At 39.0% G+C, this 55,890-nt stretch overlaps 1 protein-coding gene across 1 annotated transcript; it reads right to left on the minus strand.

The window, feature by feature from the left end:
- Positions 1-2,311: 2,311 nt before the first annotated feature.
- Positions 2,312-38,915, minus strand: LOC149811324 (ribonuclease TUDOR 1-like). The gene is made up of 17 exons (XM_089992630.1): positions 38,681-38,915; positions 38,215-38,381; positions 37,788-37,862; positions 37,540-37,653; positions 37,344-37,448; positions 37,009-37,215; positions 36,706-36,921; positions 36,523-36,630; positions 5,862-6,032; positions 5,570-5,767; positions 5,105-5,479; positions 4,792-5,019; positions 4,523-4,711; positions 4,364-4,441; positions 4,073-4,267; positions 3,464-3,841; positions 2,312-2,811 (listed from the first exon to the last, which is right to left on the minus strand). The coding sequence occupies exons 2-17, from the start codon at positions 38,362-38,364 to the stop codon at positions 2,626-2,628; spliced, it is 2,973 nt and encodes a 990-aa protein (XP_089848756.1). The 5' UTR covers positions 38,365-38,381; positions 38,681-38,915; the 3' UTR covers positions 2,312-2,625.
- Between the last annotated feature and the right edge of the window lie 16,975 nt (positions 38,916-55,890).

Below are 55,890 nucleotides of genomic sequence, written 5' to 3' on the forward strand. Positions count from 1 at the left end.
TATCACGAGTCCAAAGTAAAGTTCAAACATGTAACAAAAGTAGGCTCGGTCAAGTCAGAGTTGGAACGTTGACTTTATGTCTTGATGGCTGCAGCTTATGATGTTAAAATGACACTGTTTGAAGGCTAGGAAATTTTAGTACTTCCAAGTTTCTAAGTCACATATTTAGGCAGCCCTAGTCAATAACATTTTAATTAATTCAACAAATAAAACTTTGACCTTTGAAGATTTTACTAGAAATTGCAGCGGCTCTTCAGTGTGATTCTTGATGGAAAAAAAAGTAGATTCCATGCTTGCGGAAAGGTAGTAGGTGGCAGAGAAGACCAACCTTTTTCCCAATTCAGCCATCAACTCTATGGGTTTAGAATTCTGTTCTCAATTCACAACTTTGCAATGGTTGCAGGTTTACAATTAGGGGTGTCAACGGGTTGGGTTTGGTTCGGACCAGGTGGAACCAGGCTTAGATCAGATTTTCGGGTATGGTATTGGGTCCGGATCCAAGTCTAATTAGGTCTACTATAAGAAAAACCATACCCGGACCCGATAAGAACTACATGAACCAAACCCAGACCATACCCGGTAAAACCATATTTTTTATCATTTTTACATTGAAAATTTGTGGGTCTTAATCGGAACTCGGGTCAGGTCCAGGTCTGGTATAAAATTTCACAAACTATACCCGGGTCCATGTATTAATCGGACCTTCGGATCCTAACCCGGGTCTTAATCAGGTTTTCTTATTTATCAACATACCCGGACCCTATAGGGTTTGGTTCGGGTTGGGTCCAGGTAAACCAGGCCCGTTGACACCCCTATTTACAATTGACAATGGTCATCTTCTTGGAGTTCCACACCAACCCCAACAATCATCTTGATGCTTCCTTCAACACAGTTAAACATTTCCTAAAGCAACGAACACTTGATGTGCTGCTTTTAGCACTGTTGGGAATCCAACTTCTGCTTTGGCTTGTAAAGATTTTTGGCGTTTCTGGTGTGTAGAATGTACAATTGGATTTTGGAGTTCCTTCACGTTCTTATTCTTCAGTATCGGGTGGATATTGGGTTTCAAAATCAAGCTTTTTTATTTTATTTTCTTCAATAATTTACTTCCTATTTTCAGCAGATAAATTGTTCTTAGCCGATTTCCATTGGTCAAATTCTTGATATCTGGCTGAGATGCCAAATGCATTTACAAGTAGTCTTACTGTTAAAGAGTGTTTATAATTTAGATGAAGCTATTTGCCCCGATCAACAGGAGAAGCTGAGAAATTGCACCTTGTTGCACAATAGAATATCACATCTTATCTTGTAGACAAATGGGTGCATCCACACAACAGCTAAGCGTACAATCACCTATCTAGCAGACTTTCATGTGTACATCGTTTAAGCTCATCAAATGTCTCACTAAACTTGCTCTGGTTAAGCTTCAAAATGCCCGTAGAGATCATCCGGTAACTAAATAGCTAGGCAAACCTTTTGTGGGTCATATCTTGCATGCTATAAAAACTCTTGCCTGGCTGACAAAACAACCCCACCAAGCAACTCTTTGATTCCCATGAGTGTCTCTCCTCTGCACAAGCCGACACCCAGTATAGGCCCGCGGGTGAGGGTCCTAGCCTCAGAGTTTTACGCCACCAGCACGATGACCATAGGTATGACAGACTTAACCAGCACGACCAGGTCTTCGTGTTGGGTGTGGTTTCTTTTGGGTTATAAATCAAAAATAAAAGAGCCGAACCAAGCCCATGGTAACATAACCCATTAGCAAAGATCTAATTAGCCCAGTCACAAGTAAGCAAGCACCAGGATTTACTGTTCCCATCGCAGACCACATTATAGGACACGTGTATGGTGCATGTTCCATAGCACCAATTCAACTGATATCGAATATGACCTGGTCTCCATCTGCAACCTCCACCAAACGGCTAGACTGAAAACGGCTAAAATATGATAACCGACAGAAAAGATGAGCACATAACTTGGCCCCAACTGCTCAGTGGCACTAGAGATGCTGCACTGTGAGGGCCTAGGTCCACGGAGGATGCAACGAGGCTTATCCTCTCATGATCTTAACCAAGACATAATTGGCAACAGTCGAGTCAATCAGATGTACGAATGTACATGACAGTAAAGATTATGTGACTATCACGATCTGAAGTCAGGAGTCCAAAAACACATTAGCCGTCATGCATCGACCGTCATAGAGATGAATGGATTTCGATGGGCCTCATAGGTAATCTTATATGCAATCTCAAATGTGCAGACATCTTTCAAGAAGCTAAACAGACAAAATTCACGAGTCACTGCAATCTTGTAATATAATTGAACCTCATCTTTAAAAAATATACGCAATAAAATTTGAAAATTCCGCAGAAACAATAAATTAAATAAAAGCATCTGCCTACCTCCACAAGGGAGTGACACAGTTAAACTCCCTTATTCAAAATCTTAAAAACAATGTTCCCTCAAAAAAAATATCAATGAGACCCTCAGGAAAAAAACGGATAAGAGAGGAGGATGGAAGAGTAACTCTCGTAGTGGATTCAGCTGCCTTAATCTTTCTCTACCATTAATCCTAAGCCAACTCACACCTATTGATAATTACTTGCCTATTGCAGCTATAGCTCAACGGCGCCCACCTCTCCTTGCCGGCATATCTGATTCCTCGTCATCAGACTGGACATCACCATACTGCCATACATTAAGCCTTTCACGCTTTGCCTTTGCTTGATGCTCTTCTAGATTATCAAGCGCAGACTGTCTCTCTTTTGTGTCCCACCTTTTCCTTCTCTCCAGTCTAGCAAGTCCTTCCTGTTATTTTACAAGAATAGATGGGAGAACAGATGTTAATCCAATTCCTGAAAAATATCAAAAACTCTTGCCTCTAAGAAATACGAATGAACAGAACTTTGATATTGTGAAAAAGGGGTAATTGATCCTTTAGCAAGAGATGATAACTAGGAAGTTCAAATATCAAGAGGGCATCACTTGACAAGAAAATAGATCAAATATGCTGTAGATATAAGCATGACAGCCTTTTACGCAAAGATCTTCCTCTTATTCCTTTTTGTTTTTTGGCCAACTATTGTATGACGAGAGCAAAAGCAAAACACTACAATATTGTAATCATGTAATGGCTGGACTGGAGAGGCTTTTAGCTCTCCAGACGCAGGTGTGACAAAGCACCAGGTCTGTTTATATTCGTAAAGACCTCGTAACAATGAGAAGCATTTTTTTCTTTTTGCAAGCAAGTCGAGGCCCAATCTGGGTCTGTTAACGGGTGGATATCTTCTGAAATGAACCAGCTGTCCCAGCAGTTTTCCTGGCATCTAATTTTAAAACAACCTGCTTTAAATGTTTCTAACTAATAACGTTCTGACAAGATTACGGACTCAGAGAGAAAAAGCATTTACTTTCATTTCAAAACAATGCAGTGATGCACAACAGACAACACACACATTACCTGCAGCATAGAAGCATTAATACTGGAACCTGCTTCCACATCAACCAATGTTACTATCAGAACAGTACCAGTTCCTTGCCCCTTCACTTTTCCTCCTGAGGTGTCTCTATCTTCCACCATTGCCATAAGTTCCTTGGAATTATTCAGGGTACATTCACTGAGATACTGAGCTGCTTCAGGACCAAAGTCCTCATTTAACTTTGGTACTTTTATGTAAGCAAGGCTACACAACTGAGCAAGCCCTGGTGCTGAAGAGACAGATGGATCAAGAGGGCATAAACTCCTGTAAGGAACTGTCTCTTGGTTCCCATAATCAATGTAGAAGACTTCAAACATATCTTCTGGTGATTCAACTGCCCCTCGGGGAACATTTACAATCTGAAAAGGAGACATCAATCAGCAGCGCTCACAGGAGCTTCAGTTTTGTATCTTTAGTAGCTAAAGCCAAAGCAATGAGAATGGTAAACAACGGCAAGTACACATGGTCTTGATGTCTATTGTACAAAGGTAAAAATGGCTGGTGCATTAAAAAATAACTGCATCTCCTACTTTAGTTTCATAGAAGGCATGTTTTACCATCAGAAAGTACACAAGGGATAGTGCTCGTACCATGGCCCTGTTCCAGGAATTATCCACTGTATATTGTGCAAGTACAGTTTCTCCCTTCTTTGGGCTGAAAACTCCTATGATTGGAGGGGCTTGGAGGTTCAAGGAAGCAAGCTGCTGCTGGATAGATGCTAGTTTCTTGTCAGAAACAGATTGGATATAGAACTTTCCACCACCAAGTACTTCAGTAACCACAACCTGCAAAAATGTAGAGATTGGGTGGAGTAACTGAATGAAGAAAAAGGTGGATAGAAAGAAAAGAAAATCAATTCTCAACAAGCAATCACAAAGAACCTTTAGCACTTCTTTTTTCTTTGTCTCGGTTGTCGTACCATTAGCATGTTCCTGTCCTTCAACATAGTTCTCCCATATCTGAAATGAAAGGTCAGCAAGAACTAAGAAACCTGATGAAAGTGAGAAAGAGAGAATCATAAACGTTAGCACACTACACACTTTTAACCGTTGTTTCTTTGCATTTTGTTCAGCCTGTGAGAGCAGGTGTGCGTCTGGGATCCAATCAGTGCCAAAAGCAGTTTGGAACCTGGCAAGTCCAGCTTCCAGAAGTGTCACAGCCATATTGGTCTTTGACTCCCATAAAGATCCCAAAAATGTTCCAGTCCTATCAACTGTTTCTACTTCGATCTGCATAATAGACGGAATAACTGAAGGATGTATATGAATGTAATTATGAATGACAAAAAAAACCTGGAGAAAAAACAGACCTCGACATCCCTCTGTAGTATTTTTCTTCGCATGAAAGCAATAGCCTCATCTGCAAATGGCTCATCCCTACCAGGGCATCTAACACCAGAAAACGAGAAAGCAATGCTGCATGTTTCCTTTGGAATTAACAATTTAAATCGATGACCGCTCAGGACATATTCAACTACAGCTGGGAGCCTTCTACTTCGTTGAAGAAACGGCAAGAAATCTTTCGCTTTTTTGGCAGACTAAAACAAAACATTTGCACAAAATGAGCAGCTGATTCAAAAAAGATACAAAAATTTGTACCTGACAGATGAAGATTTCCCTTACCGATGTTACAAGGTCAGTGATATGCATCACAGGAGGATCCTTAGCAGAATGAATCCCTTTTTTCCCACTTATAGCACGGGCCTCTGCAGCTAATAGAGAGTCATAATAGTTTGATCGCTCCTCAAAATCACGATGTCTGATGACTGTTGCAAAACCACGTGCTATCACCAATTCAGCAACATTTATTCCCTCTGGGTGGCCACCTCCAGCAGCTGGAGAAGCTGCTGTAACTTCATCACCTTCAGCTTTTGATGGAGAAACCAGGATGACAGTACCAAAATCCATGATTCTGGAATCTGCTGAGCCAGCTGCAGGCACTGGATTGGGCCCATCAGCCATGCTAACTTTTCTAGAGTATTCCATGTATACCTTGACCTAAAAGGGCATAGCACAAATTAATCTCAAAACCCCCCACAGCCTCCTAATTAAATCAGAGGTGCAGAATGCATATGTTGAAGGGCATACTTGCCGACCAATCAGGCGAGTCCGTAAAAATTCTTTGGCTTCCCGAGCATATGAAGCTGGTTTTTCATCCCTACGTGGATTTCCCATTTTAGGAGCCCTGATGCTTGAAAGATTGACTCTCCGCTCAGCTGAGGGGTTGCCATATGCAGCAGCAGCAGCAGCAACAATGACGCAATCCCCACTCACAACCTCCACCACCTATGGGAATTTATAAGAACACAAGATTAGATAATACAAATCAGAATCATAGATCAAGGTTCTGGTGTGAAAACTAACTTGAGAAACTACATACTTTTCCAGTGAAATTTTGGTCATGAATTGCCTTAGAATTTGTGGCTGGGGGAACATAGTTTGTCCAAATTCTCAACCTGTCCTTCTTTGCTTGAAGCTCAGCAGCCTTCAACAGCCGCTTGGCATCCTCCTCCATCATGTTTGCACTCCACTCCACAAATTTAGCCAAACCCTAAAGGGAAAAACAGTTTGTATTCAGAAACACGTATGTGAACTTCTAGCCAATATTGAACCACAAAAGTGTGCTGGACTAATGAAATGGGATAAGATTGGATAATGATAATAGCAGTTTTTGTTAAGGGCAAGTCTTCTAAGGATTCTCATCTAGCTATGTCCTTGAGTCCACAAGGGTGTGATCAAATTTTCTTTTCCATCAATTATTAAATTTAAAGTTTTCTTTGAGTTTCTCCTGTTTTTTGTCCTGGTGAATTCAAAACCAACTACAAGGAACACAGTGATCTTCCTTCGCCTGATTCCTGCACAGGTTCTTAAAATTTCAATCCAGAAAGGAACTTTTAGTCAATCAACAAGCATGATGACTGGAAACAACCAAAATGATATCACATACTTGCTAATCTGAAAAGCCATTTAAGGGATTTCGGAGTCATCCTAAGGTCCTGTATATAGGACTGGACAATGAAAAAGGAGTTTAATTGGCTGAACCAAGTACCATCTCTAACCATTGTATAGGAGAAATTGGCATCTAGATATCAAGCTTCAACAGGCAATGTTAACAAATAAAAATAGCAACAAGGGTGAATGATTAAGGGTGCACTTGATTACCTTGGATCTCAGATCCTATCATTTCAAAATGGATCTGAAATCCAGTGTTTGATGAGAAAAAGAAAAAGAGAAAGAGAAACATGCCGAAAGGTGTCATTGTTAGGAAAAACCACGAGCAAGAGACAATCAAAAGGGAAACAAAGAACAAGAACGATCAAACAAAACACAAGAAGAACACAGATTTACGTGGAAAAACCTCTCCTTAAATCCGAGAGAGAGTAAAAAACCACGGCCGCCCAGAGAGAAATATTATTACTCTTAACAGACAGTTACAAGCTCGGGAAAAAAAAGCGAGAATATAAACAAGGCAAGGGCAACAACCCTAACCCTAACCAAATCGGGTCGGATCCACTGAAAACCGGGTCCCAAACATAAGCCCCAGAAAAATTTCTTCTGGGGGGGGGGGGCGCTGCCCCCCTATAACCCCCCGCCAGGGGCGCCCCCCCCTGGACCCCCGCGCGCCGACCGCGCAGCGGGACCCGCGCCGGGGGGAGCTCCAGGACCCCCCTTCTTGCAGGGGCAAAAAACAGTGAATCAGGCTCCACAACTCATCAATCTCCCACTTGGAGACTGATACAAAAAAAAATTCTCCAACTGTCTTCCTTCCCAAACTCTTCTCTGAATCTCTGAAACGACATCCCTCCCTCATGCTCATTGAAGGAGTCCAACTGAGGCAATGCACAACCTCAGTTTCTCAGTGGTCACACCCTTTGTCAACATATCTGCTGGATTCTCGGCACCAAGAATCTTCTCTAATGACAATGTCCCATCATTTATCTTCTCTCGAATATAATGATACTTTAATTGAATGTGCTTTGTCCTTGAATGAAATACTGGATTCTTTGCAAGGCACAAGGCACTCTGACTGTCACTGAAGAGAACACTTTTGTCCTGTTCCTTGCCAATCTCTTTCAGAAAATTCTTCAACCACACCATCTCCTTTCCGGCCTCAGAAATAGCAATATATTCAGTTTCTGTGGTTGAGAGGGCAACACATTTCTGAAGTCTTGACATCCAACTGATCGCTGTGTTACCAAATGTAAACACATATCCAGAAGTGCTCTTCCGACCGTCCACGTCTCCACCAAGGTCTGCATCTACAAAACCTTGCAAGTTTGCACTTCTCCCACTGAAACAAAGTGTCATACCTGATGTCCCCTTTAGATATCTCAATATCCACTTCACAGCTTCCCAATGCTCTGGTCCTGGATCCGCCATATAACGGCTCACAACTCCCACTGCATAAGCAATATCCGGTCTGGTACACACCATGGCATACATGAGACTGCCAACGGCTGAGGCATATGGGACCTTAGCCATTTTCTCTCGTTCCTCGTCTGTTTTTGGTGACTGCTCCTTCGAGAGTTTGAAGTGACTTCCCAACGGGGTGCTCCTAGGCTTTGCATCTTGAACTCTAAACCTTTCCAACACTTTTCCAATATATTTTTCCTGTGATAGGTTTAGAGTTCCCTTCTCTCTATCCCGAGTGATCCGCATACCAAGAATCTAGTTTGTTGGGCCCAAGTCCTTCATCTCAAACTCTTTTGACAATTTCCGCTTAAGTATGTTTATTTCTTGCATGCTAGAACCTGCAACAAGCATGTCATCTACATACAAAAGCAAAATAATGTAAGACTCACCAAAGTTCTTGTAGTAACAACAATGGTCCAACTCGGATCTTCTAAATCCACAGTTACACATAAAAGTGTCAAACCTTTTGTACCATTGCCTTGGAGCTTGCTTTAAGCCATATAGGCTTTTTTGCAGTTTACACACCAAGTCTTCTTTACCCTGGCTTTTGAAGCCTTCATGCTGCACCATATAAATCTCCTCCTCCAAATCTCCATGGAGAAAAGCAGTTTTCACATCCAACTGCTCTAGGTATAAGTTTTCTGCAGCCACAATACCAAGAATTGTCCTTATGGTAGTCAACTTCACCACTGGAGAGAATATCTCAGTGTAGTCGATCCCCTCCTTTTGCAGAAAACCCTTAACTATCAATCTTGCCTTGTACCTCTTGCTGCCATCAGACTCATCTTTCACTCTGTACACCCATTTGTTCAGCAATGCTTTCTTTCCCTTCGGTAATTTGGTTAGCACCCAAGTCTCATTCTTTTGCAAAGACTTGATTTCATCTTGCATTGCTAACTCCCACTTAACCGAATCTTTCACCTGCATTGCCTCAGAAAAGTTCTGGCTCGCCAGAATCAGTCAACAGTAAGTAGTGTAAAGATGGAGAATACCGAGTCAAAGGTTTAGGTACTCTTAAAGATCTCCTCAACTCAAATGCAGGAGTGGTTGGATCTACGTTAGAGTCTACTTCGATTGTATCAGAATTCTCAACAGGGGTATTTGTTGAGATTTCCTCCAAGTCAATCTCTCTCATCATATCTTCTTGTTTTTCTGTCCCCTCTGATTCTACACTGGACCTGTCTTTGTAAAACACATTCTCATTAAATGTTACACCATTAGTTCTTATTATTTTCCGATTTTCTTCATTCCAGAAACGATAACCAAAGTAATTAGAGCCATATCCAATGAAGTAACATTTTTGGGCCTTAGCATCTAGCTTATCCCTATTCTCAGAATCAATGTGTACATAAGAAACACAACCAAAAATTCTTAAATGAGATAGATTTACCTTCTTTCCCGTCCATTCTTCTTCTAGCAGTTTCATATCCAATGGGACTGAAGGACCCCGGTTGATCAGATAGGCTGCAGTATTGATAGCATCAGCCCAAAATGCTTTGGGCAAACCTGTGTGCAGTCTCATGCTCCTCGCACGCTCATTGAGAGTTTTATTCATCCTCTCAGCAACTCCATTCTGTTGTGGTCGGTTAGGAACAGTCCGACTCATTTTAATTCCGTTCTCCGCACAAAATGCTTTGAACTCTGTACTGTCATACTCCCCTCCATTGTCAGACCGTAGCCCCTTCACTTTCAGCCCGGTCTCATTTTCTACCTCTATTTTCCACTTCTTAAAAGTGGCAAAAATATCAGATTTATTCTTCAAAAAATAAACCCATACCTTTCTAGTGGAATCATCAATGAAGGTCACATAGTATCGTGAGCCTCCAAGGGAACAAACAGGGGCTGGTCCCCAAACATCAGTGTGTACTAATTCCAATTTCTCTGCCCTCGGTTCTCTTCCGATCTTTGAGAAACTGACCCGTTTCTGTTTGCCTAACACGCAATCCTCACAGAAACCAGTGTGTACAGACTTCAAGTCTGGCAATAGTCCCTTTGATGCTAACACCTTCATCCATTTCTCGCTCATGTGCCCGAGTCTACAATGCCACAACTTAGCATTTGCTTCCGAACTCACCGAAGCAACAATATCTCGGTCGTTATCAGTCATGTACAGGGTCCCCAATTTTCTTCCCTGTGCAACAACCAAGATTCCCTTCACAATTTTCCAGAAACCATGTCCAAATACCGTTTTATACCCGACACTATCCAACTGACCTATTGAAATCAGATTTCTCTTTAAACCAGGTATATAACGAACATTATACAATGTCCATTTGGACCCAGAAGCAGTCCTAATATGCACATCTCCCCTCCCCATAATATCTAACTGCTCATCATCAACTAAATAAACCTTACCAAGCTTTTCGGCCACAAAATTATGCATAAGCTCTTTGCACGGAGTAGAGTGAAAAGAGGCACCTGAGTCTAAAATCCACGACTCAATCGGACTGTCCACGCTCAAGATCAAAACGTCCTCAAAACATGTAGTTTCTTCAACTGTTGCATTCACAGACTGAGCGTTGTCCTGGTTCTTCTTCTTCTTAGGGGCTTTGCAATCCCGCTTTAGATGACCCTTCTTATCGCAGTTCCAACAGACAAGGTCACCACGAGGTCTCGACTTACTCCTTCCCTTTGACCTTGACTTACCACGGTTTGAACTATGTCCCCGTTGGAAATTTCTTCCTCTGCCTTCGAAACTCAAGGCAGCGCCTGAGGATTCTCCCGACTCCTTTCTCCGAATATCCTCACTGAGAATCATATCTCGGATTTCTAAGAGTTTCAACTTCTTCTGGCCAGACGAACTGCTCACCGCAGTTACCGTCGCACCCCAACTCTCGGGTAAAGAGGATAGTAGAATAACGGCTTTTACCTCATCATCGAAATCGATGCTCACCGAACTCAACTGGCTTGTGATGGTGTTGAACTCATTGATATGATCTGTCACAGAGGCACCCTCAACCATCTTCAGATTGAACAGTCGTCGCATCAAATACACTTTGTTAGAGGCGGATGGCTTCTCGTACATGTTTGACAAAGCCGCCATCAAATCTGCCGTCGTCTTCTCATTTGCAATGTTAAACGCAACATTGCGAGACAGGGTGAGACGAATCACACCTAGGGCTTGTCGATCCAACAATAACCATTCTTCTTCCCCCATCGTCTCCAGTTTCTTTCCCGATAGAAGCTGATACAGTTTCTTTTGATACAGCAGATCCTCGATCTGCATCTTCCCGAAACCGAAATCCTTACCGTCGAACCGATCAATCTTTATCTTTCCCTCTTCCATTCTTGCTTCAACGAACCTAGCTCTGATACCAGTTGTTAGGAAAAACCACGAGCAAGAGACAATCAAAAGGGAAACAAAGAACAAGAACGATCAAACAGATTTACGTGGAAAAACCTCTCCTCAAATCCGAGAGAGAGTAAAAAACCACGGCCGCCCAGAGAGAAATATTATTACTCTTAACAGACAGTTACAAGCTCGGGAAAGAAAAGCGAGAATATAAACAAGGCAAGGGCGACAACCCTAACCCTAACCAAATCGGGTCGGATCCACTGAAAACCGGGTCCCAAACATAAGCCCCAGAAAAATTTCTTCTGGGGGGGCGCTGCCCCCCTATAACCCCCCGCTAGGGGCGCCCCCCCCCCCCCGGACCCCCGCCCGCTGACCGCGCAGCGGGACCCGCACCGGGGGGAGCCCCCGGACCCCCCTTCCTGCAGGGGCAAAAAACAGTGAATCAGGCTCCACAACTCATCAGTCATACCCATGTTGCAATACTGTGGTACTGGTACTTCATGGGTACAGGTTAGACCACTTTCGAATCTGACCTGATCCAGACCTGACTCATCACATATCATGTGAGATCATTTTAATTCATTTTTAAGATGCATAAAATGCTGTCATCATCCAACAGACATATATAAACATGTATATAGGTACATATGTATGTACATATGCAAGCATGCATAGCTGTACCCTGTACTCATACTCTTAGAAATTCCCATATCATATCCAACTTACCCACTCCTGCACCTATGTTGGTTGGGGCTTGACCCTCCCTCCATGGGCGAGAGATTCATGAATCTGGGGTACTCACAGATCCAACGATCTGAACCTGTGGTTGCAAAAACATTGATTTGGTGTGGGGGCTCTATGGTAAATCCGATCCCCAAACATGAGATCTAAGGTAATCAAACACACCTTCAGATAGACAATTCCAGCAACAATTCCAGACTTAAAATTGAATGACAGTGTGATCTTTTGGATTAAATACGTCAATTAGAAACATTCCCTTTTCTTTGTTTGTTGTTTCCTCCTTTTGTTAAGAGCTTAAGCTAGTGTTTGGAGCAATGTTGTATTAGTGTACTGTATTGTATCGTACAATACATATCATTACTATTTAGAATATTGATATGATACACACTCGTATCATGATACAAGTGTGTATCATAGCTGTATCATACGATACATGAGATACAAAGTCAACACCCTTAAAAAATGATCAAATCGTAATTTTTCAGTTTTGGGTTTTAAAGACCTCTTGAGAGCCGACTCTTTCATTTGTGTAGAAGCCATTAGTGTTAAAATGTATCATTCAACCTTTGTAATATTATATATATTTTATATATATAAAGGATAATACATATTCATATATGGTATATATGCATATATATTATCCTAATTATATATATATAATATATTTCTCTATTTATAGGCATAAGGGTAGTTTAGACATTTCACAGTTTTACGCATATTCCATTTGGAATATGTTTTGTAATTTTACCTTTTATTTTTCTTTTTATTTTTCTCTTTTTTGTGGTTTGCGCCACCTAGGGAGGCTCCCCAAAGAGTCGTTGGGGGCTCTCAACGACTCCTTTGGGAGCCCCCTATGTGGCTCCTCTCTTGTGTTATAAATAGGGGTCTCCCCCTTGTAATTCCTGCACTCCTTGTAGGAGCTTATGCTCCATTGTATAGGGTTTTTACCAGGGTTACCGGAAGCGCCTACCTAAAAGGGGAAGCGCGCTTCGGAAGCGCGAAACGTCGCGCTTCCGAAGCGTGGGGGGAAGCGTCCCCCTTTTTTGGGAAGCGTGCTTCCCTTTAATGGGGGACGTGTTTCCCTTTAATGGGGGACGCGCTTCCCTTTAATGGGAAGCGCGCTTCCCTTCACACTTCCCCCTCGCTTCCCCCACGCTTCCCCTCGCTTCCCCCATGCTTCCCCCTCGCTTCCCCTGTTTTTTTCAATTTTTTGTATTTTTTATTTTTATTTTTTTCGCTTCCCCTCGCTTCCGAGACGCTTCCGAGACGCATCCTAGGTCGCTTCCGAGATGCTTCCCGAATCGGTCCTAAGTGGTCCCACGCTTCCCCGCTTCCTAAAATTTTGAAAGTGCCTCGCTTCCCGCTCCCGCTTCCCGTATCGCTTCCCGCTCCCGCTTCCTCAACTGGCAACCATGGTTTTTACCCTCTTCTTCCTTTTTCCTCAGTAATATTCAACTTATGACTTTAAGTCATATTTACCCCTTTTATGGGTTTATGTATTAGCACATGATGTGCTTGTGTTGTTCCATTGAGTGGGTATATTCGCACTTCGTGTGCATGTGTATGGGTTCATTATTGAACCTAATGCATTCAAAGTCACTTTCTAACATGGTATCAAAGCTCAGTTGAGATCGAGTCGCTCTTTGGTGCATCGGGAAGCGTGGTATTCAAGAAATTTTTAAAGAAAAATGGTGAAGTATTCATTTCTCTCTCTTTTCTTTCTTAAAGTTATTCTGTATGCATTCTATTTCTTTAAGTATTATATGAACTATGAAGAATTTAATATGTTCTTTTTTTATGTGTACTCTTTGTCATTATGTCTTTTTATAAAAATTTGAGTTACATGATACTCTATTGAATCTTTTTCGTATACATACTTTTTCGTATGTTTTTCTTTGAAAAATTTTAAATGATAACTTGTTTGGCGAAAAATTAGATATATGATTGCTCAAAACTTGCTTTAATGAGTCGGTAAAAATTTATGACCATTGGAGCTTTGAATTTATATTTTAAACCTAACTTTGTTTATAAGAATACCTTTTATATGAATGGTAAGTCTTTAAAGAAAGGTATGTTAAGATTAAAATGTTTGTGAGGTGTAGTTTTTTTGAAAAATGCTTGACATATATGAAAAATTCCTTAATAAGTTTTGATTCACTTTCCTAATGTGTCCTTTTTATATGAGCAACATTTAATTAAGAAGGTTTTTTTCCGGTTGAATTAAGTTTTAAAATGGTCTTATGGAATATGGTGATTTTCTTTGCATCTTTATACTCTTAAAAGATTTTTCAATTTGATTTAAAGAGCTTGTCTCATTATAAAATTTATGGTCTTCACTAATGTTTGTTGCGTACTTATTGCATTAGGAGTTGGTAATAATCTATTAAGTCATGTTTTTTGATAAAACTTAAGAGTTTTGAATGTTTCCTTAATAAATGTTTAATTTTATAGATTTATGCCATAGTACAATCTTACTTTATCATAAAGTTTTTAATAAATCTATTATTCTTCTTTGTTGGGATTTCTCCCACTTTAGTGGAGTTTCCCCCTTCTTTGGGAATTTTGTGTGTTTTTTGAGCTCTCTTTAAAGAGCCTTTCGGTCCTTATAATCTTCTTGTGAGTATATACTCTTTTATGAAGATTTCATGGTTGTTGTGAGAAGATTGGTTGTGAGCATCATTTTTTAACTTACAATAGTGGATTTCATAAGATTTTCAAACTTCACCATCTTTATGAATGCCTATATTGGCCTAAGTTTGTTATTTGCTCATTCAAGATTATTGTCATTTAAAAATCTTGCATTGCATAAAAGTGTATCTATTATCATTTGGTGTGCATTTAATTGCACTTTATATCTATCATAGTTGAGGCTTGTTTTTGACTTTTTGATTATTCCAAATCGGTTCTTACGCATGATGTTGCTTAATATTTCATAAATTATGTTAGTTGCATAATAAGTCTTTTTGTATAAATGACTTCTTTTGAAGATTAAGCATAATTCGAATTTATGCAAAATTGTTGTTATAAAGCATATTATTGTGATTGATTATATTGGACCTTTGATTCAATTTTTAATCGGTCCTCTTTTCTTTGAAAAATGATTCCTAAAGTGTTTATTGCCTTTTTGTGGCATTTATATTTGTCCATCACATGTTATTTAATGCATCATTTGTTTGCCCTTATTATTGTTTTATTAGAGATGTTTGTTGAGGTGAGTTATGGACACCTTGGGACTCTAAAATGATTTGTTATATGATCTCTAATTATGAGTGTGTCACTCATTTTTTCTCTTTTGGCCATTGATCTAATGGATGCTCTCATTTATATGTAAATGTGATGGATATATGGTGTTTAAAACATTAAATGTTTTAAGGTATATTAAAATCAAGGTTTGGGGGATTATTGCCCAACCTTTTATTGTTTATGAATCATATGAGTGCATTTGCATATTTATGTTCTGTGCTTTTGTGCACAAGTGTTCTTGGTGTGTGTATATTCACACATTTATTCCAAAATGATATTGTTATGGGTATTCTTTTTGAAGAATATTGTTTCAAGGTTTTATTTATATGTTTGTCATTACAAGTTTTATTGCCTCAAAAGTCTTCTCCTTTTATGCCCCTTATCTAAGTGTCATCATATGTAGACAAGAATTTTATTACACCTTCGTGTGTTGGTAGCCCTTTGTTGGCTTTTGCTCTCTTGGTCTAGTAGCTGAACACACTTGTCTTGAGTGTTATTTTATGTAGACAAGGCACGTTGATTCACACCATGGTGTGTGATTTTAGTCCATGTTGGCGTTTGTGTCCTTGTTCTAGTCGCTGAGATGTATGCCCATGGTTGGCTTATTTTACTCATTTCAAGTGTCATCTTATGTAGACAAGAGATGTATTGTGTTTTAGCCCATGGTTGGCTTTTTACTCTTGTTCTAGTAGCTGAACATACTTGGTTTTGAGTGTATTTTTACGTAGACAAGAGATGTTTTTTGTCCATGTTGGTGTGTATTCTCTTGTTCTTGTCGTTGATGCACTCATTTCAAGTATTATTATATGTAGACAAGAGGTATTTTTACACACCTTAGTGTGTGTCATTTGGCCTTTAATGACATTTTATTTATATTCTTGATCTAGTAGCTTATACACTTGATTTATGGGTTTTGGAGGACTAATGAGGTAGTTGCTTGTAGTGGATGAACTACTATTGAAAATTACAAAATTTCATTCATAACTTGTGTTTTTAGATACAAGTGAATCATATCCATGATATGTTTTTTATTAAATTGATATTTTAGCATTTAATCTATATATGAAGTGCTTACAGTTTTTCGACATCTTTTGTATTTGATATGCAAAATGAGTCTTTTGTCTCAAATGATATTCATTTTTGAATCTTGGGTGGATGCTTTAATATATTTAGTCAAATCATGCTTCTTATATATGACATTTGTTTGACATAGATCTTCTTCCTAAAGATGTGAAAAACTCTATTGTTGATCTATGCGTGTTAAAATTATAAAGCCCCTTGAAGTTCATATGCATCATGCTTTTGAACATTTGCATCCGTGTTCATTTTGACTAAAGTATGTTTGGAGCATGTTCATTAATGATTTTATTTAAGTGTTAATTCATTTCATGATAGTATATGCATATGCTCATTATGGCCTTTTAGGCCCTCATTCAATAAAGCATATGTAGCTTATGCCTCTTCGTAGGCTTACTGTGGTGTCCCTTAGTGGACCATTTTGTTATTTCCCATTATTGGGTTGTGTTTGTCCAATATCGGACCTTATGAATGCATTATGCATTCTTGCAATTCGTTTCCGCTCACTCTTTAACATGATATTTGATTTTTGAAACTTTGGTTTTCTAAATTTTTCTTTTCATGCTAAAGTAATTATCCTATTATGCATAAATTTTCGCACCTTGTTAGGAATGTTCCATTTGAGTAAAGTGCAAAGATATTTTTTACTTATTCTTTGTTGTTGTTCCTCAGGATCTTGAAGATAAGAGGAAAATAAGTACCTTGGATAGATCATGGAAGGTGCTCATCGTTAAAGACGTTAGAGGAAGACATTTGCAATGGCATTCGTACGGAAGGCTCTTGAAGTCTTGAGATCTTCCCCCTGCTTTCTTCAATCTTTTCGTTCCCCCACGCAAAGTTTAAGGGGGGGTGTTAAAATGTATCATTCAACCTTTGTAATATTATATATATTTTATATATATAAAGGATAATACATATTCATATATGGTATATATGCATATGTATTATCCTAATTATATATATATATAATATATTTCTCTATTTATAGGCATAGGGGTAGTTTAGACATTTCACAGTTTTACGCATATTCCATTTGGAATATGTTTTGTAATTTTACCTTTTATTTTTATTTTTATTTTTCTCTTTTTTGTGGTTTGCGCCACCTAGGGAGGTTCCCCAAAGAGTCGTTGGGGGCTCCCAACGACTCCTTTGGGAGCCCCCTATGTGGCTCCTCTCTTGTGTTATAAATAGGGGTCTCCCCCTTGTAATTCTTGCACTGCTTGTAGGAGCTTATGCTCCATTGTATAGGGTTTTTACCCTCTTCTTCCTTTTTCCTCAATAATATTCAACTTATGACTTTAAGTCATATTTACCCTTTTTATGGGTTTATGTATTAGCACATGATGTGCTTGTGTTGTTCCATTGAGTGGGTATATTTGCACTTCGTGTGCATGTGTATGGGTTCATTATTGAACCTAATGCATTCAAAGTCACTTTCTAACAATTAGATAGGTATTCACGCACCCTAGGATTCATGAGAGCAATTTGAAGGCCAATCCGTGCACAAGGGAGAGGGATTTTTCGGTTTGCTAAACTAAAAGTGCATTTTCACCATTTTTTCTACTCAAGGAAATGAGTTAAGGTAAAAAAATCTTTATTATGAGTAAAATTACAAAGCTACCCTCCAAAAAAAATTGTCTCGGGGAACACTGCCCCCTACAACCCCCCAACCACGAAGTTGGATCCGCGAAAATTAGATATTTATATCAAGGTAGAAATCAAGCTTCATACTCATCCAACAAAGATGGCATCAGATGATTCGACATGACAATGAGATACTCAAATAATGAGTGAAAACCGATTGAAAATCGAATGCAACTATTGTCATAATATTTTTGTTTATGTAATATGAAAGTATGAGTCTTGCGGCATGTTCTTAATTGCAAAATATTTAATATTTTGCATTGTTCTTATGATATATGCATGCAATATTATCTATGATTCTATATTAATTGATGTTTCATGATGTCTTATGCAGCTCATAGAGACATAAATGTTTCATATGTGATTTTATGATTGTATTTTGTATAATTCATCATTGTTTCATGTGATAGGATTTTTTAGAACTTTTGCTATTTTTTAGAATTTTTGGAATTCTTTATTAAAAAATTACGATATTTTACGATACAGTCTTAATTTGGGCCGGACCGATACGGGTAATGATACAATACTTACAACCTTGGTTTAGAGTACTTGGTTGGCAATTTCTAGATAATCGAGGAGGCAAATGTATTGTCCTAGTTTATGGTGCATATAAGTGAGGAATATGCTCAATGGCTTTCCTTATTGACTGGTCAGTATAGAAGAATTAGAAATTTTTTCGGGAGTCTTCAGATGAAGAAAACTTCCAAACAAATCCAGTTAACATGTGATTCCCGAGCTCAGCGGTGGTCGATCATGTCTTCAGCAGTGGGGTTTTGAACATAAAGTTTCTGAGCAAGGATGGTCAGCCGCATAGATTGCTCATATGCAATAACACGTAAAGAACATATGGAGTGATTGCTCATACTAAAAAGCAGCTGGAGCTACATAGTAAATAACCAAATAATCTATGGTTGTGATGGAAAAGATAGATGCTTAGCACGAATAACTGAAGCCCTATAGCTCGCCCTAATAAAAGTTTGCTGTTGTGCACTTCCATTAACCATATCAATACTGTCCTCGTATGAAAATGGAGTGCATGTGTAAACAAAATATCAACTGTCATACAAAAACCAATTCCCTCACACAAAAGGACTATTTGCACTGTTAAAATTTAATACTGATGCTTTATCTTTTGAACCTGATCTTTGTTCAGGGGCACAGTTTTTGGTGAATCACCAAAAATCTGAGATGTTTAGTGAAAAAATGAGTTCATAACTAAAGCAGGCCACACACCACACGCCACAATAAAATATGACAGAATTATGCCAAACATGAACTAACATAAAGTCTAAGATCAATGCTAGAGAACAAAAGCAGACTATCAACTTAAAACCTTCATTGTAATTAACTATTCTGAAAGTAAAAAATGATGAGCTCCATTACTTGAAACAACAATGGATGGAAATCTATGCCAGCATGCTTTTAAATGAAAATGGGGTGAAGAAGAAAAGAGAATAACACTGGTGAAAGAAGAAAAAGAAAGCCTCCATTAGATCAGTCATCCTGACAAACATCCCACCCTCACAAATGCCACATATCATATCTTATTGATTCAAATGAGTATACAATACATGGTATGTCAAATTACATAAGCTTTTAAAACAATGTGAAGCATGATGAAGGGTTCTTTGGCAAACTTGGCATCATTGCAGTTTACAAATTCTAGGAAAGCTCCGGCGTCTGGACCAGAGTTACCGGAAACGCCTAGGTAAGTGGGGAAGCGTGCTTCGGAAGCGAGAAACGTCGCGCTTACGAAACGCACGGGAAAGCACTATTTTTTGAGGGGAAGAGCACTTCTCACTTCCCCCTCGCTTCCCCGCGCTTTCCCCCTCGCTTCCCCCATTTTTTCAAATTTTTTTACTTTTTTTTGTTTTTTCTCTTTTTTTGCTTCTCGTCGCTTCCTAGGTCGCTTCCGGTTGGCTTCCTGTGTCGCTTCCAAGACGATTCCTGATTCGCTCCTAAGTCGTCTCACGCTTCCCGCTTCCTAAAATTTTGAAAGTGCCTCGCTTCCCACTTCCTGCTTTCGCTTCCTGTATCGCTTCCCACTTCCTGCTTCCGCTTCCTGTATCGCTTCCCACTTCCTGCTTCCGCTTCTTGTATCGCTTCCCACTCCCGCTTCCTCAACTGGCAACCCTGGTCTGGACTAACTCCTGACTTAGATATCTCAGCATGTATTGCACTAATAACTAGAAAAAGCTTTATCGATGCTATTATTCATCATGCAAAATAACAAAAAGAGGTCGACTCAAGATAAAGAATAAATTCGTAGGTTACGAGCCAGAATAATGACATGGCAAAAACTTGGGTATGCATTAATTTTCATATCTTAATTGGCATGTGTGATGGCAGTGTTCTCTTCTGATTTCCAATATTAACAATTAAAAATTTAAAAAAAAAAGTTCAGTACCAAACAAAACAGTTCAGCATAAACCATAGAAGCAGTATCAAACAAAAGAACTTTATTTTCAAGAAGGTAGCAAGCAAACGAAAGTAGTTTCGCCAAAGAAAGAAGAAATATTTTGTTGTTTATGCACATAGAGGCATAGTAACATTTTGGTTTTGAGGAGATTCCTTTCAAGGCAAGTCTTGGGAGATATTACAAATTTAGCTTTTCTTAGGAAGATCTCAGTAAACTAGATAAACGGTAAGAAGAGGATTCAGTAAAAGAATAAAAACAATTCAAGATTGATGAAGACCAAACCACGAAAGCACAAATGCTTGTAATAGGTGTCTATTAAAGACACTTCAAATCATAACCAACAAAAGGGTATAAATGAGAGAACTCAAAAAGGAAAAATAATAAACTTTATTTCATTCCCATAAAATGCTTAAAAACATTGTTACGAGAAGAGGGGAGACACCCCTATTTATATACATTGAGAGAGCGAGAATGAGAGGTGCTGAAAGGGGACTAAGGGAGTCGTTGGAGCTAGTCCAACGGCTCTAATTGTAGCCGTTGGACTAGCTCCAACGGCTATTTTAAAACTAGTCAAATGTTTGACTAGTTTTGAGTCTAGTTCAATATGAACTAGACTATCCTAAAAATACATTAATAAAGAGAAAAAGAAAAATAAACAAATATAAATTATTATATATAATAAATTATATTATATATAATTATATACACTTTTAAAAACTCTCCCTTAAACTTATGGTACAATGAGCGAAAGTTTGTTTAAGAGAAAATAGAATTTAAGAGCAGCAAGAGGTTTGGTGAAGAAATCTGCTAATTGGTGTTTTGATGTAACATAATGCAGATCAATGGTTCCATATAGATACTCCTCTCTGACATAGTGACAATCCATTTTAATATATTTGATGCGTTCATGAAATGTTTGGTTGTTGGCAATGTAGATCACACTCTTGTTGTCAAGACACATGTGTGAGGCTTTTGTCACTTCAACTCCCATGTTAGCCAACAGTCTTCTGAGCCAGACTACCTCCATTGTTGTGGTGGTCATGGCTTGATATTCAGCTTCAGTTAATGAAAGAGAGACATTCTGCTACTTCTTGCACCACCATGAAATCAAGGATTCACCTAAAAAAACACAAAAATAAGTGGTTGAGTACCTCTTATTAGAATCACCTCTCTGATCAGCATCAGTATAAGCAATTAAATCTAATTAAAAGGAAACTGACAAGAAGTGACCTTGTGAAATGGAAGACTTAATGTATCTAACAATACGCAAAACTGCTCTCATGTGAACAGAAGGGAGAGCATGCTGAAATTGACTAGCTCTATGTACAACGTGTGCTACATCAGGTCTAGTAATGAAGAGATAGGAAAGTGCTCCAATAAGTTGTGTGTAAGGAGTGGGATCTTCAATAGGTTCTCAATCATCGATTCTCATTTTAGTGTTGACAACTTTCGGGGTATCCACTTTCTTATCATCTGTAATTATAGACCTGGAAACAATATCAAAAGCAAACTTATATTGAGATAATAAATAACCCTCAGGAGAATAAGCAACTTCAATTACTAAAAAATATCGCAATAAACCTAAATCAGTCATTTCAAAATGATTTTTAAGAAGCTTTTTAATGTTTTCAACTCTCTGTTTGTCTCCTCTCGTGATGATCATGTCATCCAGATAAAGAAGAAGAAGAATCTTTGCATCAGAAATCTTAACAAACAAAACAGTGTCAGTTAGGAAAGTTCTAAATTCAATATCAAGCATAACATGATTAAACCCTGTTTAAGACCATAAAGAGCTTTCACTAAACGAAAAACCTTACCCTCTGGAATACTTATACCAAGTGGTGCTTCCATATATACTTCTTTAACTAGGTTTTCATTGAGAAAAGCATTTTTGACATTCATTTGAAATATGAGTCATTTTCTAATAGAGGCTAAGGCTACCAGGGTCCTAACTGAAGTCGTCCTGACAACTAGAGCAAAAGTTTTTTCGTAGTCGATACCATACTCTTGAGAATACTCCTTGGCCACTAATCTGACTTTATATCTTTCAAGTCCATCACTCTTAGCTTTAATCTTATAAACCCACCTACACCTATAGGTTTTTTTCCTTATGGAATATCTTGAATAGTTCAAGTGTTAGCCATTTCTAAGGCCTTTACTTCTGTCCTCATGGCTTCTACCCATTCTATATGATATTTGGCTTGAGTATAAGACAAAGGTTCTATATACGAGTGTATTAATATAATAAATGCCTTATATGTGGGTGAAAAGGACTCATAGGACACAAATTTACCGAAAGGTTTAGAGATTTTGGATGACATGGTTTGTGCTTCTGAATATTTTTCTAATGCACATGGAAGATTTGATTCTCTACGTCTTGAGTATTGCAAACCGGTGTCCCTATGGGTTTGCTCTTCATTAATAACATTATGTTCAGTATCAATAATACCTTGACCATCGTCAAGGTCCCATTCATAGTCACATTCATCAGATTTCGAAGTTAAATCTATCAAAAAAGAATATTCGGTTACTTCCTTGGTCTTTTCAAAATCAAAAAAACTTTCTTTTTCCAAGAAAGATACATTTCTTGATACATACATACACTTTTTCATTTTTAATATCAAAGCACCTATAGTATTTTTTTTATCTGCATAACCTAAGAAGGCACAAAGAATAGCACGGGGAGAGAGTTTATCATTTTTGTTGGTGACGATAAAACATGTGCATCTAAAAACTCTTAATCTGGAGTAATAAGGAGATAATTTGACAAGTTTTCCAATTGGAATTATATTTTTCAAAGAAGAATATGATATTTGGTTAATGAGATAAGTAGCAATTAAGATTGCTTCAGCCCAAAATTCTTTTGGTATTTGGTTTGCTAGCAATAAAGTCCTAGTAGGTGTTTTCGTTCGGCCAAAATATTTTGTTGTGGTGTGTGAGGACAAGATCTTTGATGTATGATACTATGTAAATTGAGATAATCTTTAAATTCTTTTGACAAAAATTTTCTCCTTGAATCGGTGTGAAAAATAGAAATATAATTTCGAAATTTATTTTTAGCCATTTTGAGAAATGTTTGAAAATGCAAAAAGACCTTTCATTTATGTTTACGGTAGTAGATCCAGGTGTGCCTAGAGAAGTCGTCAGCAAAAATTACATAATATGTGTATCCGCCTTTTGATATGACAGGTGCATGACCCCAAACGTCTGAATGTATTAACTTAAGTTGTCTAGACGAAACAAAAGTTCTATCATGAAATGGTAATCTCTTCATTTTACCAAGAATATAATCTTTACAAGCAAAATTTTCAGAATTACAAAATTTTCCTAAACTTGGAAAGTGTTGGATTTTGGATATATGAAGATGGCCAAGTCTTTTGTGTTATAAATTCAAATCCAATTTCTGAATATTTTAACAAAAGGCATTCTTGGGTAATTTCAAAAAATCCATATAGTAGAGTCCTCATTCTCTTTGGCCTTCCCGAATCAACTTCCCTGCCTGGCAATCATGTACCCAACAATCAGGAGAAGATGATGCAGCGGAGATCAAAAACCTGACGCACTTGGGTGCCGACATTAGGTGCACGACCACCACAAGTGTCCAACGCGCAGAAGTGAATAAACAAAGGAACGAAATAAAGAAGAAAGTGCTCAGGCTATCCGATATACGTAATCAATTATTAAAATTGTGCACAGGAAGGGAAACAACAGGAAACGGATAATGGCTGCAGAAAACCATGACAGAGAAAAGTGTTAAAATGTAAACTGTAATATATATATATATATATATATATATATATATATATATTTAATATTATTATATTTTCTTTTATTATTTTATTTTTCTATTTTTTTTATTTTCTTTTTTAGCATCTAGTTCAATAGAAACTAGATATTTGATCCAGTCAAGTTCCTGTTGGAACTTGACTGTGCAAATAGTTGTTGGACTGTAGTCCAACAGCTATAATAAATGTTGTTGGACTATAGTCAAACAGCTATAATAATAAATGTTGTTGTCCAACAGCTATATTAAGAGACGTTGGAATCCAACGTCTCTTTTGGAGAGCTCAAAATGAGCTCTCCTCTCTCTTCCACTTTTTTGTATATATAGGGGTGAACCCCTTCAATGTAAAGGACCATGCTTCTTAAGCATTTTGTTCATGAATAAAGTATTATTTATTTTTCAAGTGTTCTTCCTTTTATACCCTTTCAAGGGTCATGCTTGTAGTGTCTCCAATAGACACTTGTTTGTGAGTTATTTGTGCATTTGTTGAAGACCACCATTTCATTACATGGTATCAGAGCTACGAAATCCTTAGATCTTGAAGTGCTTCCGCCTCGATTTTTGTGCCACATTTACAAAAGGTGTTTTATCACCTTGTTCTTGGCTCAAGAAGATTTGTTTAAAGAAAGGCGAACTTGTGCTACAAAAAAAATTGGTTTTGTATCCTCTCTTATTCCTTTGTCTACTCTTTTTCTTTTCTTTTTATTTTTCTCTCTCTCTCTCCTCCTATTTATTCCTCTCTTACCCTTGTAAAAGATGGATGACAATGATAAGATCACCATCATTCCTATGAAGCTAAATGATACTAACTATGTAATGTGGGCTTCGATTATGAAGCACCACATTTGGGGAAAAGGTTTATGGGGTATAGTGGATGGTTCCGATTTGGAACCTAAACTATCTCTTACCAAGAAAGAGGGTGATAAAGAGGTTCCTCTAACGGAAGAAGAGAAGAGTAAGGCGTTAGCCACTTATGAAAAGAAATGGAAAGAATGGAGGATAGGGCATGCAAAAACTATGTCATGGCTCATCAATAGCATAGACATTAAAAAATGCTCTAGTCTAGCTAAGTTTGAGCATGCCGATAAGGCTTGGGAATACCTCAAAAACATGTATTCCCTTAAAGATATTGCACATGTATGCAATTTACAAGATAAAGTTCAGACAATGACTCAAAAAGATAAAACTATTCGAGAATATTATAATGAGTTGTCCGAACTTTGGGAAGAGTTGGCTCTTCTTGAGCCCAAATGGCATTGTGCCGAAGACATCGAGCTTCGCCAAAAGCAACTTGATATGGAACATTTCTATCAATTTGTGAATGGTCTAAGGCCGGAGTTTGAATCCACCAAATCGGCCCTTTTACATCGTGGAAAAATTCCTTCTATTGTTGATACTATAGAAGAGCTCACTATGGAGAAGAATAGACTTAGAAAAACTACTCCAAAAGTTGATGATGACTCCGTTTTAACTGTATCTAAACCGGGGAATCATACTCGTACTTACAAGTCGCCTCATTTTGGAAGGCAAAACAGCGACTTTGATAAAAGAAAAGTTATTTGTCATCATTGTCATGAACCGGGGCACTATAGGCCTCAATGTCCAAAGTTAAAAAGAAGAGAAGAAAAAAGAGTTGCATCTGTTGAATCTGAGTCAAAAGATCAAGATGCACCTGTGTCTATGGCTCAACTGATGAAAATCCTTCAACCTCTTCTCAAAGGGGTATCCTCCTCAACCGAAGCCTCAACTGGAGCGGCAGTTGCATCTTTCTCCGGTCCAGGTAACTTTCCTTGGCTTTTAGATTCTGGTGCTTCTTTTCATATGACCCCAAATGTTAATAGTCTATCCGAATGTCTTAAAAATAACTCAAGTGTGTCAAAGGTTTTTACAGCCGATGGCACATCTCTTGAAGTAAAAGGAATAGGATGTTTTGAAAATCTTCAAAAATCCAAAAGATTTTTTATCCCAGAAGTTAGATATATCCCTAAACTTAATTTGAATCTCTTATCTGTCTCGCAAATATCTGATTATGGATGTAATATCTCCTTCTCTTCTTATGGTTGTTGGGTACAGGATCGCCAGTCAGGGAAGTTGATTGGGGAAGGCCATAGAGAAGGAGGACTTTATTACATGGACTTTTTAGAATTACCCAAGAATGCATTTTGTTATAATATTCAGAAATTAGAATTTGATTTATGGCACAAAAGGCTTGGCCATCCTCATATGTCTAAAATTCAATATTTTCCAAGTTTGGAAAAATTTTGTAATTCTGAAATTTTTTCTTGTAAAGACTGCATTCTTGGCAAAATGAAAAGGTTATCATTTCTTAGTAGAACTTTTGTTTCCTCACGACCACTTGAGTTAATACATTCGGATGTTTGGGGCCCCGCACCAGTTATTTCCAAAGGTGGTTATACATATTATGTCATTTTTGTTGATGACTTTTCTAGACATACTTGGATTTATTTTCTTAAACATAAATCTGATGTCTTTGCTAACTTCCAAATATTTCATAAAATGGTTAAAAATAAGTTTCAAAATGATATTTCTGTTTTTCGCACTAATTCAGGGGGAGAATTTATGTCCAACGAATTTAAAGACTATCTCAATTTACATGGTATTACACATCAAAGATCATGTCCACACACTCCACAACAGAATGGCCTAGCCGAACGCAAACATCGGCACATTATGGAAACTACTAGGACATTGCTAATTGCAAATCAAGTTCCAAAAAGTTTTTTGGCTGAAGCGGTCCTAACTGCCACCTACCTCATTAATAGGATGCCATCTTCCTCGAAGAATACAACTCCAATAGAAAAACTTGTTAATTTAACTCCAGATTATTCTAGATTAAGAGTCTTTGGATGCAAATGTTTTGTTTTCACCAACAAAAATGGCAAACTCTCTCCTCGTGCAATCTCATGTGCCTTTTTAAGATATGCTGATAATCAAAAAGGCTACAGGTGTTTCGATTTTCAAAATGACAAATTATGTGTCAAGAAATGTATCTTTTTTTGGAAAAAGAAAGCTTCTTTGAATTTGAAAAATCCAAGGATGTCACTGAATACTCGTTTTTAATTGATCCAACTTTAAAATCCAATGAATGTGATGTTGGATGTGACCTTGACAATGATCAAAGTCCTATTGTTGTTGAAAATGATGATAATGAAGAGCAAATCCATAGGGATGTTAGTCTACAATATTCAAGACGTAGAGAGCAAAATCTTCCATGTGCATTACAAAAATACTCTGAAGTCTCACCTAGAAGAACGTCTAGAATCTCTAAACCTCCAGAAAAATTTGTGTCTTATGAATCTTTTTCAGGCACGTATAGGGCCGCCATTGCATTAATACAATCATATGTTGAACCATCATCCTATTCTCAAGCAAAAAATCATATAGAATGGATAGAAGCCATGAAAATAGAATTGGATAAACTAGAAAAGGTCAATACTTGGACGATACAAGATATTCCTCCGGTAAGAAACCTATAGGTTGTAGGTGGGTATACAAAGTCAAAACCAAAAGTGATGGGACCCTGGAAAGATATAAGGCCCGTTTAGTAGCAAAAGGATATGCCCAAGAGTATGGCATCGATTATGAAGAAACATTTGCTCCTGTGGCCCGTATGACCACTGTTAGAACTTTAATAGCCTTGGCCTCCATTAGAACATGGCCTATCTTTCAATTAGATGTCAAAAATGCTTTCCTGAATGGGAATCTCGTTGAAGAAGTATACATGGAAGCCCCACTTGGTATTAGTATCCCTAAGGGTAAAGCTCTTCGTCTAGAAAAAGCTCTTTATGGTCTTAAACATGCTCCAAAAGCCTGGTATAACCGATTTAGTCATGTTATGCATGATATTGGTTTTCAACCTTGTTTAACTGACACTGTTTTGTTTGTTAAGAAATCTGATGCAGGCATCATTATTCTTCTTCTCTATGTGGACGATATGATCATCACTGGAGGCGACAAACAGGGAGTTGCGAATATCAAATCTCTTCTTAAAACTCACTTTGAAATGACTGACTTAGGTTTATTAAGATATTTTTTAGGCATTGAAGTTGCTTATTCCCCTCGGGGGTATTTGATATCTCAATCTAAATTTGCTCTTGATATCGTTTCCAGGTCTGGAATTACAAATGATAAGAAAGTAAACACTCCAGAAGTTGTCAATGTTAAAATGAAAATTGATAATGGAGAACTTCTTGATGATCCTACTCCTTATAGACAGTTTGTTGGAGCTCTTTCTTATCTTTCCATTACTAGGCCATATATAACTCATGCGGTTCATACAGTCACTCAGTTTCAGCATGCTCCCACCTCCGTGCACATGGGAGCGATTTTGCGTATTATTAGATACTTAAAATCCTCTCTTTCACGACTCTTCTTGTCTGCTTCATCTTCATTAAATTTAATTGCATATACTAATGCTGACTGAGGAGGTGATCCCAATAATAGACACTCAACTACTGGTTTTTGTGTGTTCCTAGGTGAAACCTTAATTTCATGGAGGTGCAAGAAGCAGCAGAAAGTCTCTCTTTCCTCCACCGAAGCTGAATACAGAGCCATGGCAACCACCACTATGGAGGTTGTTTGGCTCAGACGATTGCTAGCGGATATGGGAGCTAAAGCAACGCAAGCTTCAAAGATGTGTTGTGACAACAAAAGTGCGATCTACATTGCAAGCAACCGGACATTCCATGAGCGTACTAAACACATTGAGATGGACTATCACTATGTCAGAGAGGAATACTTACATGGAACCATTGATCTGCCATATGTTACATCAGAATATCAATTAGCAGACTTCTTCACCAAGCCTCTCGCTGCTCCCAGATTTCACTTCCTCTTAAACAAACTTTTGCTCATTGTACTGTAAGTTTGAGGGGGAGTGTTAAAATGTAAATTGTAATATATATATATATATATATATATATATATATATTATTTAATATTATTATATTTTCTTTTATTATTTCATTTTTCTATTTTTCTTTATTTTCTTTTTTAGCATCTAGTTCAATAGAAACTAGATATTTGATCCAAGGAACTTGACTGTGCAAATAGCTGTTGGACTGTAGTCCAACAGCTATAATAAATGTTGTTGGACTATAGTCCAACAGCTATAATAATAAATGTTGTTGGACTGTAGTCCAACAGCTATATTAAGAGACGTTGGAATCCAACGTCTCTTTTGGAGAGCTCAAAATGAGCTCTCCTCTCTCTTCCACTTTTTTTTATATATAGGGGTGAACCCCTTCAATGTAAAGGACCATGCTTCTTAAGCATTTTGTTCATGAATAAAGTATTATTTATTTTTCAAGTGTTCTTCCTTTTATACCCTTTCAAGGGTCATGCTTGTAGTGTCTCCAATAGACACTTGTTTGTGAGTTATTTGTGCATTTGTTGAAGACCATCATTTCATTACAAAAAGAAAAAAATGAATAATCAATCTTCGAACTATCTACGTAACCCCAAGGCTCGGGTATTTGTAGGCTGAGCGATGGATCTGGATCTCGGGTTCAGTACCTGGACCCGAGAAGAAATCAACGTCCACCAACATGTTGGGTCGCTGCTGTCTTGTGTGCTTCAGACCTTCGCCCGTCTGGAATAGGTACGCAAAGGTACGTCCCTAAGTCGCAGGGTCGTGCTCAATGTCGGATTCATCACCTGGGTCCGATCGTCCATCCTATTGGTGCAGGGAGCCCGTGCCACTCCTAGGTCGTTTGGTAGAGGTCTGGCATGTTCCTGCTCTGCATCATTCTCCCCTGGTTGGGAAGAAGTCACCTCTGACGACTTATTGTCACCACAGTATATATATAGATCAGACACATTGGAGATAGGCGAAATGCGCCAGTCTTCGGGCAAATCAAGGAGGTAAGCATTCGGACCCAGTCGCCGAAGGATCTTGAAAGGACCATGTTTCTTGGGGCTCAACTTACCAAAAGTACCAATTGGGAAACGCTCAGAATATAGGTAGATCCCAATAAGCCTGACCAGTCTGGACTAGCCTACCATACTCGATCCAAGTCCAAGCCTGTTGAGTCTACCATCCGTTGTTTTAGATGTCAAGAGTTAGGACATGTCGCCTCAAAGTGTCCCACCGTGACCAAGAACACCCACTACACCGAACCTGTGGCCGAAACAGAGTCAGCCAGTGAGAGTGGAAGTGAATCGCCTGTTGAAGGGGAGGATGAAGGGGAAGTCGTAGAGTTTGATGGTGACATCGAGAATTTACTATCCATCCATCATGTTTTAACCCACCCTGAGAATCGGCCCCTGCAAAATGGTTGCGGAATAATATCTTTAGAACAAGGTGCAATTGTGAGGGTCGTGTGTGATGTCATCATTGACACTGGAGCTTGTGAAAATATGGTTTATAAAAACGTCGTGTCCACACTCAATTTGAAAACAGAAAAACCGGCTCAACCATACAAGATGGTGTGGTTCAAAAGGGGAAATGAAGTACCCATCACCCAACGATGTCTAGCCAGATTCTCAATGGGAGAGCACTATAACGATGAAGTGTAGTGTAACGTGGCCCCTATGAGTGCCTGTCATATTCTTTTGGGACGTCCCTGGCAATTTGATCACAAAACTATTCACGATGGCCGTAGAAACACGTACTCATTTGTTTTCAAAGGGTATAAAATAATTCTACTTCCTATCAAGGAGACGGGTTTTCCCACCGTAGATAAGCCCGAGCGAGTTTCTCGGCTCGCGGGCCTATCCTATCGGACCTTCTTGAGTCACTGCAGGGGGAAGGTTATTGCTATGCCCTGGTGGCAAAACCGGTTATGAGTACGTCACCGCCGGTTCCCGCGGAAGTCATGCCCCTTGTAGAAGAGTTTCGTGATATCATACCAGACGACCTTCCCGATGGCTTACCTTCGATGAGGGTGGTGCAGCATGCCATCGAGTTTGTCCCCAGGTCGAGTCTACCAAACTTACCAGCGTATCGCATGAACCCATCAAAGCATGCTGAGTTGTTGAGACAGGTCCAAGAGCTATTACAAAAGGGGTTCATTCGTGAGAGTCTTAGTCCTTGCGAGTACCAACCCTGATCACCCCAAAGAAAGATGGGTCCATGCGAATGTGTGTCGATAGTCGGGCAATCAATCGCATCACTGTCAAATACCATTTTCCTATTCCCCGATTGCACCCATAATCAGATATTTGAGAGTCAGATAAAAGGTCTAGATTTAGTTTGGGAATATATCTAACTTTTGAGATAAAAAAAAATTGAAGTTATGAAAATTTTTTAAATTTCATATTCTTTTTATTTCAAGAGATGTACCATCAACTGTAAAAAACATTTGACACACTTGAGTTATTGTGATGACATTCGGACAAACTATTGATATTTGGGGTCACATGAAAGGAAGCACCAAAGTCAAGAAGCCAAGGAAAGTGTTCGGGATAGGAGAAAGATGAAACAGCAAATCCGGTTGAGGCTTCAGTTGAGGAAGATGCTTCTTTGAGAAGAGGCCGAAGAATTTTCATTAGTTGAGCCATAGACACGGGTGCATCTTGATTGGCTTGATCTTTTGATTCTTGTGATGAACCAAATGATGCAATTTTATTTTCTTCTTTTCTCTTTAATTTAGGATATTGAGGTCTATAGTGTCTCGGTTCATGACACTGGTGACAAATGACTTTCCTTTTGTCATAATCATTACCTTGTCTACCGAAATTAGGTGGCCTATAAGTGCGCATATGATTCCCCGATCTAGATACAGCTAGAACGGAATCCTCTTCATTCTTTGGAGTATTTTTTTTTAGCCTATTTTCCTCCCTTGTTAATTTTTCAATAATGTCAACAATAGAGAGAATTTTTCCTCTATGTAGAAGGGCTGATTTGATTGTTTCAAATTTCGACCTCAAATCATTTACAAATTGATAAAAATGTTTCATATCGAGTTGTTTTTAGCGAAGCTCGATATCTTTGGGACAATGTCACTTTGGCTCAAGAAGAACCAACTATTTTCAAAGTTCGAACAACTCATTATAATAATTTCTAATACTTTTGTCTCTTTGGGTCATAGTTTGCACCTTATCTTGCAAATTGCACACATGTGCAATGTCTTTAAGGGAATACATATTTATAAGATACTCCCAAGCCTTATTGGCATGCATGAATTTGGCAAGATTAGAGCATTTCTTGATGTCTACACAATATAAAAATAAATACAAAAATAACGACAAAAATAAAAATTAATAAATATAATTTATTATATATAATAAAATATATTATATTATATATAATTATATACACTTTTTAACAATAAGGACCAAGTGGTGGAAGAGTCTCGATCCAACTCCAAGGGTTCAAATCTTGCAAACAGATCTAAGTATGGTCGATCCAAACTCGAGATCCAAGCTCCATATGAAGCAAGCTACCTCAACCAAGTGGGACCCAAGCCAAGTGTCGCTACATCAGCCATGCAAGCCACCTCAGCCGCCAACAACCACATCAGTTGTGTGGGACCCGCCCTTGGGCACCCTCTCTTGGCACATTAAATACAAGTGGGACCCACATGGGTGTCCCCTCTAGAAGAGCTTGGAAAGATGTGTGGGCCCCACTCCTTGGGCGCCCCAGCTATTTTAATGGCCCCGGTGAACCGTGCAGCCCAGAGTTGTCAGTTGGAGAAATGAACCAAGAATCATCTCGGAGGCAAGAAGAGAAGCAAACCAAAAGAGACCTAGGAAGCGATGTGGAAGCGAAAAAAATGAAAAAAGAAGGAAAAACAAGAAGAAGAAACAAAAAAAAAGGGAAGCGAGCTTCCCATTAAATGGAAAGTGTGCTTCCCAATTAATTTTGGCACTTCCCAGCACGTTTCAAAAGTGCCACGTTCGCACTTCTGAAATGTGCTTCGAGGAAGCACGCTTCCCTAGGTCCTATGACACTTCTGATAACCTTGGTGCAGCCCTCTTGAAGGTCATCCCCGTGGAATCGTGGAACCCTTTGGGTTCCTTCCTTTATGGACCTTGGAAGCCCAAGTGTGACCTAGTGAATTGGACTCTATATTGAATGAGCCAAGGGAGATTCCATATAAGGAGCAAGTTTATCTATTTTAGGCTTTTTTTAAATTAATATGTCGTGTACATTGTATAGTCTCCTTAGCCTATATACGAAACTCATTCTGTAATGTTAGGGGATATGAAATTAGAACTCTTTCTCTCAAAAATGTCTCTCGCTTTTCTCCTCTCTCTCTAGTTAATGTATCTTTCTCTCCTTCCTTACCCCTGCGAGTCCCTACACCCTAACTCGTTCACCGTTCTTTAAGGGCTCTTCTATTGTTCAACTAAAGGTGTTGGACTTGCACAAAGTTTCCAAGGTGTGCATTGCGGAGTCTGAGGCATGTGACCCCAAAAAGGAGCCCATTTAATACAAAGTCACCTAATGGCTTTTGTAACCCTCGCCAACTGTGACAAGGCCTTACTGATGTATGTGAAAAAAGTGATCAATTTGACACTTGAAGGAGAACATATCTTTTTGGAAAGTGCTTTGTGGTCCGCACCGACCACAAGAGCATTAAGCATCCCATGAAGCAAGGTGTTACAACCACTCATCAACACCAACAAGTCAACAAGATGACGATGTACGAATTCAAATCCCAAAGCAAGGACCTAGTAATCCGCGTCACCAATGCCTTATATCGACAAATCGAGAAGGTTAATTTAAAAATTCTTTTTTTAATATGAAAAGCAAGGCATATAAGATGAAAAATAAAGAAACATCACATGAGTGGAAAAGGATCATTAAGAAAGATCCAGAAGCTCACCCCCACTGCCAAATGTTGGGTGAAAAAGGTCCTCTATACGAGAAGATTCTTACTTCCAGGCAATACCAAGATCGCTTATGATCTCCTTCGTCACTCGTTCCTTTCGAGTGATCTCGAAGTGGATTCCAAGACACTACAAAGAACCACGAGCGAGTTCGGCTGGCCAAAGAAGAAGGAACCATTAGGAAAGGTGCTTTGGGTCATGGACCCAAACCCAAACTATCATGAGTTGGACAAAGGGAAGGACTTATCCCAATTTGGTGTACGAAAGATCAATAAGGGCCTTGTGATAGTGAATGTGCCCAAAGCTCGAAAAAACTTGAAGGGAGTAATGGGTCATACAAGGAGTGACTAAAAGATGTGGGGAAATGAGGATGGTAGTAAGAGGATGATTCAACCATGGCCTCACTCCTTCCCTAGGCACATCAAAACTTGAGTTTGAATCCCAATGAAAGCACCCACAAAGAGAAGGTCATCTGGATGGCAGGAAAAACTTTGAGAACACAGCTCCTATGTTTGAAATTTATCCATGCACTATTTTTTATCCCGGTGGAAGCCATCAGCAGATCCACCACCGGCAAAGTGAGCTCCCTCCTCTAGAGGCTCATAGGTGCAGACGGCTCGTGTGATGGAAAGACGCATGGGAGACGAGCGGTGCAAAAGGCTAGAAGACAATCGGTCAAATAATGCGAAGGATCATGCCAACATTGAAGATGAATGACAACCTTCGTATCAAAACCTTCCCTAATGGGCTAGGCAAATCTCAAGGGAGAGGAGATGATGTGAACCAAATTTTGAAAACCTTATTCTGAATCCATTGTCTCAAGACCTTGATACGAACCAAGTGGCGGAAGAGTCCAGATCCAGCTCCAAGGGTTCAAATCTTGCAAGCGGATCCAAGTATGGTCAATCCGAACCCGAGATCCAAACTCCATCTAAAGCAAGCCACCTCAATCAAGTGGGACTCAAGCCAAGTGTCGCCACATCAACCAAGCAAGCCACTTCAGCCAACAACCACATCAGTCATGTGGGACCCGCCCTTGGGCGCCCGTTTTTAGTGCATTAAATACAAGTGGGACCCAGATGGGGAGTTCCCTCTAGGAGGACTTTGAAGGACATGTGAGGCCCACTCCTTGGGCCCCCCATCCATTTTAATGGCCCCTGGTAAACCGTGCAGCCCTCTTAAAGGCCCTCCCCATGAAACCGTGCAGCTCTTTGGGTTCCCTCCGTTATAGACCTTGGAAGACTAAGTGCGACCTAGTGAATTGGACTCTATATTGAATGAGCTAAGGGAGGTTCCATCTAAGGAGTACGTTTATATATTTTAGGCTTTTTCTAAATTAATATGCCTTATAGATAGTGTAGCCTCTTTAGCCTGTACAAGGGATTCATCCTGTAGTGTTAGAGGATATGAAACGAAATTAGAACTCTCTCTCAAAAACGTCTCACTCTCTTCTCTCCTCTCTCTAGTTAGCATCCCCCTCTCTTGTAGACGTCTCTCTCTCTCTCCTTCCTTACCCCTACGAGTCCCTACCCCTTAACTCATTCATCCTTCTCTAAGGGCTATTCTCTTGTTCAACTAAAGGTACTTCAGACCTTTCTTGGGTTTGGAATTGCCCAACTACCAAGTAGGACTGCTTTTACTTGGTGTTCATGTGGACTACATCAACATCGTGGAGGACTCGACCCAACCCAGCCTTGTACATAGAACCTTGGTCAACCTCGAACGGACCAGACCTTCCCCCAGCTTTAAAACATCCAAATGTGGAAGTCATTGAAACCCTTTCCCTAAGCCCCTCTCAAGTTTTAACCTCTCTTTAATCCCAACATGTCCAGAATCTGTTTGCTGACGAAGCAGAATGTTCGTTAGACTTGCAAAAGTTGCCTAGCCCAAACCGTTAGTCATTTGAGTCCGAAACTTTGACCCAAACATCCTTAAGATACTTATATCAGAACCTCTAAAAATCAGAATTTTATCATATCTTTGTACGGAGATATTGATTTTACAAACTGAGTTTGTTTTACCCAAACCCAATCCAACTTGCAGAAAATTCAATATTGACCTGCAACTTGTCTGATTTTTAATTCCTAAAATAAAAATCCTCTAACCCTAAAATTTGGCACGTTCATTTCTTAAGGTGTCTAGAATCATCCTCTAATTTTTAGGATTTTTCTATCACCCCATTTGGGCGCAACAGATTTAATATCGAACCCTGTCAGAACCAGCATACTCTGTCACCCGAATTGACTTTTTGACTTGACCCTGAACCTACCCTAGCCTACCTATACTCTTAAACCTAACCCAGGCCCACCGGAATGCATCAAAGATCTTCCTCTTAATCAAAATTTTGTGAAAGTTTGTTAAGGACCACGGGAGAATAACCTGATAGTCTAGGTTTGACATGTGAATTCCATATTTATTTTATGTGAATGAATCATTGAAAATGTTACTAAACATTTAATCTCTTGACGACACTGGTTACAAGAAGGTAAAGAATCCAATGACCACAAACACCAAGCACACAATAAATACGAAAACCTCCAAGAGAACATCAGATACTAAGACCAATTTGCTGGCATTCTAAGATTTCCATTACAACTACCTTCATGCATATCAAAAATAAAGAAACTCACATTTTCTACAAGCTCCAGGGCTAGATCCTTTGCTGAATCTCCATCTGGGTAATAAACTGAACCAATCAAATTACTGAATTTGTCTACCCCCTCCAGCACAATCCGTACCTGCAATATACAGAAAATAGTATCAGATGAATGAAATCTATAGGGAGTGACTTTTCTGGAAAGAAAGAAACCCACATCTCTGCTCAAGACACGTATCTCGGTGAAATGCTTTGCTTCCCTTCCAAACGGGTCTGGTTGGACTTCCCCAGCTGCTGTTGCAGATGCAGCAAGCTTCTGCGCAGATGTTAGCGGTGGTCGAGTTTCTGCAGAAACATCTCCATTTATCTCTGTGGAAGTAACTTCAGCTTCTGCTGGTGCTTCAACTGAGGCTCGTCTCCCCGTTGAAGGAGACTAATGTGCAATGGTGAAATTTCTCAATGACACACTCAAAAGCACAACCTAGAGCCTAATCAACCAGATGATCAAATGAAATCTTACCTGGATACCCGCGACAAAGACTTGGACAAACTGAAACTCCGGGAGCAAGTAGACCCTCAGGGTACTTCCATCACGGACCTGCTCAACAATTCCCTGCATAGGTCTACCTTTGTTGGCAGCTAAGAGACCCATTGCATCCAGGTTACTAGGATCTCCGATTGAAGAAGGAGGCAAATTCCTGATTGATGCCTCAGAAGCACCAGGTTCCTGCACGATTGAGCAACAGTAAGCAACCTACAGAAATCCAACATTTAACTTTTCCACAAGAGTGCCCGAAAAAAAAATTCTTTTGGCTTCTTATCAGATAATAACGCAGCTAAAGTATGCGTACTAGCCTTGCTCCAACGGCCTAAGCCTTGCTGCTTTGCCAGCTCCTCAAGACTCAAAAGCTCACTGAGAAAGGGACTCGCTTCTCCCTTCTGCTGACCCTGATCCCTAACCTGCAGCCACCGGGTGTGATCAAAAGAATGATAATCCACAAGTCCATGCTACTTCCAAACTACAATGCAGGTGAACGGGCTCATATCTAACCTTTGCCCAGCCTTCCGAAACCACAAGCAAGGCGACATTCTTATCACCAAGAAAAACAGAACCAAATTCCCGGCCGATGGATGGCACAGTGTAATCAACTTTGAAGGTAACCTCCTACTCAAAAAAGAAAGAAAACCAATATGCCACCATCATCAAAACTATGCATGACCCTGTTAACAGGATTATGCTCGACCGGATATAGATAGAAATAAAGGTACGCAGTAAAAAAAGAATCGCAAAAAGAGCACCTTTCCAATGCAGAGCTTCCTCAAATATTCTCTACTATCCCACGCAAACGGTTCATCAACGCCACCTCTCCGAGCCTATGCATGAAGCAACATTCGATACATAAATTTATAAAGACAAATCTTAGATGGTATCGATCAAAAGCATGGCAGATCTAGGATTCTCAAAATAGCATCAACAAAGTCTGCTCCAACTGAGCTTGTTCTCTTTCATTCCTTTACAAATTAAGCTACAGCATCAAGATGGGAACCAGAAATCAACTAAATTTATCCACAAAACGAGAACTTCAACGCAGAGTTAATGAACAAGATAAAGATTTGGGATTGCGGTACGACGATTTGTAATACAAATTGAAACACATCAAACCAAATCTTCCAAATAATCAACAGAAACGCGACGAAAACTATCGTCTACATCGTCCAGACCTACCAATCTCGGAGCGATGAGCGACGAGAGCGTGATGGTCTTCTCCGGGGGGATCTCCGCCCTTGTGCTCCCCATGATAACCAGGCAATCGCCTGAAGGGACGGCCTTAACTCTCCCTCTCAACCATCCCGTGCCCCCGGCAGTCGACGTCATGCCGGAACTCCGGCGATCTGCGCAACAAAACAACCGTTTTTCAGAAACGAAAACACGCATCCATCGATCGCCTAAGAAAAAAACCTCAAAACCACCAAACAAATCTCCAACTCTCGAAAGAAACGAGTGAAAAATAACAATAGAACACCCAAAAAACGCGACTTTTTATGCCTAGAAGCTCAATCCGATCGGTAAAACAAACGGGATCGAGGACTCTGCATTTCAAAAATGATCCAGTTCTTCAAAGATCAGTACAAAAGTAGATCCAAAAACGATTTTGATGAGTCACTCTCATAAGTTCCATGAGAGAGAGTACCTCAATCTCGTCCAAAAAGAACTCGAGATCGAAGAAAAACAGATCGTCGAAAGAAGAAAACGCCGATCTGTTCTTCAAATCTCTTAGAAACCAAGACGACCACGATGACGAGAGAGAGAAATGATGGGCTTCTGAAGAAAGCCTGGGGCCGGTTCGCAGATTTGCTTCAGGGAAGAAACCCCTCTCAGGATGACAAAAAAAATGGCAACTTTCATAAACCACCAAATTTTTTATCAAAAATCAATATACCTCCCATCAATGCTCTCGCTTTTCCACTTTTAAGCAAATATTTGTATCTCAGGTTTCATTAAAAACGGCAAACTTTTTTTTTTCTTACATTCGAGCATAGTGACAAAAGTTAAAACCGGCAAAATCTCGGCAGAAAAAAAAACTCGGGAGATTTTGAAAATTTTCATAAATCTTTTTTGGCAAAATTTCGAGAATAAAAATGAATTAAAAATATAAAAAAATTTATAAGAAAATATAAATAAAATACATTTAAAAATAAAAATCTCAAGAGTTTTCACGATAAATATTTTTAAAAAATATAAATATCATGATATTTGTCATAATTTAAAAATCTCACAAGAAATTACCATTTTAAACTTTCAAACAATTTCTCGTGCTATATCGGTAAGATTTTATAAATCTCTCGATATTTGTCACAGAGCATTCTAGTTTGCAAAATATCCGCATCTGTTAAGGGGCAACTTGTGAATGTCACCAAGTCGAGGGGACGTTACAAGTTTGAAACCCACGGGTGGCAGATTTTACCACCGGTAAGAGGTGGTGCGTTTCTTTTTTTTTAATTATCTCAAAAAAAATTGACAAAAAAAACAAAATTCAAACAAACAAAATTTTTATTTTTACGTTTTTTTTTTAAGCAACGCCCTTACTTGCAACATTGCTCTGATCTTTATTTTAATTTTGGGCTATGCAGTTCCCTAGATTTTACCAAGTTTTGAAGTAAAACGATTTAACTACCTATTTTTGTGACAGTAAATCGATTATTTTGTTACATAAATTTGATGGTAGCGAATAGCTATCACATGGGGGTTTAAATTGCCCAACCCTAAAATTGAATAAAAAAAAACTTGGTATTTTATTTGAAAATTACCAGGAAAAGAAACACGCGAGTGAAAATCTCCAACATGCCGCCTGTCTGCTCTGCAACTTTTAGAAAGGTCCATCATTTCCGTCCGTATTTACTGGAACGGCCGATTGGGGGGGGGAAGGGGGTCTTCTGCAATTATGGAAATCTGTCTGGCACATCCCTCAGTCACACTCTTTTCTTCTTGAAGAGGATAGAATTGCTTCCGGACCCGCATCCAACCACCAACATGAGCGCCATTTCTTTCACACCGCGTCTCTCTGGACCTCTTTATTGGATTCGGGTCAAGGGCTTCCGGATCCTGATACTTCCAGACCCGAATTGGGTACCTCGTTGACTGACTTTAATGGTGTTACTGTTATGTGAGTGGCAACAAGTATTTTTCCCACGAGGTCGGCCAATACACTGAAGCCAGATAATTTGTTCAGCTTTAAACGTTAAATACAAACTAAAAACGGAACACCATCGCACTGTCATTGTAAAAATGGTGTGATTTTGAAAATGTTTTACAATTTGTCAAAATTCTTCTTATACTCAAAATTCCAAATTTCAACTATTTTAGGATATTTTTACTTTTCGCATAAGCAAACCTGCAGATGTTGGCATGATAAATACGTACGTCTAACATCTTAATAAAAATGAGATTTATATGAACATGATGAAATTAGCATAAAATATTTGCAAGCATGAGATTCACATATGAAATGTGTGGATCTTCTAAAATTCACAAGTCAAATGCAAACCTTTTAGAATTTAAAGGTTCTAGTTTTGTAAGTTCACTCAATACATTTGTGAGAGTTTTTACATTCATGCAGACATTATGTGAACCTCCTTTAATTAAAAGCATGCTTAAAGTCAAAGCCAAGACTTAAGTCAATAAATGTATGTCTCACCTCTACAAATATGTATTGTGAATGTCCTTAACTTCGCATATTTTCTTATTCAAACTCGACAGGTTTGCGTCACATAATTATGGATGTCATGACCTTCGCGGAGATACCATGTGAACATCTTTTAACTAAAAGCTTGCATAATGTTTGAACATATGTTCGCAAATGTGTGTTTGACATTCGCAAATATGTGTTGCAAATATCCTTACCTTCGCATGTTTTCTGATTGCAAGTTTGCATTACACATTTGCGGATAACACAACCTTCGTGTAGATATCATGCAATTCTCCTTTAACTAAAATCACATAAAGTCTAGATGTACGTCTGCAAAAGATAAATATTCGCAAATGTCCTTACCTTCACATGTTTTCTGCTTCTGATTGCAGCATATATTTGTGGACATTCTCCTGATGTTTACACAGACAACTCGTAAACATCTTTCATATATGTGAAATTGACATGCTAAACATTCGCATATTCAACATACAATTCACAAATATTCTCATGAGGCTTTTGTGAATCTCTTGACCCTCACTGTAACATTTGTGAACCTTTATGCATGCATTAAATATGACTCTTCATATGTATAAAAGCTTTGTTTTACATTTAATGACCATATTTGCATAATATTAGGGTTTCTTAGCAAGGGTTATGTAGTCTCCAACATCTTTCTCCCATGAAGTTTTTTTGGTGAGGTGCTATTGATTTTGCTTGATCTTCTTTGCGCAACAACACATCATCAATGAGTTTATTAGTGTTTGGCACATCATCGACAACAAAATTTTTTGGTAAGCACAAGTTTCGCTCCTTGTAACGATTGAATAAGATATTTTTTTTAAATAGTGGCATGAATCAACTATTTTGTGAAACAATGTCATGGTTCTCAAGTTATTTTTGCATATTCAATAACTTATTTCGTTATTTATTTAACTCAATTTTATATGAGCCTCTGTCACTTATTTTTTTTCTTTGATTTGGTACGTCTCTATCCTCAAATTTGGTTGTTTGTATTTTGTTTATTTTATATTATAAAGATGACAATAAAACAATGATATAATTCTCAAATTATTTTTGCATTTCAATAGCCTATCTATTATTTTTAAATTTAATTTAATGGATGGTGAGAGGGCACAGAAAGATCCTTAGCAAAGAAAAAAGGTTGGAATGGTGAAAGAGAGGATGGCCAAATTGAGGTGGAGGATAATAATGATAAAAGGGTGGACATGGGTAAGGGGAACATCATCTCATGGAGGAAGATGTACATGCTCCCATGAAGAGGTGGAGCGGATCACAAGGTCTAGTGCATGTGGATCGATACTGTCTAAATCTGTTGATGTACATGCAATAGTGGATCAATTATTTGTTGATGTGTGTAGTTATAACTAATAGAATAAAATATTTCAATGTTATATTTAATGATTAAATTATGATATATGAGTGTGTGTGTAAAGCTTGTTTGTAAGAGAATCTTTTATATATTGAAATTCATTATCATATATTTAATGATTAATGTGCATGTAATAGTAGATCAATTAACTATTGATGTATTCAATTGTAATTAGTAAATTAAAATAAATCAATTTTAATATTATATTCAATGATTAAATTATAATATATGAGTTTATGTAAAGCATGTTTATAAGATGATTAATTATATATTGCAATTCATTATCATGTATTCAATAATTGATGTGTATGCAATTGTTGATCAGTTATTTGTTAATGTATGTAGTTGTAACTAATAAAGTAAAATTAATCAATTTTAATGTTATATTCAATGATTAAATTATGATATATGAGTGTGTGGAAAACATATTTGTAAGATAACTAATTATATATTGCAATTCATGATCATGTATTCAATGATTGATATGTATACAATAGTTGATCAATTATCCATTGATATGTATAGTTATAACTAGTAAATTAAAATAAATAAATTTTAATGTTATACTCAATGATTAAATTATGATGTGACTAATTTGGTATAAATTTTATTGTCATTAAAAGATTTGTAGTCACAAATAGCGGATGATCCACAATGTTTGACATATCGGTTCTATGGATTCCTAACATATGAATAGTTTGTAATGCTATCAAAGGAGCAAAAAGATAAAGTAGATCAAATGCACTTTCGACGACTCTTGAAGGTTGCATCATGGACTACTAGTCATAGTCATGTAGATTTCATTATATAGTTTTAAAATTCCTTTGTAAACATTTTTTAGTTTTCTGAATTAGACTTGATCATCACCTTGAAAGACGTGATATGCATTATAAGATTAAAGTGTCTCAGAAAGCTAGTAAATATACTAAAGTTTAAAAACTTGAAGTGAATGATGAATTTGAAGATGATAGGTTGAAGCTGTGATGATTGAGGACATATAAAAGCAACAAAACAAGTTTACTGAAAGAGAAGTTGCCTTGTGCGAGAAGGAAGAGTGGTCATAAAGTAGACAGAGTTGATGGGTCATTCCTGGAATATTTTTTTGGCACTTATGTTAACTCTGGTGGTGTCAGTGTGCTGAAGTTGTCGTCCGACTTCTCTGAATGGGTCAACTCGGGTGTGACCATGCGGTGCACCAGTTGAAGACCCACTGCACGCAGGGTCTCTATCATGCACACAGAGATGTGGTGACCGTGAGGGACATGTGGCAGAGTGTGGTGCCACAGAAGTGTGCCTCTCATAGGGCGCCCTATGGTTGTTGCGGATGGAGAGCATGGGTCTAAGGACTCACATGGTTGATATTATCACAGAGAGGTTGCGATAAACGGGGGTGCACAGGCCTATCGTAGTCAGCTGACTGTGGCCCACTCGCTCGGTTTGTGCGGGTCTTGCCGATGGTTGGTAGCAGCTGAGTTTCGGGAGCTGGGTGCATTAAGTCCTCTAACTGCAGGGAATCCTAAGCACCAGAATTCTCCATATGAAGGGTCAATGATGGCACGGTGAACTGAGTCGGAGTTGGCCACCCGCCAACTGCTTAATAGAAATGTTGTCGGCGCTACAGCACGCACAGGCCAGACCGCAAACACTTGGCATACGTGTGGTGGCAGGGAGGGCACTGTGATGCATGAGCGGGACAGATGCGGATGTGAATGCACCAAGCACGCGTACCAAGGCACACATCCCCCAATTTTGAAAGGGGCAGGCACACACAATGAGTCTGCAGCGCTTGTGCAATATGCGACCAAAGGTCGAGTGTGCAGCTGTGGTCACACCAGTAACAGCGGCACAACAATTGCATGTGCACTCACGACCCTGATATGTAGGAAGGTGCAAGGGTGTAACGCACCCCCCATCGTGTGTGTAGGGGGGGTACGGAAGGAAGGGGGAACGACGCCCCTTCCTCTCCCACAAATCAGATCGTGGGAGAGGAAGAGGACTGCCCCCATTTATTTCGAGAAGAGGGGGAACCGACACCCCATGGCTATAAAAGTCATGGGTGGCCTCCTCCTCTTTCCCTACTCACACCATAGGAGCAGAGAGGGAGCGAGAAGGGAGAAGCAGAAGATGACCCACTGTCGGTCACTGTCAGGTAAGCCCTCTCCCTCTCATTGTTTTTAATACAGAGGTCGTCGGCAACCTCACAGTTGCCGACGAGTTGCAGCAAAACAAGGAGAAGGAGAACCCTATACCTGCCTTGCAATAGAAGGAGAGCGACATAGGGGTTTCTTCTCTATTGTTTTCTCTCGCTGGTGACAAAAACGGAGAGGGGAGGACCGGCTATCACGAGTTGGCAGGAGGTCCGACCGCTGCCCTCATCGCCATAGACACCGGCCCATCTGCAGAAGCTGCAATAGTTCAGCAACAATGGTGTTGCCAGAACTGTTATAGAATTAATACAGAGCAGACTCGGTCTGCATTTTCTACAGACCGAGTCGACCATATTGCTCGGTTTGGGCATAACCTGGATCGAGCCAAATCAACGCAAACTGAGCCAAGGTCTAAGTACTCTGACAGACTGACTCGATCTTAACGGACCGAGTCAGGTCTATATACAGTGACAGACCGTCTCAGTCTATTCAGACCAAGTCGGGTCTAGATTAGTAGGCAAACAGAGTCAGGATTGTAATGAGGGATCGATTTGGTCCAGACCAAAGGCGGGCCCAATATGAGTCAAACTGACTCAATCTAGACCAAGACAGATCGGATGCGTGAGGTATATAAAGATACGTGTGCGCGTGCGGTGGAAAAATTGAAGTAGCGAAGACTCAATTTTTCTATTATAAAATGGATTTAGGTTTGGATCCCAGTCTGGACCCAAAACTCAAGTCAGATCCCATTAGATGACTTGATTTAGATCCAGACAAACCAATTCAAGCAAGTTTGGATCGAGAATACTGAATCCAGGATCCAAATCAGAGTTGAGTTGAGGACCTAAGTGGTCAAATTTTAGTATAGATGTGAATCTTAAAGTAACATAAAGTAAAGATGATGTAAAGGTCACTATTAGTGGTTGAAAGAGCAAAAAGACCATTTTACCCTTGGTATGCCTACGTAATAGACAAAGCATAATTTAGTACCCTGAAGTTGAATTCAGATTGGAGTCCTTGGATTCTACTGCTTGAGTAGAATCCATTAGTAGGGGATGTGAGGATAAAATCTGAAAGAATGGAGTCAGAGTTTGACAGTTAAGTCTAAGGGTATTTTAGTAAATTTGATAATGATATAAGGTATTTATTGATTTCAGATCAAAGGTTGCATAAAACTAAAAATTTAGAATTTAAGCGTTTCAGGTAAGTGAACATTTGCAAATTCCTTATTTGTTAATTAAAACACATGCTAGCTAGTTAGGCATTCTTCAATATGATTCTAATGCTTCAAGTATGATAGTTTTGTTATTATAAATAGACACTGTTTTGCATGCTTAGGAATCTATAAAATTCAAGTGTGATGCTTAAACCTGATCATGCATATTTTCTAAGTTATGAAATAAATGTAGCATGACATGATTGCATGTATGAGATTAATGTGCTACGTGGAAATGGAGGATAGAGTTCCAAAGTCTCAGGGTAGGTATTACCTTGGCGAATATCACACTTATGCTTTGGGAGGGGCATTGTAAGTGTCGTGAATTAATCTGCTGTGGGTTGTCATCCTTAACAATTCAGAGATGTGAACATGTGTTAAAAAATAATTAGTGGACATACATTGATGATTGTGTAACACACTGACTTTAAGATGCGAATATTAAAAGAAAGTTGTGTATAGGATGACTACACAGAATATAATGGGAAACTCTACTAGGAGGCATGGTCTGGGGCAGTGTTGAGATGTGTACCTCTTGAGCAACTTGAGAATACCTCAGATGTTCCTAGGTGACCCTTAGGGGTTAAAATATTGTCCACTAGACACATATAGGATGTAACATGAACCACAAAACCTTGGGGGCAGGTATAGCTCCTTGAGACACCTTGGGGGCAGGTATAGCCACCCTGGCTCTTCGGCTAACTATCGTTTGGGCTCCTTCGCTCTCGACTTGCAACCGGCGAGCTGCTGCAGCACCTGTGTCTATAGTCTGGGCCGGTTTGGACTACGTTGTTGTGAGTGGTTCATATGTCTGGCCAACATCCTAGACTATGAGTTGTCTATATGGGTTGCTATGCCCGAGGAGGCTATGTCCAGAATAACCAATTAGAGTAGAAGATATGTTTAAAAATGATAATAAAGATGTGGTAAAGGTGGTAAAACTCATAAATAATATGTATGTAAAGTAGCAAACTAAACTAAGACTATAAGCTTAGAGCTCACTACAGTTGCAACGGTCGTGTCTATTTGTAAATAAAATCTTATTGGGTTGTAGACTCACCCCCTTCTTTTGGTTGCAACTGTAGGTTCAGTGACTGTTGCCGTCACTCGCAGGACTTAGTACGACTCTGCCACATCAAAGTATGGTTTGCCTCTACTCTTTTATTTTGTTTATGCATTTGGATGGTTATTGAAAAAAATGGATGTATGGACTTTTAATTATTAAATGAAAAAAAAATGGCATGGTTTGGAGTTGTTTTTTAGATTATTGAGTAATTTTCCTCTGGGAACTAACGTCCATGAACTCGGGCTCGAGAGGCCTCGGATTGGGTCGTTACAAAGGGACTCCCGGCGACAGTGACTCAAGGTTATGCGAGGGCCAAATAGCAAACTGCCTGCCGATGGGTGGTGGACAGTCTCATACGACTACACCCCAAAGAGACCATATAAGAAAAGGATCAAGCGGCACAACCGTTGTTGCTTACGAGTGAACAAAGTAAGGCATAATGCATCCAGCACAATGGTCGACGCCGTCATGTCCATCCACAAGCTCCCGACAACCAAGAGATGAGTGCAGCCGAGGGAACAATTCTATCCCACTGTCAACCTCCCTTGAGGAATAAAGAGCAGGGAAAGGGAAAGCATAGGGAGTCGTCGAAACCTTAGAGGATTCTGACAGTCTCATGCTCACGCGACCTGCGCGAAGGGAAGCCCGAAGATGGGCTCAACCCCTCATTTGGGGCGGCTTGCTAAACCTCAAAGGATGCCCAAAAAATGCAGTGAAAGTAAATTACTGAATAGAATTTAATGCAGGAAATTACAACAAATGCAACAGCCGATTCAACTAAAAAGAAAGACAAGAAACGAAAATACGGTAAAGGGAAAATCAACCAACATTATTACAACTAGTAAGGCAGCCATGTTGCTACTACTGGGCATCCGAATAGGGCTTAATTAAGGAGTCAAGGGTATCATTTTTTGGGACCGAACTGTGCTTATCACCCGCTGCCTTTATCCTACCAAGGAAGTCTCCTTTCTCATGGCCAAGGTCGCACGGTGCTGGAGACGGCAGATAAAGGAACATACATCGGCAATCACACCATCGAAAGGGCCAAGGTGGTTGTGGAGGATCCACGTCGATGAGGGGAGGCGAAGAAACAGAGAAGAGAGGAAAAGGGGGAGAAACAAATATATCATTTTTGTTTATTGTTCCATTTTTAGCATATGTCAGTGTGTAGCCCTAACTTGACCTTAAATACAATTTCATATTGGCAATGAATATTTGTTCAAGGAAGGCTATGACCTCCCTTAACCTACTCCAAAACACACACTAAACCTAAGGAAGAAAAAGACAAGTTGGATGGACTTTTCAACATGCCACATGGGCATCCACCTAAGCACAAAAGACAAAGGAAAAAAAGACTAAGCTAAGTAAAAATAAAATGAGTCGATTGCTCCTTGCAAATGGCCTTGCCGAGTGTGCATACTTACCTATGCGGTTGCCAAAACCGTGGGATGTAACACTTATGCATTCATCTGGTAGGATGATGGTGCATTCATCTTTCGTGTAACTTATGTAAAACTTATTTTGTGTTTGTCACAAGCTTACTTTTTCTAATAAGCCAGTGTGACGTGATGGTTCTTTCTTATCATCGTAAGCCTTTTTATCGCTCTGTCACGGGCATAAAATGCTTTGCAAACATGTGATGCGCTAAGCTGGCCAGCCTAATGGCCAAAGGCCGTGTACCAACATCTTTCCCTATGCCGAATCATTCTCATTGACCCTACGCACCACGCCATGTGCAGCTGCCTAGCAAAAGTTGATCAAGCGCATTTCCAAATGCGTATTTCAGGTAGTCCATGCCGCTTAGTGCATAACTGTGCCATACCAACTATCACTTCTGAAAGAGGCACAAACTTTGTTTTAGACTTGCGTGTCATGAAACGTATTACAGCTCCATGGGTACAACATAGCAAACCTCACCAGTGAAGGAACAAGACTTTATGGCCCCCAGTCCAAAGACTAGTTGACTATTGAACACCATAGCGAAGAGCACCACCCAAACCCATTCATCAGTGCCTAGGCATTCACTCACTTAGCTCTGAGTAACTATACTCGATTGAAATCACCTAAAGTGATTCTTGGGGGAATTAACCCTAACCCACATGCACCCCCATGCATCCAACCGCTACGCGTACAACAATCTTGCAAGTTGAGAGGTCTTTAACCAAATCTTTAAATGCAACATCTTCTGATCCGCTGGTACTACTTAATCAAACAACGCTCCACGTCTCTGCCACTACACAACGATGTACTAACGACGATATTGATGCCTATCGCATGTCGTGCTACCACTGTACATCACTGATCAAGCGAACACATACCGCACGTTCCTACACTCGATGCATTTTCCATTCAGTAGAGCTCAACACTGCATATGCCCCATTCCAAAAGATCAGTTTGGGACATTTTCCCCACCCAAAACCATTGTTATCTTTGACAATATTGGTGCAAGTAAAAACACGGTCTTCATTGATATATCAGTTTCCCATTGTACTTATCTTTGTTTACTCTTTTCTTCAGCCTACTGAACTTGTTCTCGATTACATCCACCATTGCCACATCCTTTAACACGTCAAGTCACATTCCTTAACGCACCTCCGATTACTTAGACAATGGTCTTCTGTTTTATCAACATCGAGTATTCTCTCATCGTGAGACTCCAATGCAGTCTCAAATACAAACGGGTCATCCTTGCCCACACGAAAAACTTGTCATCTTCATGCATATGGCTGGAGTTCCTTCCAACCTCAGCAAGGGCAATTCCAAGCCCTTCATGGTCCTCGCAGAGAAAGACGATCACCAATAAGTGCCACAATGATTTCAACTCCCTTAAGCACAAACTTGTGGTTTTCCAATGGTCCAAACTAGTCCTTAAGTGGGGGATGCCTTATTGCGTATCACCCTAAAGTGGTCCTTCAAAGCGTCTTTCTGTGCACTCATCCTCACATGAGCACCTTTGGCCCAACGCTGAAACTCCTCTCTTGAAGCCAGCATGCTGTAACTCTCTCTCTCAGAGACAGCAAAATATTTCCACAAGAACCAACAAGCCACGAACAATAAATTTTTCTGCACACACAATTCATTGAGGATCTGTCAATTCAAGAGACCAAAACAATGAGCATTCTGCTTAATGTGGGCACTCCGCTAATTCATAATCTTGGGAAAGAATCTCTCATACCCAAATGTGCAAATCTATCCAGCTGAATCCAACGTGCATTCTCTGCATACACAAGGCAAACATCACGCTCCACTTGTGAGCTTAATGCACAACTGGTAGAAATCTTTGGCTTATCTGCGTTCCCTTAACCAACTGAATAACAACCTTACACTTTTGCTTGTCATCGACAAGATGTCACATACCATCCTGCCAATATCTTGCTTCTGTGCTTGGTCAACCACACTTTAGCTACGAAAATTTGTGTAACCAAGATAAACCATCATTGTCCTCTACAGTGTCACACACAATGACGAACAAGGTCTTCGTAAATCTTTCTGCTCTGATGTTAATTTATCACGAGCTTACTTTGTCCAATAAGCCAATGTGGCACGACGATCCTTCATTACCACCGCAAGCCTTTCTATCGTTCTGTCATAGGCATAGAATGCAAACCCGCAACACGCCAAGCTGGCGAGCCTAACGGCCAAAGACCACGTACCAACACCTTTCCGTGTGCTAAATTATTTTCATTGGCTCAGCACACCACTCTGTGCACAACTGCCTAGCAGAAGCTGATCCAGCGCATTTCCAAATGCGCATTTCAGGTAGTCCTTGCCGCTTAATGCATAATCGTCCCATACTAGCTATCACTTTCGAAAGAGGCACAAACTTTTCCTTAGCCTTACGTGTCATGAAGCATATTACAGCTCCATGCGCACAACATAGCAAAACCTCGCCACTAAAGGAATAAGACCTTACGACCCCCAATCCAAAGACCAGTTGATGATTGAACACCATAGCGAAGAGCACCACCAAAACTCATTTGTTGGCGCCTAGGCATTCACTCGCCTAACTCTGAGTCACCATACTCAGTTGGAATCACCTAAAGTGATTCTTAGGGGAATTAGCCCTAACCCACACACACACTCGTGCATCCAACTACTACATGTGAGACAATCTTGCAAGCCGAGAGGTCCTTAACCAAATCTTCAAAAGCAACATCCTCTGATCCGCTAGCACTGCTTAACCGAACAACACTCCACGTCTGTGCCGCCACACAATAATGCACTAACGATGATATTGATGCCTATCACATGTCGTGCTACCACCGCACGTTACCGATCAAGCGAACACATACAATGCATTCCTACACTTGATGCATTTTTCACTCAGTAGAGTTGCGCAGTGCACATGCTCCATTCTGAAAGATCGGTCTGGGACAATGTCAATGACTTTACATAAAGATAGCTTCACTTACACAACTATATGTAAGTCAGACTGAGGTGAAGAAGGGCAGAAAAAACTTAGTTGGCATGCTAGTTTTGTTGGAGGTATGAAAAATAACATTTTGATTTATATGAAAGCAGAAAATTGTAATCCTTGAGATAATGAGTGTAGCATAACTTGCCCACTTTACATGTTTGAATATGAGAGCACATATCCATTGAAATGCCTTTTAGACGTAAACCAATGCATGAGTTTTCACATATGGAAATATAGAGCGGGTCATATGAGAGAAATAACAAAGATGAAGAGGAAGAGGGAGAATAAAATGATGAAAGTAAAAAGGGTCATACCATAGGAAGGGCCCTTTGGTATGCAAAGTTGTGCATGCTAGCCAAATCTCATGTCAGTATATGTGAAATAAAATGTTCTTGATTTTATAAATAATGCAGTATACTTATTAATAAATAAAACTTTCCTATTTAGGTAACATTGTGCCCCTACAAAGAAAATAAAGATGATTACATAGATGTAGTTGTCCATGCGATAGATCTAGTAAAAAAGGACATATGGTTACACATAGGGGTGTTAACAGGTCAGGTTTACCCGAACTAAACCTTATAGGGTCCAAGTATGATGATAGATAAGATGACCTAATTAAGACCTGGGTTCAGACCCAATGGACTAATTAATACATGGACCCAGATATAGTTTATGAAATTTTATATCAGACCCGAGTTTCGATTAAGACCCATAAATTTTTAATATAAAAAATAATAAAAAATATTATTTTATCGAGTATGATCTGGGTTTGGTTCATGTAGTTTTTATCAGGTTCGGGTATGGTTTCTCTTTTGGTGGGTCCGATTAGACTCGAGTTTGGACCCGATACCATACCCCAAAATTGAGGCCAAGTCTGGTTTCACTTGAATCTGAACCAAATTTGACTCATTGTTGCACAACATGAATGAAATCGAACAACAAATAATGAGCCGAGTAGTGCAGAAGTTTGGTTATGGTTAGCTACCAACCAATCATCTTCCCTCTATAAGAAAAAGTGTTTCTTGTTGTTTGAATGATCGGTCAAATGATTACCCTACCTTTTTTTTTCAAGAACTACAAAATTGGCATGACAACGGAGATGAGATTGCATACTACTCTGATGTAGGTGTCCGCTCAGGGTATGTAGATGCTCACAATAAGCAATTGCCTAACAATTCCAGCATCAACAATACCAATGTAATGGTAATGCAAATTCTATACTTTAATTACTCCGTACACTTTGATATTCATAATTTTAGTATGAAACTTATACATGTACTTTATTTACAAATGCAAGAGAGCCGAATAAATTGGGGTTAGGAGTCTAAAGTATAAAAGGACTTAAAGTGGAGTTGGAGTTGCAACTAATCGGATGGATGCAAAGGCAAAATTAGCAGTTGCAAAGGCTAACATATCTCAATTATATGCAACTCTAACGGGCTTGAATGAATTACTTGTAATAAAGGAGAAGCTTCTACAACCCCAAGAAGAGATGTTCGCTAGAAAGGATAAGCTTCTACCGGCATAGGAATAGATGCTCTTTATAAAGGATAAGGAGTTTCATGACCTTAGAATACCCCAAGATTTCTTGGCTATATGAATCTTAAGTTTTAAAAAAACATGAAATGTTTTGTAAATAACATATATATTTTTAATATTATAATTAATATTTATGAATGTATTGACAATTGCTTATAATATACCTTTTATAATATTGTAATTCTTAATAAATTTTTTATAGAAACATGAGATTTTATGTAGATAAATAGGATTTTTACACTATGTTTGAATGTATGAATGCATATATTGTATTTGAATATATGAATATATATATTGTGCTTGATGGAATGAATGTATTCACAAGTTTTATATTGTGTTTGAATGTATGAATGTATTGACAGGGTTTGAAGGAGTGAATATTTATATTGTGTTTAAATGTAAAAATGTATTGATAGGATTTGAAGGTATTTTTACATAGAATATGAAATGTTATGTAAATAACATATTTTTAATATTGTGCTTGAATGTAACAGAGTTTGAATGAATGAATATATTGGCAAAGCTTGAATATATATATGTATATATATATATATATATATATATATATATATATATATATATATATATATATAAGATTTAAATGAATGAATGTACTGGCATGATTTTAATGTATTTTTACATAAACATGAGATGTTATATAAATAAGATATTTTTTATATTGTGTTTGAATAAATGAATGCATTGACAAAGTTTAAATATATGAATGTGTTGACAAAATTTGAATATATGAATGTATTGGTAGAATTTTAATATATTTTTATAAAAACATGAGATGTTCTGTAAATATTTTTTTTATACCGTATTTGAATGTATGAATGTTTTGGTAGGGTTTGAATGAATGCCAATAACTTAATCTCCAAAATGATGATGTTCACATATATCCTTATGTATACGAACATTTTGACCTTCGCATAATTACTCAACTTTTTAATTTGATGAAGTTCACATATCAAAGTGTGTAAACATCAAGACATTCGCGTAGTAACTTAATCTCCAAATTTGATGATGTTCAATAATGTTTGCATGTTAGTGCGTACGAACATCATGACATTCATGTAGTAATTTAACCTCTCAAATGATGATATTCACATATCAATGTATGCAAATAACAAGACATTCACACAATTACTTAACCCCTCAATTCAATGAAGTTCACATATCAGAGCATGCGAACATCAGAACATTCATGCAGTAACTTAACCTCTAAATTTGATGATGTTCGCATACCAGTGTGTGCAAACATCAGGACATTCACTCAATAACTTAACCTCTCAAATATTGATATTCACATATTAGAATGTGTGAATATCATAACATTCACACAATAACTTAACCTCTCAAATGATGTTTGTATATTAGAGTATGCGAACACCAAGACATTCACACAATTACTTAACCTCCCTATGAAGTTCGCATATCAGAGTATGTGAACTCACCCTTAAATATGTTATAAGATATAAAACCACACCATCTATTAATAAGGTTTAAGGACTGACCTCCATTTTCTTGAAAGTACAGGTCCCCAAACTTGTTCCTGAATCAAACATTAAAAATAGCGCCAGTTATGGTCGAATAGGTTCAATCGGGTCCAACTATTTCTGCTATGACCAACCTAGTTGTTCTTAGTTAAACTTGTTTGATTTGAACCATGCAATTTTTACTAAATCTAAACTGGTCTAATAAGATTCATACAGGTCCACTAGGACCATTTGTCTTTAACTGGGTCCAATACATCTGATTTAACCTGATCTTAAAAGATCCAGTCCAGCTTGAATTGTCATCATCCATTATGAGTTTCATGCAAAGAGAAAAACTATGCGGTCCAAGTCGCCTTGATCCAAGTTGAATTCAACTTAATTTGAAATATGACTATATGAATTAATCATATTGAACCAAATCAAAGTAGACCCGAACCGGTCCATCAGATCTGAGCTGAATAGGTGCACAAGGGTCAAAAGGTCCAATACAGTTTGACTTGACTTGGTCTGAATAGGTCCGATCCACTATTGAACCAGTTCGGAAACAACCAGCTCCAATATTGGCCCCGGTGGTGGGCTGCTCTTTTTTTTCAATACTTTCCCTCCCTCTGTGATGGACCAGGTGCTTAGGTGAAACACTCACCCAACTCCCTTCTCCTTATTGGTGCGCCGGAGATGGGGTAGCACCACAACCATACCAACTCTTGGCGGGTCTTCCCTTCTCTTTCAGTCTCCCTTTTCCTCTTTCTGAGCTTGAGATTGAGAGAGACATCTTCAACTGCATTGTCCTTCACAAGAGCAATGTGTAATATGCATGTCCGCATCTTCTGCACTTGTATTCTACTGGTGAAGGACAATAACGGATGGCCAAAAGTTTTCTAAGCCAAAAAGTACGTGGAGTATCTTCAACAAAATCTTAATTAAAAAAACCCATTGATGGTGTATGACGGACAATCTAAAAGCCACTCATAAATGATGGTAGTGGACTGGTGGAAAACGGAACCCCACCCCGCCTCGCCCCGTTTGGATCGGGGATGGAGGACATGAAACAGGGATGAAGGTTAAAATCAAAACCCGTGCGGGGATGGACTTACACTTTCCCCTGCCCCCATCACCGTCCTCAATCCCCGACTTGCCCCACCCCATCCCCGATCCTTCTTTAAAGATGGCAGTGAATTGAGGAGAAACAAGACCTCGCCCCACCCCCATTTGGACCGGGGATGGAGGACATGAAACGAGAATGGAAGCGGGGATGAAAGTTAAAATCAAAACCCGTGCAAGGCGGGGATGGAGGGTAGGATTTTAAGACAGGGTGGGGGTGGAGACCTTGTCCCCTGCCCCCGTCCACTGCCATCCCTAAAATGCCGAATGCAAGCATTTGCAAATACATAGATAGACATGAAATACAACATTGTAGTTCTCATGAACATGATGGAAACTGGAATTCATACAAAGGCTTGCCTTGACACAGACGCCATGATATGAAGTAAAGGCTTGTTTTTACAAGAGTCCACCTAACTCCGTACCTTTCTGCCTCGCAAAGGGTTGCGGCCAGCAAGGATCATCCCACTGTTCCTTTGATGCAAGTAATGTGGGGTTGAGGTTTGGCTTTGCTATTGATGCGTTAAAATCAGTGGCATCATCCAGCGCGTTTTCCAATGAGAGACGAACTTTGAACATCCAAAAGGATATTCGGATCAGCCATTACCACATAAACCACCTTTTAATTTGTGGTTCAACCACCAAATCGAGAAATTGAGTATATGCTTGTTGAAAATAGGATAAAAATGTTAGCTTTAAAATTGTTGAAAAAAATAGTTAAAACATATTCTGAATCACACAGGTTGCCCATCTACTACAACTTTGCTTTCAAGATACAACTAAGCCACATTTTCTCGCATTATACATGACCTCAACTTGCTACTGAGGCTGCCT

The sequence above is a fragment of the Nuphar pumila genome, chromosome 17 (genome assembly GCF_984573655.1).
Source record: "Nuphar pumila chromosome 17, dmNupPumi1.hap1.1, whole genome shotgun sequence".
Classification (NCBI taxonomy): domain Eukaryota; kingdom Viridiplantae; phylum Streptophyta; class Magnoliopsida; order Nymphaeales; family Nymphaeaceae; genus Nuphar; species Nuphar pumila.

Bases quoted from the DNA above. Each gene is read 5' to 3' on its own strand.
- LOC149811324 (XM_089992630.1), bottom strand. From the start codon at position 38,364: ATGACGTCGACTGCCGGGGGCACGGGATGGTTGAGAGGGAGAGTTAAG. The intron at 36,631-36,705 runs GTGGGTTTCTTT...TGTATATTGCAG, and splicing joins TACGTGTCTTGAGCAGAGAT to GTACGGATTGTGCTGGAGGG. The intron at 3,842-4,072 runs GTACGAGCACTA...TCTCCTTTTCAG, and splicing joins ATTCCTGGAACAGGGCCATG to ATTGTAAATGTTCCCCGAGG.